This window comes from Lepidochelys kempii, chromosome 2 (genome assembly GCF_965140265.1).
Source record: "Lepidochelys kempii isolate rLepKem1 chromosome 2, rLepKem1.hap2, whole genome shotgun sequence".
Lineage (NCBI taxonomy): Eukaryota > Metazoa > Chordata > Testudines > Cheloniidae > Lepidochelys > Lepidochelys kempii.
The window spans coordinates 269300349-269365000 of NC_133257.1; the positions used below are offsets into that span (position 1 = coordinate 269300349).

Consider the following 64652-nt stretch of genomic DNA (forward strand, 5'->3'; position numbering starts at 1 on the left):
TGAAGGGCTAGAGTGTTGACAGTAGTGAGACGGTGGGAGTGCTACATACCCTGGGGTAGGGTTTCTTTGACTCAGTCTGTGCACTGCAGTGTGGATGCCAGAGCCCTAGGTTCAAGCACAGATGAGAAAATCCTTAAGCTAGGGCTCAAATGCAGTGTAGAGGCTCAAGCCCAAGATGAAGTGTTTCATCTTACTCAAGTACCACTAACCCTATGCTTACATTGCTCTGTAGATATACCCTCTTGGGCCAGTTTGCTTGGACTTGTGTAAAGGAGGACACGGACATAGCATTGGTTGGTGGCTGAAATGCAAAATAAAGTTACTTAATGTCTCACTAAAGAGTGTAGAATCAAAACGCTAACCTTCAGTTATTGATATTATAGACCAGAAGGGGAAATAGTATCTTTGAAATGAAATCTCGGTGCTTCTTCTTATCTTATCCTGATAAGCTGGGAATAAAGGAGAGTCCAGTCCAGACAGCTGGCTTGGGTGTGTGTCAGTCACACTTCTGGATGCTGCAGCTGATTTGTGGGTTCAGTCAACTCTCCTTAGTCCTGTGACCCTGACACGAAGTGGCGGGATTTCCTACCACCTCTGGAGGGTGAGGAATCCCTGTGGGCCAGCCCATATTCCACCCTGGTCCCGAGGCCTGCCAGGGCATCAGCTGGTGGCTCCTTCATGGAGCCGTGAGCACAGGCATGTACTTGGCACGCTTCACCCCCGTCCCGGACACCTGCCTCTTCTGTGGCATGAAGGAGACCCTGGAGCACGTTTACCTGGAGCGTGCTAGGTTGCAGCCCCTATTCCAGCTCCTTTTGAACATCATGTTACATTTTTGGTTGCACTTTTCCCCTCACCTTCTCATCTTCGCACTCCCTATCCATGGCCCCACAATGTCACGGGACCTCCTTGTCAACCTCCTCCTAGCCCTGGCCAAAATGGCCATCTACAAAACCAGGGAGAGGAGGTTGGCCGACAGGGTCTCCTGTGACTGTGGGGCCTATTTCTGATCCTACATCCGCTCACGCATCCGGGCAGAGTTCCTCTGGGCAGCATCCGCTGGCTCTTTTGACACCTTCGAGGAGCAGTGGGCGCTGTCTGAGGTTCTCTACTCGGTGTCCCTGTTAGGTTCCCTTCATTTGGCCCTCTGACCTCAATCCTGTACCTGTTTTATCTTTAGTTGTCCCCCGTACTTGCTTGGTATCCCGGTCCTGTGGATACTCCCCTTTGGCTGGGGGGAGATCCCAAAGATCACTCTCCTGTAGCCATCTGGCCTTACCCTGTCACACTGGTCACATTCCTCTGTCCAAAGAAAATTGGGTATTTTAGTAGGACCCCTCTGATTTCTCCCTCTGGTCCGGGCTTCCCCTGTAGTTAGTCTGAATAATGGGGCTGCCAATTTGGAGTAGCCTTTGATGTATCTCCTGTAATAGCCAGTGAATCCAAGAAACTGTAACACTTCCTTCCAATCCCTCATCTGCTGTATCTTGTGTGGATCTGTTGCAATGCCTTGGACAGACACTATAAACCAGTCGGAGAACACTTCAATCTCTCTGGTCACGCGATTACAGACATGAAAGTTGCGATATTACAACAAAAAAACTTCAAAACCAGACTCCAGCGAGAGACTGTTGAATTGGAATTCATTTGCAAATTGGATACAATTAACTTAGGCTTGAATAGAGACTGGGAGTGGCTAAGTCATTATGCAGGGTAACCTATTTCCCCTTGTTTTCCTACCCCCCCCCCCAGACGATCTTGTTAAACCCTGGATTTGTGCTGGAAATGGCCCACCTTGATTATCATACACATTGTAAGGAGAGATCACTTTAGATAAGCTATTACCAACAGGAGAGTGGGTTTGTGGGGGGGTGGGGGGGAGAGAAAACCTTTTGTAGTGGTAAACACCCATTTTTTCATGCTTTGGGTGTATAAAAAGATCTTGTGTACTTTCCATAGTATGCATCCGATGAAGTGAGCTGTAGCTCATGAAAGCTTATGCTCAAATAAATTGGTTAGTCTCTAAGGTGCCACAAGTACTCCTTTTCTTTTTGTGAATACAGACTAACACGGCTGTTACTCTGAAATATGTGCCTTAGGTATCCTACCTCTTCTCATTGCAAGTGACACTTCCTGGGCTTCAGCTTGAGACTGCGTTGATGGAATCTATCAAAAAACATCTCCAGGTGCTGCAGATGCTCCTCAAAAGTACGGGAGAACACTATCATGTCATCAAGGTAAATCAGTACTGCTGAGAAATTTTAATCCCCCAAGACATGTGTCATCAGCCTCTGGAAGGTAGCCGGGGCATTCTGTAGACTGAAAGGCATCTGATTACATTCAAACAGCCCCAGATGGGTGATGAATGTGGTTTTGGGTCTATCTTTCTCTGCCATTTCGACCTGCCAATACCCTGAGGTAAGATCTAGCATGGAGTAATATCTGGCTCCTCCTAGGGCATGCAGGGCTTCTTCAATACAGGGTAGAGGAAATGCATCTCAAGTGGTTTTAGCTTTCAACTGTCTGTAGCCAATACACACTCGCATAGAACCATCTTTCTTCCTTGCCACCACCATTGGTGAAGCATAAGGGCTTTGGCTCGGTCTGATCGCTTCCACCTCTGCCATCCCCTACAAGTGTTTGCGGATCTCCTGGTATTGTGCTGGAGGTATTCTCTGATAGGGTTGTCTCACAGGAATAGTGTCAATCAGGGGTATCTCATGCTTGACTGCGGAAGTGCAACCCAAGTCAAGATCATTTTAAGAGAATACATCTGCATTCCGCCTCAGCAATTCTTCCAATATCTTCAGTTGATCTGGGTCCTGCACAGCTGTTTGACTCAGGTCCACTTCTGGCACAGCAGCATCAGACTGAGCCACTTCCCTCAGTTCTTATCCTGGAGAATATTTTAAGTTGCTGCTCATTCTATCCATGCTGTAGACTACTGAAGCTGTAACTAGATGTTGGTTTCTCTTTATTATAGCTGTTGTTTGGCCTACATTCTGCAGATAAATATAAGCCTTCCCATGTTCAACATCCGTTATGCCTTCCTCCACCCTCAGATCTTCTGGCAGGTGAGTCTTAACATCAGGTTCTACCAGAATCATGTAAGGTCCCCATTCTGTACCCCAGGAGGGCTTCACAGGTACACGTCTTCCTTTTCCAGCTCTTAACAAGATGGGCTGTTTGCCAGTGTATCTCAAGGATGGCCTCTCTGGGTCAGAGATCACTTGCTTATAGGCTGCACACCAGGCTGGTGACTTCCCTGTCAGGCAGGCTGGGAATTGGTTGCCCCACTGGTTAGCTCAATCCTGCCAGCTGGAACAGATGACATTTGTCCCTAACAACATGGGGAATTCCTGGCGGCACTTGGTCCCAGGCACCACAAGGGCAGGGACTCCCTTGTTGGTTTGGCTAAGGAAAGATAAATCTAATTTAATTGCTCCTTGATGGGAGACTCGTTGGCCACTGGCTCCCTCTATTAGGATATCTACAGGCATGGGATGCAGCTTGCTCAGGGTGGGGTGATTTCTCCAGAAATCCTCTGTGATGGTTGTGACCTGAGACTGTGAATCAATTAGAGCCTTGCACAGGTTACCATTCACTTCCACAATTTCCTCGTTCAAGGGCCCTCCCAGACTGGGATGCCAGGTGCCAGCTGGTAGAGTATGCTGGGAAGTTGTGCACACTGAAATTACTGGGGGGCTTCTCACCCGCTCTGTGCCCTTCACCTGCCCCTCGGTGTCAGGCTTCAGCAGTTTAAAGAAGAGGGAGCCTTGCCTTGCCCTGATCCCGTGAGGTGAGGCTGAGGGGGTCAAAGGCAGCCCCGGGATATGTAACCTTCTTGACCACAACGGTGGCATATGAAATGGCCTCTGGCACCATGGACACTAACATCGGGGGTTCTTTGACCACTTTCCCATCTAGAATTTTGGGGTGTCGTCCTCCCTAGTGTGTCCTTCTTCAGCACCTGTGCCTCTAGTTGTCCCATTCTCTCATGGCTGTGTCTCTGGAGGACAGTTAGCTCTCGGACTAGCCTGGTCAGGCCCTTGACTGCCTCCAGCATCACATGATCTGGGGTACTGCTGGATGGAGGCACTTCAGGAGCAGCCTGCACAGCGCCATCTGACAAGAGCAGCTTGTTGCATGCTGTTTATCCTCTAGGCTGGCCTATCCATTCTGCCCTCCACGTTCCTCTCCTGGGCCAGCTGACACAGTTCTCCTTGCAGCTGTCGGAATGTCATGTCACAAGGCCACATAGGTGCCAGCCTGTCCCTTGCTTCTCACTCCCAGATGCCCTGCATGAACTGCTGTGTCAATTTATAGTCCTGACCAGGGAAAGGTTGGCCCTCTTGGAGCTTCTCCTCTACTACCCGCAGTAGGGCCTCTAGCTTGATGGCATAGGATGAAGCTGTCTCTCTAGGGTGTTGGCGTCTCTCATAAAAGTCTGCCATGGAGTCCATCGATAAACAGCAGTCACAGTACTCTGCTCTAAGCTCTTCAGTAGCTCGGGATGGAAACTGCTCCTGAGGAGGAAGGTTAAGGACTAGTTTACACCCCACCCACCCCCCACTTAGGTATCTGATGAGGGTGGGGAACTTCAAAGGCTCAGGAATTCCAGTGGCTGCTAGCAGATACTGTATATCCTTTATGCAGTCCTCTGTGTCTAACATGCAATCTGCACCACCACTGAACACACAAGAACCCCATAGATTTGGTGCTGTGCAGGGAGGTATGGCATTACCATGCCCCCCTGCCCCAAGACTTTTCCCCCACTACCTTCAGCCTTAGCAGAAGGAGTCTCCTGTCTACAACACCCACTGGGGGGTTTCTACTTTCACTGACACCAAACCATAGAATCATAGAATATCAGGGTTGGCAGGGACCTCAGGAGGTCATCTAGTCCTACCCCTGCTCACAGCAGGATCAATCCCCAACTAAATCATCCCAACCAGGGTCAGACCAACCCCCCGTGGGCTCCAAACTATGAATCCATGCTGTCCTGTCTCTCCTGTGTGGCAGCTTCCTTACTGTGTGCAAAATATCAACCTTCCCCTATCCCAGTCACACCACAAACGCAAAAAATGTAGCGCCCCCACCCACCCCCACCCCCACCCCGCATTCACTGGCCCAGTATGAGGTTGTTCAAGACAGGAGAAACCTGCTTGTGACTTTTTACACAACTTTTGGGAACTTGGCCTGAGGCTCCTTTCTATGCTCTGTGTTGTGTGTCAGTGTGTTCACCTCAGACCAGACCCACTTAGATAAACCACTAAAAACAGGCTTTATTCTGTAAAGAACATGATACAGGATAACAGTTCAGCACCTCTCCTCTCTGCTTGCCTGGTAAGTGCTCCCAGCCTAGACAGTGCTGAGACCCCAGGTGAGGAGGGCAGGAACCAGGAAGTTCTCCCAGCAAGCTGAAGTTTGTAGTCCACAACTTGTAGTTCCCAGGGCTGCTGTTGACGGACACTGGACCGTGGGCTACACACATAACAAAATTCATTCCACTCAGGGGTGGGAAAAATTAGAGGGACCACTGCTCAAGACCATCTCTTCAACACTGAAAGCTCAGTAATTAGTTTGCCACTTCATCAAAGGATAGTGATTATACACCAGCCTTTGTAATCTGAGCAGGTTCCCAGAGAACTTTAGACAAACTCACTGGTAAGGATAAAACATTAAAATAAGTTTAACTACAGAAAGATAGATTTTAAGTGATTATAAGTTATAAGCAGAAAGGTCAGAGATAGTTACCAAAGAAAATAAAAAGTAAACACACATTCTAAATCCTAAACTTTCAGAAAAAAGAACAGGAGTACTTGTGGCACCTTAGAGACTAACAAATTTATTAGAGCATAAGCTTTCGTGAGCTACAGCTCACTTCATAGAATCATAGAATATCAGGGTTGGAAGGGACCTCAGGAGGTCATCTAGTCCAACCCCCTGCTCAAAGCAGGACCGATCCCCAACTAAATCATCCAAGCCAGGGCTTTGTCAAGCCTGACCTTAAAAACTTCTAAGGAAGGAGATTCCACCACCTCCCTAGGTAACGCATTCCAGTGTTTCACCACCCTCCTAGTGAAAAAGTTTTTCCTAATATCCAACATAAACCTCCCCCACTGCAACTTGAGACCATTACTCCTCGTTCTGTCATCAGCTGCCACTGAGAACAGTCTAGATCCATCCTCTTTGGAACCCCCTTTCAGGAAGTTGAAAGCAGCTATCAAATCCCCCCTCATTCTTCTCTTCTGCAGACTAAACAATCCCAGTTCCCTCAGCCTCTCCTCATAAGTCATGTGTTCCAGTCCCCTAATCATTTTTGTAGCCCTCCGCTGGACTCTTTCCAATTTTTCCACATCCTTCTTGTAGTGTGGGGCCCAAAACTGGACACAGTACTCCAGATGAGGCCTCACCAATGTCGAATAGAGGGAAACAATCACGTCCCTTGATCTGCTGGCAATGGCCTACATATACATCCCAAAATGTCATTGCCCTTCTTGGCAACAAGGGCACACTGTTGACTCATATCCAGCTTCTCATCCACTGTAACCTCTAGGTCCTTTTCTGCAGAACTGCTGCCTAGCCATTCGGTCCCTAGGCTGTAGCGGTGCATGGGATTCTTCCATCCTAAGGGCAGGACTCTGCACTTATCCTTGTTGAACCTCATCAGATTTCTTTTGGCTCAATCCTCCAATTTGTCTAGGGCCTCTGGATCCTATACCTACCCTCCAGTGTATCTACCTCTCCTCCCAGTTTAGTGTCATCTGCAAACTTGCTAAGGGTGCAATCCACACCATCCTCCAGATCATTTATGAAGATATTGAACAAAACCGGCCCCAGGACCAACCCTTGGGGCACTCCACTTGATACCGGCTGCCATCTAGACATGGAGCCATTGATCACTACCCGTTGAGCCCGACAATCTAGCCAACTTTCTATCCACCTTATAGTGCATTCATCCAGCCCATACTTCTTTAACTTGCTGGGAAGAATTCTGTGGGAGACCGTGTCAAAAGCTTTGCTAATGTCAAGGAACAACAAGTCCACTGCTTTCCCCTCATCCACAGAGCCAGTTATCTCGTCGTAGAAGGCAATTAGATTAGTCAGGCATGACTTGCCCTTGGTGAATCCATGCTGACTGTTCCTTATCACTTTCCTCTCCTCTACGTGCTTCAGAATTGATTCCTTGAGGGCCTGCTCCATGATTTTTCCAGGGACTGAGGTGAGGGTGACTGGCCTGTAGTTCCCAGGATCCTCCTTCTTCCCTTTTTTAAAGATGGGCATTACATTAGCCTTTTTCCAGTTGTCCGGGACCTCCCCAGATCGCCATGAGTTTTCAAAGATAATGGCCAATGGCTCCGCAATCACATCCGCCAACTCCTTTAGCACTCTCAGATGCAGTGCATCCGGCCCCATGGACTTGTGCTCGTCCAGCCTTTCTAAATAGTCACGAACCACTTCTTTCTCCACAGAGGGCTGGTTACCTCCTCCCCATGTTGTGCTACCCAGTGCAGCAGTCTGGGAGCTGACCTTGTTCGTGAAGACAGAGGCAAAAAAAGCATTCAGTACATTAGCTTTTTCCACATCCTCTTTCACTAGGTTGCCTCCCTCATTCAATAAGGGGCCCACACTTTCCTTGACTTTCTTCTTGTTGCTAACATACCTGAAGAAACCCTTCTTGTTACTCTTAACATCTCTTGCTAGCTGCAACTCCAAGTGTGATTGGCCTTCCTGATTTCACTCCCACATGCCCAACCAATATTTTTATACTCTTCCCTGGTCATTTGTCCAATTTTCCACTTCTTGTAAGCTTCTTTTTTGTGTTTAAGATCAGCAAGGATTTCACTGTTAAGCCAAGCTGGTCGCCTGCCATATTTACTATTCTTTCTACACATTGGGATGGTTTGTCCCTGTAACCTCAATAAGGATTCTTTAAAATACAGCCAGCTCTCCTGGACTCCTTTCCCCCTCATGTTATTCTCCCAGGGGATCCTGCTCATCAGTTCCCTGAGGGAGTCAAAGTCTGCTTTTCTGAAGTCCAGGGTCTGTATTCTGCTGCTCTCCTTTCTTCCCTGTGTCAGGATCCTGAACTCAACCATCTCATGGTCACTGCCTCCCAGGTTCCCATCCACTTTTGCTTCCCCTTCTAATTCTTCCCGGTTTGTGAGCAGCAGGTCAAGAAGAGCTCTGCCCCTAGTTGGTTCCTCCAGCACTTGCACCAGGAAATTGTCCCCTACACTTCCCAAAAACTTCCTGGATTGTCTGTGCACCACTGTATTGCTCTCCCAGCCGATATCAGGGTGATTGAAGTCTCCCATGAGAACCAGGGCCTGCGATCTAGTAACTTCCATGAGTTGCCGGATGAAAGCCTCGTCCACCTCATCCCCCTGGTCCGGTGGTCTATAGCAGACTCCCACCACAACATCACCCTTGTTGCTCACACTTCTGAACTTAATCCAGAGACTCTCAGGTTTTTCTGCAGTTTCATACCAGAGCTCTGAGCAGTCATACTGCTCCCTTACATACAGTGCAACTCCCCCACCTTTTCTGCCCTGCCTGTCCTTCGGGAACAGTTTATAACCATCCATGACAGTACTCCAGTCATGTGAGTTATCCCACCAAGTCTCTGTTATTCCAATCACATCATAATTCCTTGACTTTGCCAGGACTTCCAGTTCTCCCTGCTTGTTTCCCAGGCTTCTTGCATTTGTGTATAGGCACTTGAGATAACTCGCTTATCGTCCCTCTTTCTTAGTATGAGGCAAGAGCCCTCCCCTCTCAGGCTCTCCTGCTCGTGCTTCCTCCCGGTATCCCACTTCCCCACTTACCTCAGGGCTTTGTTCTCCTTCCCCCGGTGAACCTAGTTTAAAGCCCTCCTCACTAGGTTAGCCAGCCTGCTTGCAAAGATGCTCTTCCCTCTCTTCGTTAGGTGGAGCCCGTCTTTGCCTAGCACTCCTCCTTCTTGGAACACCATCCCATGGTCGAAGAATCCAAAGCCTTCTCTCCGACACCACCTGCATAGCCATTCATTGACTTCCACGATTCGACGGTCTCTACCCAGGCCTCTTCCTTCCATGGGGGGGATGGATGAGAAGACCACTTGCGCCTCAAACTCCTTTATCCTCCTTCCCAGAGCCACGTAGTCTGCAGTGATCTGCTCAAGGTCATTCTTGGCAGTGTCATTGGTGCCCACATGGAGAAGCAGGAAGGGGTAGCAATCCGAGGGCTTGATGAGTCTCGGCAGTCTCTCCGTCACGTCGTGAATCCTAGCTCCTGGCAAGCAGCAGACTTCTTGGTTTTCCCGGTCAGGGTGGCAGATAGATGACTCAGTCCCCCTGAGGAGAGAGTCCCCGACCACCACTACCCGCCTCCTTCTCTTGGGCATGGTGGTCGTGGAACCCCCATCCCTAGGACAGTGCATCTCATGCCTTCCAATCGGTGGAGTCTCCTTCTGTTCCCTTTCCTCAGATGTATCATCTAGTCCACTCTCCACATTAGTACCTGTGGAGAGAACATGAAAACGGTTACTTACCTGTATCTGCGTTGCTGGTACATGGACGCTCCCCTTTCTTCTTCTGGAGGTCACATGCTGCCAAATTTCTTCACCGTCCTCCTGTCCCCGCAGTGCGGCCTGCTCTGAATCTTCAGAATACTGTGCCCGTAGAAGCATATCCTGACGTCTGTCCAGGAAATCTTCAGTTTCTCTTATGCAACACAGGGTCGATACCTGTTGCTCCAGACCTTGAACCTTCTCTTCCAATAATGGAGACCAGCTTGCACTTTGTACAGACAAAGTCGCTTCAGTCCTGTGGAAGAAAGACAAACATGGCACATCCAGTGCAGGTCACAACAGCTGAACGCTCTTATATTACCTTCCTTCTACGAGCTTCCTCAGGAGTTGTAGTAACTACTCAGAGAAGCCGGCAAGATGTAAGCCTCAGCGGGCTCTCCCCAGGCAAACTCCCTCTGTTAGCCGCTCTGCTGTTCGCTGCTCAGGTGGTTCGCAGCTGACTGGCTTTTTATACAGTCAGGCCCACTCAAGGCTCACCTGAAACAAAGCATTCCCAATTCACACTTTTCAAACCACCAAACTGTCAAACTGTCCCCACAATAGACACTCAGATACTCACCAACACAGCCTCCTTAATGCGGCCCTTAGCGTACCTCCTCTCAGGCAGATCCCAGGCAAACTCCCTCTGTATGCATTCGATGAAGTGAGCTGTAGCTCACGAAAGCTTATGCTCTAATAAATTTATTAGTCTCTAAGGTGCCACAAGTACTCCTTTTCTTTTTGTGGATACAGACTAACACGGCTGCTACTCTGTAAACTTTCGGATTAAGCGAGAGTTGAATTAAATAGCCTTTTTCACCCCAGTGGATGTTACATGCAGTTTACAGTTTTTAATACACAGGCTGAATTCCCTTCTGAGCCTGGGACCAGTTTTCTCAGTTCAAAATCATTGTCTTCCCAGTGTGCTTGCTGCCGTCAGTGTAGGTGGGGAAGAAGAGAAGTGATCTCATGGTGCTAGTGTCCCTTATTTTATACCCTCAGTCCATGTGCCTGGAAAAATACTGGCCCAGATGTGTCCTGGTGGGCTTTGCTGAATTAGAGTTGAGCAATTCCCAAGTGTGGTGCTTGTACAATTGTCTCTTATTGATTTGTAAATCTCTTGTTTACAATTCCCCTGCTGGTCAATGATTGTTTAACGCCCGTTTGAGTGTGGGTCACCACCTTTGTTGCCACTGGAGTTCTAGCTGTGGTGTCTCCCAGACACACAACATGTTTCCATAACAATCATATGATAGAAAATCATAAATCCATATACAATGATGATACACATATTTTGACAGAACAATGAGTTTCAGAAGATCATGGCCTTTCATATGTGTGAAATATCACAACTATATGCCAGTGATGAATATGGGCATTACAGGGTCCTGCTCTGAGGTACAGTGCATCACACCTCCCTCTTAGTTTACTCAAAGAGGGTTAGTCACTGAATAACTTGAAGGCAATGTGTATTAGGGTCCGTTTTGAGTTTCAACAACATAACCCCCAAGTGTCGCTAAACATTGTACCAAACATGGATTGGTAACTGGTTAAAAGATAGGAATAGAGTAGGTATAAATGGTCAGTTTTCAGAATGGAGAGAGGTAGATAGTAGTGTCCCCCAGGGGTCTGTTCTGGGACCAGTCCTATTCAACATATTCATAAATGATCTGCAAAAAAGGGGTAAACAGGGAGATGGCAAAACTTGCAGATGATACAAAATTACTAAAGATAGTTAAGACCCAGGCAGACTGCGAAGAGCTAGAAAAGAATCTCTGAAAAATGGGTGACTGGACAACCAAATGGCAGATGAAATTTAATGTTGATAAATGCAAAGTAATGCACATTGGAAACATAAATCCCAACTATACATATAAAATAATGGGGTCTAAATTAGCTGTTACCCATCAAGAAAGTGATCTTGGAGTCATTGTTGATAATTCTCTGAAAACATCCGCTCAATGTGCAGTGGCAGTCAAAAAAGCTAACAGAATGCTGGGAATAATTAAGAAAGGGATAGATAATAGGATAGAAAATGTCATCTTCCCTCTATATAAATCCATGGTATGCCCATATCTTGAATACTGTGTGCAGATCTGGTCACCCCAATTTAAAAAATATATATATTGGAATTGGAAAAGGTTCAGAAAAGGGCAACAAAAATTATTAGGGGTATGGAACAGCTTCCGTAAGAGCAGAGAATGAGCGACAGGGGATGGATCACTTGATGATTACCTGTTCTGTTCATTCCCTCTGGGGCACCTGGCACTGGCCACTGTCGGTAGAGAGGATACTGGGCTAGATGGACCTTTGGTCTGACCCAGTATGGCCATTCTTATGTTTTTTATGGGCAGGGACTGTACCTTCTCATATCTTTGTGCAGCACTTAAGCACTTAGCGAATTGGGGCCCTAATCTTGACTGGGGCTTCTAGATACTACTGGGAAAATATATATCACACTATATACATATACACATTCATGGATTCTGAAGGCCAGAAGGGACTGATGTGATCATCCAATCTGACCCCCTGTGTAACACTGGCCAGAGAACTTCCCAAAATAATTCCTAGAGCAGAGCTTTTGGAAAACATCCAATATTAATTTAAAAATTGTCAGTGACGGAGAATCCACCACAACCCTTGCTTAATTGTTCCAATGGTCAATATCCTCATTGTTCAAAATGTATGCTTGATTTCCAGTCTAAACTGGTCAAGCTTCAACTTCCAGGCATTAGATTTTCTTACATTTTTTTCTACTAGATTGAAGAGCCCATTATCAAATATTTGTTCCCCACGTAGACATGTATAGACTGTAATCAAGTCACCCTTTAATCTTCTCTTTGTTAAGTGTAGGCCTGGCTAAAAAGATTGAGCTCCTTGGATATATCACCATAAGGTGATGTGATATATCTTGACTTTAGCAAAGCTTTTGATACAGTCTCCCACAGTTAAAAAAGTATGGATTAGATGAATGGACTACAAAGTGGATAGAAAGCTGGCTAGATTGTCAGTCTCAATGGGTAGAGATCAATGGCTCGATGTCTAGTTGGCAGCCAATATCAAGAGGAGTCGATCCTGGGGCCAGTTTTGTTCAACATATTTATTAATGCTCTGGATGATGGGATGAATTGCACCCACAGCAAGTTCGCAGGTGACACTAACCTGGGGGGAGAGGTAGCTATGCTAGAGGGTAAGGGTAGGGTCCAGAGTGACCTAGACAAATTGGAGGATTGGGCCAAAAGAAATCTGATGAGGTTTAACAAGGACAAGTGCAGAGTCCTGCACTTAGGAAGGAAGAATCTCATGCACCGCTACAGGATGGGGACCGACTGGCTAAGCAGCAGTTCTGCAGAAAAGGACCTGGGGATTACAGTGGACGAGAAGTTGTATATGAGTCAGGAGTGTGCCCTTGTTACCAAGAAGACCAATGGCATATTGGGCTGTATTAGTAGGAGCATTGCCAGCAGATTGAGGGATGTGATTATTCCCCTTTAATCGGCATTGGTGAGGCCATGCCTGGAGTATTGTGTCCAGTTTTGGTCCCCCCGACTACAGAAGGGATGTGGACAAATTGGAGAGAGTCCAACAGAGGACAACAAAAATGATTAAGGGGCTGGGGCACATGACTTACAAGGAGAGGCTGAGGGAACTCGGGTTATTTAGTCTGCAGAAGAGAAGAGTGAGGGGGGATTTGATAGCAGCCTTCAACTACCTGAAGGGGGGTTCCAAAGAGGATGGAGCTCGGCTGTTCTCTGTGGTGGCAGATGACAGAAGAAGAAGCAATGGTCTCAAGTTGCAGTGGGGGAGGTTTAGGTTGGATATTAGGAAACACTATTTCACTAGGAGGGTGATGAAACACGGGAATGCATTACCTAGGGAGGTGGTGGAATCTCCTTCCTTAGAAGTTTTTAAGTGGCTGCACCCACTAACCATATTTTATCCCTTTGGTTGGAAATACATATACCCTCTACCAGGATACAATTAAGAGAACTAAGAGAAATGAAGTAATTTATTAGAGTGGGGTGGGAGGAGGTATTGTTTCATGGTCTCTGTGTATATAATGTCTTCTGCAGTTTCCACAGTATGCATCTGATGAAGTGAGCTGTAGCTCACGAAAGCTCATGCTCAAATAAATTGGTTAGTCTCTAAGGTGCCACAAGTCCTCCTGTTCTTTTTGCGAATACAGACTAACACGGCTGCTTCTCTGAAACCAATATTAGATTAACAGTTGAGCTATATGAGGAAAAAATGGGAAACATGGAATGAACTGATTTAAAATAAATTGACAGAACTTTTTCAAAAATAATATAAATACCTGCTTGTGTTGCCTGATCCCTTTTAGTGCTTGATGATACTTGTACTTGTTGCCAATTGATCCTGATTAATGAGCTGAGGGTCACAAGGTTTTTGTTCCAGAACCAGGAAACACAGAACTAAAACCAATGAGTTAACTACCTTGGCAAGGTGCTTGGCAAGGACACTCACACAGAGGGCAAAGCCAAGCCTTGGTGGTTTTTATTAGAACCAATAATAAAGACAGAACAGATGCAAACCACAGAAATGGCTAGGCATAGAACGGTATTGGGAATAACTGTGGGATCATTCTTTGCATATGCTTTTAGACTTGCATGCTCACACCCTTCCTTGAGGACCTGGTGGTGAGAGACAAAGGACAAGCCCTGCCTCTGGCATGCTGAATGAGTCTGATGGTCCAGGTTCCTCAATGCCCACGACTGATGGAAGATAATAATAGTGCTGAAGGATCAAAAGATGGAAAGTTAACCCCCTCCCCGTGGTGGTTTGCCTTGTTATAGGGCCTGAGCCCTATCATGAATATTTATTCTAATGTCCAGCCTTCCATGTCCAAATCCACTTCTTCACCCTCAGAATATTGAGGGTGCATTTATCCTCTAGGTTAATGTATTAATGTCATTTAACTCATTATCAGCTATGTCACCTATTGGTCAAGCAAGCTGGTGCTTAGACATCTGCCAATGATTCTACCCTAAAATATCCCAGTCCACTATAACTTCCATGTTCCTGCAGTTGCCTGGTACCATTAGGTTCCAAAGCCTGTTACTGACCAAGCTAGTCCTAGTTCCCCAAAATCTAAGGGTATCTGTCAGGCCATTTATCTAAGCCAATGGTCACAGGAAAGCAGACTTTGACTCCCTCAGGGAACGGATGGCCAGGATCCCCTGGGGGACTAACTTGAAGGGGAAAGGAGTCCAGGAGAGCTGGCTGTATTTCAAGGAATCCCTGTTGAGGTTACAGGGACAAACCATCCCGATGAGTCAAAAGAATAGTAAATATGGCAGGCGACCAACTTGGCTTAATGGTGAAATCCTAGCGGATCTTAAACATAAAAAAGCAGCTTACAAGAAGTGGAAGGTTGGACATATGACCAGGGAAGAGTATAAAAATATTGCTCGGGCATGTAGGAATGAAATCAGGAGGGCCAAATCGCACCTGGAGCTGCAGCTAGCCAGAGATGTCAAGAGTAACAAGAAGGGTTTCTTCAGGTATGTTGGCAACAAGAAGAAAGCCAAGGAAAGTGTGCGCCCCTTACTGAATGAGGGAGGCAACCTAGTGACAGAGGATGTGGAAAAAGCTAATGTACTCAATGCTTTTTTTGCCTCTGTTTTCACTAACAAGGTCAGCTCCCAGACTGCTGCGCTGGGCATCACAAAATGCGGAAGAGATGGCCAGCCCTCTGTGGAGATAGAGGCGGTTAGGGACTATTTAGAAAAGCTGGACGTGCACAAGTCCATGGGGCCGGACGAGTTGCATCCGAGAGTGCTGAAGGAATTGGCGGCTGTGATTGCAGAGCCACTGGCCATTATCTTTGAAAACTCGTGGCGAACCAGGGAAGTCCCGGATGACTGGAAAAAGGCTAATGTAGTGCCAATCTTTAAAAAAGGGAAGAAGGAAGATCCTGGGAACTACAGGCCAGTCAGCCTCACCTCAGTCCCTGGAAAAATCATGGAGCAGGTCCTCAAAGAATCAATCCTGAAGCACTTGCATGAGAGGAAAGTGATCAGGAACAGCCAGCATGGATTCACCAAGGGAAGGTCATGCCTGACTAATCTAATCGCCTTTTATGATGAGATTACTGGTTCTGTGGATGAAGGGAAAGCAGTGGATGTATTGTTTCTTGACTTTAGCAAAGCTTTTGACACGGTCTCCCATAGTATTCTTGTCAGCAAGTTAAGGAAGTATGGGCTGGATGAATGCACTATAAGGTGGGTAGAAAGCTGGCTAAATTGTCGGGCTCAACGGGTAGTGATCAATGGCTCCATGTCTAGTTGGCAGCCGGTATCAAGTGGAGTGCCCCAAGGGTCGGTCCTGGGGCCGGTTTTATTCAATATCTTCATAAATGATCTGGAGGATGGTGTGGATTGCACTCTCAGCAAATTTGCGGATGATACTAAACTGGGAGGAGTGGTAGATACGCTGGAGGGGAGGGATAGGATACAGAAGGACCTAGACCAATTGGAAGATTGGGCCAAAAGGAATCTGATGAGGTTCAATAAGGATAAGTGCAGGGTCCTGCACTTAGGACGGAAGAACCCAATGCACAGCTACAGACTAGGGACCGAATGGCTAGGCAGCAGTTCTGCAGAAAAGGACCTAGGGGTGACAGTGGACGAGAAGCTGGATATGAGTCAGCAGTGTGCCCTTGTTGCCAAGAAGGCCAATGGCATTTTGGGATGTATAAGTAGGGGCATAGCGAGCAGATCGAGGGACGTGATCGTTCCCCTCTATTCGACATTGGTGAGGCCTCATCTGGAGTACTGTGTCCAGTTTTGGGCCCCACACTTCAAGAAGGATGTGGATAAATTGGAGAGAGTCCAGCGAAGGGCAACAAAAATGATTAGGGGACTGGAACACATGAGTTATGAGGAGAGGCTGAGGGAGCTGGGATTGTTTAGCCTGCAGAAGAGAAGAATGAGGGGGGATTTGATAGCTGCTTTCAACTACCTGAAAGGGGGTTCCAAAGAGGATGGCTCTAGACTGTTCTCAATGGTAGCAGATGACAGAACGAGGAGTAATGGTCTCAAGTTGCAGTGGGGGAGGTTTAGATTGGATATTAGGAAAAACTTTTTCACTAAGAGGGTGGTGAAACACTGGAATGCGTTACCTAGGGAGGTGGTAGAATCTCCTTCCTTCGAGGTTTTTAAGGTCAGGCTTGACAAAGCCCTGGCTGGGATGATTTAACTGGGAATTGGTCCTGCTTTGAGCAGGGGGTTGGACTAGATGACCTTCTGGGGTCCCTTCCAACCCTGATATTCTATGATTCTATGATTCTAAGAAGGATTTGGATAAATTGGAGAGAGTCCAGCGAAGGGCAACAAAAATGATTAGGGGTCTGGAACACATGAGTTATGAGGAGAGGCTGAGGGAGCTGGGATTGTTTAGCCTGCAGAAGAGAAGAATGAGGGGGGATTTGATAGCTGCTTTCAACTACCTGAAAGGGGGTTCCAAAGAGGATGGCTCTAGACTGTTCTCAATGGTAGCAGATGACAGAACGAGGAGTAATGGTCTCAAGTTGCAGTGGGGGAGGTTTAGATTGGATATTAGGAAAAACTTTTTCATTAAGAGGGTGGTGAAACACTGGAATGCGTTACCTAGGGAGGTGGTAGAATCTCCTTCCTTAGAGGTTTTTAAGGTCAGGCTTGACAAAGCCCTGGCTGGGATGATTTAACTGGGAATTGGTCCTGCTTTGAGCAGGGGGTTGGACTAGATGACCTTCTGGGGTCCCTTCCAACCCTGATATTCTATGATTCTATGATTCTATGAATATACTTGGCTATTCTTATGCTAAGTTGTTTATACTGATGTCTTACAGGATACAGACCTGTAGTTTCCTTGTGTTACTGCTGAATATTATAAAAAGCTAAGCGAGCTCTATGAGCTACACTGGAAGGCACAACTTACAATGTCCTAGTTATTCCTTATGCCTTACCTTTTGTATTTTTCTCTCTCTCTTTTAATACTTACAGAAGGTTATGAAAAATTCTGTGTATTTTTCAGTAAAAAGGTTAATATTCACCTTCTAAAAACTACTGTGTCTTTAAACGTATAGAATTTATACCACAGATTATTATAAAGTATCATAAATACTTTGATCTTTTGCCGTTTTCTCTCCAGTTCATCACTTGGAAAAACACGCTGGCGTGTGTGAGCTAACATGTACACCTATGAATGTTCCCTTTGCCTTAACAAAGCTCTTTGCAAGTATTTTAAAACATGTCTCTGTCTTTTTTACATTTTAGCTTTTCATTATTTTAGCTGCAGTTCTTTGTAATTTCTAGAGCTTATGCTACATATAAATCTTGGGTCTAGGGGCATGGGGTCACATATCAAATCCTATTGGCTTCCTTCTCTGGATCAGGAGGGTCTTGGGGAGTTGGAAGACTTGGTTATGTCCTCCTCCAATTAAATATATTGGGGTGATTTTATTAACACTTAGATTCAAACAGCCCTTTTTACATTAATTTTTCCTTAACAGATCTATTTGCACATATTGTAAAACATCTTCCCCTCTCTTTTTACATTTTCAGTTTTTTCATACATTTAGCTGTGTTTCTTTATTACTTCTAGAAGGGATGATTTTACCAGTCACTAATTTAGAGGTGCTGGCCTGTATCCCAAATCCTATTGACTTCCCTCTCTTGGTAAAAGGGTCTTTTGGGTAAGGGTCAAATGGAGTTAAGCAGGAAAGATGAGTTAGGCCAGAACCCCTGTCTCCAGTGCTTCCAGGCCACCACAGCAGAGCTATGACCAATGTACTGTAAACCCTAGCCCCCAGAAAGTGCCACCCATGGAAGTTCCAACTAGCAGCACCCTCATGGCCTCTGATGGGTCCATGCACACTATTTAAGCATGGAGGACATTCCAGGCTGCTGTCTGTACAACCAGGTAGAACCCTGATCTGCTGCTGAGCCAGACACTGCCTTCCCTAACTGCAAGTTCCATCTCTGGTTTGACCTTTGGATTGGGCATTTGTAGTCCATAATTTCCATAAACTTATACCAGTAACTGTCAGGTGTGTATTTGTCTTTATCCCTTTTCAAAAGTTCAAAGAACTATGGACGATATTTCTAGATCTCTCTTCAGTTTATTTTGCCATTACAGTTCTGACAGACTGAATGGTCAGTTTTGAACAGTTTTAACTTCCACAGATATTTATATTGTATGAAAAAACCCATATACTAATAAAGGAAATAAGGATAACCTGCGGAATTACAGACCAGTCAGCTTAACTTCAGTACCCGGAAAGATAATGGAGCAAATAATTAATCAATTAATTTGCAAACATCTAGATAAATAATAGTCAGCATGGATTAGTCAAGAACAAACCATGTCAAACCAAACTGATAGCTTTCTTTGACAGGGTAACAAGCCTTGTAGATGGGAGGAAAGCAGTAGATGTGGTATATCTTGACTTTAGTAAGACTTTTGATATGGTCTCCCATGACATTTTCATAAACAAGGTAGGCAACCTAGATGGAGCTATTACAAGGTGGGTGTGTAACTGCTTGGAAAACCATTCCCAGAGAGTAATTATCAGTGGTTCCCAGTCAGGCTGGAAGGGCACAATGAGTGGGGTCCTGAAGAGATCAGTTCCAGGTCTGGTTCTGTTCAATATCTTCATCAATGATTTAGATAATGGCATAGACAGTACTCTTATAACATTTGCAGATTATACAAAGCTGGGAGGGGTTGCAAGTGCTTTGGAGACTAGGATTAAAATTAAAAATTATCTGGACAAATTGAAGAAATGGTCGAAAGTAAACAGGATGAAATTCAATAAGGACAAACGCAAAGAACTTCACTTATGAAGGAACAATCAGTTGCACACATATAGAATGGGAAATGACTGCCTAGGAAGGAGTAGTGAGGAAAGGGATCTGGGGGTCATAGTGGATCACAAGCTAAATATGAGTCAACATTGTAACACTGTTGCAAAAATAAAAGCAACCATCATTCTGGGATATATTAGGAGTGTTGTTAGGAAGACACAAGAAGTAATTATTTCGGTCTACTCCATGCTGATTATGCCTCAACTTGAGAATTGTTCCAGTTCTGGGTGCCACATTTCAGGAAAGATGTGGACAAATTGGAGAACACCCAGCGAAGAGCAACAAAAATGCCTAAAGATCTAGAAAACATGACCTATGAGGGAAGATTGAAAAAAAATGGGTTTATTTAGCCTGGAGAGGAGAAGACTGAGAGGGGATATGATAACAGTTTTCAAATACCTAAAGGGTTAATACAAGGAGGAGGGTGAAAAATTGTTCTTGTTAACCTCTGAGGATAGGTCAAGAGCAATGGGCTTAAACAGCAGCAAGGGAGGTTTAAATTGGACATTAGAAAAAAACTTCCTAATTGTCAGGGTGGTTAAGTGCTGGACCAAATCGCCCAGGGAGGTTGTGGAACCTCCATCATTAGAGGTTCTTAAGAACAGGTTAGACAAACACCTGTCAGGGACGGTCTAGGTCAGGGGTCGGCAACTTTTGGCATCCGGCCCGTCAGGGTAAGCCACTGGTGGTCTGGGACAATTTGTTTACCTGGATTATCTGCAGGCATGGAGCTCCGCAGCACCCCCTGGCCACAGTTCGCCAATCCGGGCCAATGGCAGCTGCAGGAAGCAGCGGCCAGCTCAACCCTCGACCCGCACTGCTTCTCATATTTATGCTCTTTTTTGGTTTAAGAATGAATGCCGATATTCTGCAGCGAATACTAGGCTCCATAGTAAATTCCACAGCTGCAGAATTACAGATAAATGATACGGAAGAGAATTGTGTATCATTTGTATTACAGTGACCAGGATCAGGACCCCATTGTGCTGGAGAACATGCAGCACAGAAAAAGCAATCCCTGCTCCACAGTGTTTACAGTCTATATAGAAAGAACAATTATGTCCTGTTTATGTTGTACATTGCAAACACTGCAATCAGACATGTCCATGGCAGAGTTGTAACTGGCTCTCCTGACTCAAGTGCAGTTGCACTATGGCTGTATTTGTGGCTGAGCTGCTTGTCTTAGCCTCTAGGGGCTTTAGTTTCATTTTGATTTTTTTCACGTGTTCCTCTCACTGCTCTTTGTGACAAGCTGATCTCCACAAACTCAGTTCCTGTCAAACTCTCCAAGGTTGTTCTTCCCTTGGCCTTACTGACCCATTTGGACGCACGCACAGAAGGGGACTGAACTCATTCTTTGCTTTGCTCTCATCCCTTTGCCACTCCAGCACTTTGTGCGAGAGCATCTGAGACTGTTTTGTAAGCTGAAGAAAGCAGATGAGCTCCCAACCCTCTGGGTAAAGCAGCAGCAGCAGCAGCCTGGAAGGCTGTTGTAGAAGGCAGAAGGATTTGCAGCTGTAGGAGATACAATATGTCCTGTGAGCAGAGCCGGAAGGGGAGAGGTAAAGCATTGCAGGGGGTGAGGAAGGGGGGATGGTTCAAACTTGGCTACAATGTCAGAAAAAAACCCTTCTCTCGGTGAGGCTTGTCACTGAACATGTTCCTGCCTTACAAAGGACAATGATTTTTCTCTCTTTGGGATCTAGATATACCAAAAACTGTTTGATCCCCATTTCTATGGAGGGATGAGAACACGCATAGGTGATGATTAAAAGGTATAGCAGAGACTTATTTATAATATTGTTTGGGGGTAACTGAAACTTTCTTGAACTGATCTTGGAGGAAATGTGCATGATAGTCTCGGCTCCAGGCTACACATCCGCTGTAAGTGATAGTCACCACACAAATATATTTAATATCGAGTTACAATTGTGGTTTGATGATCAATGCACCCTTCCTAACTGGGAGAGTTAAAATGCCCCAACTGCAATGTTGGAAAACAAACAAATCTGGTATTAAGTTTTCCCACTCGCCATATCCCTTTTGTAAGTCCCAGAGCTAGGAGGTGTGAAGGGAAAAAAGACACTCCTGCTTTCTCTATAAGAGAAAGGGGAACAGCTGGCTCTGACAGTCTTAATCTCTATACATTCACCGTAATGCAGGTCCATACGGTTGTTTATTTGGAGTTGATTTGTCATGTTTTTAAACTGTCAAGTAACTTAGTTTACGAAAGGGGAATACACTAGAAATAATATACCCTAGAGAAAGTGGGGCACCCTGGGCTGAATAGTAATGGGTTCAAATTAGGCAGCTATTATTTGTTTTACCAGAGTGCCTAGAAAGTCCTAGTTATAGACCAGGACCCCACTGTGCTGTACAAAGATGGTGCCTGCGATGTTGCACTCCATGCGTTTTATGGAAATATGCTTATAAGTGTAAATATAATGGAACTGGAATATGCTTTCTGCAAAAGGTCTCCTGTAAGGTATCATAACAAAGGTTATAACCTACTGAATATATTCCCCCTATTTGTATGCATGTATCATTCTTGTATCTGAAGCTAGAAATATGAAGTATAACTCTGAGGTCCTATTGTAATGATGCAAAGTGTGGGCCATTAGTGGTGGTTTAGAATCTTGAAGGCTCCCATTGACTAGGACAATTGGTTGTAAATGGTTTATCTACCTGCAAGCTTTCCTGTGTACCTGTGGGCCAAAGCAGGAAGAATGGAGACAGTCTTCACTCTTAGGTTGTCAGCAACAAGTCAGAGACAGTTTTATTCGAGCAATTGCAAGGGAAAAACACAGCTGACACAGAGCATCTCTGCCTCAGTTTCTTTGAAATACAAACAATAACACACAAGCATTTATACTCTTTCGTGGCATGTATTATTTAAAAACATCTATATCTTATGTTTATGTTAGTTCCTGTCCATTCCAGTATTTTTCACTACTCTTCTCAAAACATCGTTATTTCAAGGCTAGTCACACTAACTCTGTTCTGCTGCTTTCCCACTTGCTTCTGACATGAGCCCTGCTTCTACAGGTCTCACGATATTAGGCTAAGACTTAGCTTAACAGTTGCTCTGTCTCTGACACTTAAATGGCTGTACTTAAACCCTCTTTTTCTTTTCCTACTCCCACATGGTCTTACAGTGACATGTGACCATGTCTGGGTGTCTGGGTGCTGGAGGCAGGTAACCTGCTGAGGTGTTTTCACTTAAAGTCTGCAGCTTTGGGGGTGTGGCCCAGACCCTGGGTCTGTGTTGCAGCAGGTTAGCATGTCTGGCTCAACAAGGCAGGGCTCTGGAGTCACAAGCTGGAAGGGAAAACAGGCTCAGAGGTAATTTCAGCACATCAGGTGACAGTCCCAAGGGCATCTCTGTGACTGTGATGGGTCTTGTTACCATCCCTAGCATGTACAAAAGTTTTTCCCAAAAAACAAGGTCTCGAATATTGACTATGGCTGGGCTAAAAAGGAGTAACATTGATGTCAGGAGTGAGAGCCAGTTTTCAAGGAGAGAAATTGTGAGCTGGTATTCCTGTTGAATCAAGATGGAAGAAATGAGAGACATACTGACAAAAGTTACAGATGTCCAAAAGAACCTAAAACAAGAGCTTTACAAAAGGAATTAAAATAAAACCTAAAGAAAGACCTAAAACTGGAGAGCGGGAGGCTTAATAAAATAAATTAAAACAAGACCAAAAACAAATGTGCCAGACTTCACAGAAGGAATTGTTACCTGCACAAATTTCTCTAACTCTTCCACACTGTAGGGACACACACACCTTTACCCAATTCCTAGGGCTTAAGGTGCAACCCTGTTAATTTATACACCCACCCTTATCCAATTCCTAGGGCTCAGGGTGCATCTTCCTGCAGGTTGGCAGGATCTTTAGCCACTGAAAGACCCTCAAACAGTAATATCCTTATCCTCTATTTATTGACAATTCCCAAACAGAATACACATACTAAGCACACAGTGTCATGCTCACCAATCCTGGTATAGGCAGGCAAGCTTCCCCTGTTGGCCAGGCAAGGTCAGTCTCTGGATCTTAGAGGCTGCACATCATGGTTGTGCAGGAGAGTCCTGGCAGCTGTTATCTTAGGCTGGGTCTTGGAGGTGAGTTCTCCTTGGGGTTCCTTGTCTCCTTTGGTCTTCTTCAGCCTTTTTCTTCCTTCCTTCTGCTTTTTTTACTTCCAATCTTCTTCCTCTCTTTATCTCCTTCTTGGACCGCAGTTTATATAATGAAACTTGAGTCTTGCCTAGCTATATCTTAACCAATTATTTTAGTATAATTTTACTAACCAGTCATAAAAAAATTACCTAACCAATCATACCCCACCACCTTAATTGATTTACACCTAACAAAAGTAATTGTACAGCAGACAGAAACAGTTACAAACCAGATAGAGATCACACAGTCAATCAATAGGAAAGTGAAATGACAATGATCATACAATGAGGATTCCACAACATTCTCTATGGATAAGCAGTTTCTTGCCAGACAGAATGGTGTTACTTAAGTTTTCTTTACCCATCTTGAGATCTGTTTCTTTATCTGGTGACGGTGGGGAGCTATCAGGGCAAAGCCCCCCCCCTCACAGCCTGGTGTGACACTTTTAACACATTTTAGATGGAATGTGCGTATGTGACTCCAGGCCGACAGCTAATGGCTGCTGCTACTTCAGTCCGGCTGCAGAAGGCGGCTTTGGTTCAGGCATTCCAACATGGCTACAGAAAAGCCATATTGTTACAGACTAGAGCAACATCTCAAAGCTTCCCAGGAAGGACGGAGAGAATCTTGGTTGGGAAAGCAGTTACAAAGCGTTCCGAGCAGAACTTGAATCCCCTTTATACAACTACCTCTGGGTTGCCAAGGCGAATTGATGAGGTGACCCACAACCTGACTGTCATGAATCAGAAAGTTTTCCACAAAAACTGGGAGACCAGGAAAGCTCTGTCCCACTTGGTACTTGGTAAGGGAGACGAGCTGCAGCAAGGACTTAAGGAGCTGAAAAATCATTCAAAGAAGAAAGTCAAAGAGTCACAGAACACTGAGGAAATCAGCCACCTGGGAGTGGAATTGGGACAGAGAACTTTGGCTCAGACTAGATAGTTGTAACATCATTTGTAACCCACAATAGCCCAGATGGGAGAGGTAGATTTGTACTGTCGAGATGGGACAAAGTACTATCTTTGCTGTGGGGGGACCCCCCCCAGAAGGCTCCTTTGGTTCAGTTCATCATCTCAGCCAAAATGAGTGGCTAGGAACATGAAGAGTCGGTGAGGGATGGCAGTTATAGCAGCCCTCTGGTGGTGCTGAAGAGTTTACCCCCAGAAAAGAGATTGAGTTATCCAGATCTGATCCAAGCACAGTGCATCAGAAACTAAAGCTGATGCTGATCAATGTATGATCTGCCACTAACGAACAATACATGACCTTATCAGTGATGAAGCACTCAGTGTATCCTGCCTCACTGAGACTGGGCTGGAACAAGACCTGTTCCAACCCACCTCAGCCTCCCCAGACACGCCATACATCACAGCCCCAGGCAGGACAGAAAGGCAGATGGCCCTGCATTCATTGTCTCTACATATATCAAATCCCAGAGAGGTGCCTCAGGTAAGACAACTTTATTCAAATTCATTCACATGGCAGTAGAAACCAGAGTCAAAGTTAACAGATTTTATGCTCATTTACAGACAACCACAGACTAAAGGATCTGACAAAGTGGGTTCCAGCCCATGAAAGCTAATGCCCAAATAAATGTGTTTGTCTTTAAGGTGCCACAGGACTCCTCATTGTTTTTGCTGAAACAGACTAACACGGCTACCCCTCTGAAACAGACTAAAGGGTTCATAAAGGAACTCATTGATATCTTGTCAGCAGTGGTGGTGAAATACCCCAGATTTTTCATCCTAGGAAACTTCAAAATGCATATTAACGAGGCCATGGTTGCCCCAGAACTCATCTCCTCCTTTTCCTCCCTAGTAGTTTTACAGGTCATTTCTGGTCCAGCCCACACAGCTGGTCGCACACTGGACTTCCTCTTACGCCTAGATATCAAGATAAAGGACATCAGAGCACAGCCAATGCCTTGGACAGACCATCACCATATTAGGGCAATGGCCAGAGACCTTCCTGGGCCTAGGCAACAAGAAAGACCAGTGGGTCCTGATTCAACCACAAGGAATCACAGATTCTAACAAGTTCCAAAGCTTGCTAGATAACAACAGCACACAACCCACAGGACAAGTTATCAAGGATTTGGTGAATCATCATCATTCTATGCTAGCCTAGACCATTGACCTGTTGGCCCCCAAATAGCCCCTCCCTCCCCATTGCCACACACCATGACATCCTTCTCCAGATGAAGAGGGGGTGGAAACTCAAGCACCACTGGCAGAAAATGAAGGCAGGTGCAGACAGGATGAAACATAACGAATTCCTACAAGCCTATGCTGAGGCTGTAATGGAGGATGTCTGCACTTTATGCTGGGGGTGTAGTTCCCAGCTCAAGGAGACAGACCTGTGCTATCTCAAATGTGAGCTGCCCTGAGATGTGTGCCTATGGCCTTGGATAGGTATGTACTCAGGGTGAATGTCCCCTCCTTCGGTTTGCGCTGCCATGGCTACACTCTATTTTTAGCACACTAGCTCAATCAGAGTGAGCGCTGGTCTGTCTCCTCAAGCCCAGGGAATCACACTCCCAGCTCAAAGTGTAGACAAACCAGACATTACAGACCATGAGAAACTTCCCATCAGCCTCCATTGAGGCTGCCAATCTTTCCCCTAGGAGCTATCCAGGGTGGTAAATTGTTTCATCACTCCTGGTTGCTTGCAACTTGCACCAGAACTGAACACTGCCAAGAACTATCATCCTATTGTTCTAAAACCAGAAATCCAACTGTGCTAAAATGATTACACACCTTCAGGAAGCCTTCTCAGACCTTCAGGAAGCCTGGATTCCCTCCACCTCCTCCCACCAACCAGCAGCCCACCTGCACTCCCAGAGTTCAACACATTCACTCATCAAGAAGTTCTGCACATCCTAAAGGAATCTCAACCCAGGCCCTTCCTGGCTTGTGAAAGTCAAGAACAACTGGTGCCACTCCTGACCAACCTAGCCAATGTCACGTTCAGTGGAGAGGACCTTCCCTTCCTGAGCAAACTCATAGAGAAGCTAGCCAAAGGCCAATGACAAGCTCATCTAATTATGCCAGGTCTGGAATGCTAGCTTCAAACTGGATTCAGTCCAGGACATAGGTCTGAAACTGTTCTTAGTGGCACTGGTGGGTGATCTCCTGCTGTCAATGGATAGAGGACAGACATCCATTCTCATCCTTCTGGACTTCTCTGCAGCATTCTGTACTGTTGACCATGAGATACTGTTCTTTTGCCATGATGAGGTGGCAGGGGACCAAGGTAATGTGCTAAAATGGTTTGAGAGTATTGACTAAAAGGTGTAGCCAATTGTTAGACTACAACTCACGGTTTGTTCTTAAAAATGCAAATAGCTGAACTCAGCCAAATGTATTGTCTGAAGACAAAACAGTACAGTACAAAAAGGAGACGTACATATCCTGCTTTTTTTTTTTTTTGCCTCTGTTTTCACTAACAAGGTCAGCTCCCAGACTGCTGCGCTGGGCATCACAAAATGCGGAAGAGATGGCCAGCCCTCTGTGGAGATAGAGGCGGTTAGGGACTATTTAGAAAAGCTGGACGTGCACAAGTCCATGGGGCCGGACGAGTTGCATCCGAGAGTGCTGAAGGAATTGGCGGCTGTGATTGCAGAGCCACTGGCCATTATCTTTGAAAACTCGTGGCGAACCGGGGAAGTCCCGGATGACTGGAAAAAGGCTAATGTAGTGCCAATCTTTAAAAAAGGGAAGAAGGAAGATCCTGGGAACTACAGGCCAGTCAGCCTCACCTCAGTCCCTGGAAAAATCATGGAGCAGGTCCTCAAAGAATCAATCCTGAAGCACTTGCATGAGAGGAAAGTGATCAGGAACAGCCAGCATGGATTCACCAAGGGAAGGTCATGCCTGACTAATCTAATCGCCTTTTATGATGAGATTACTGGTTCTGTGGATGAAGGGAAAGCAGTGGATGTATTGTTTCTTGACTTTAGCAAAGCTTTTGACACGGTCTCCCATAGTATTCTTGTCAGCAAGTTAAGGAAGTATGGGCTGGATGAATGCACTATAAGGTGGGTAGAAAGCTGGCTAAATTGTCGGGCTCAACGGGTAGTGATCAATGGCTCTGTGTCTAGTTGGCAGCCGGTATCAAGTGGAGTACCCCAAGGGTCGGTCCTGGGGCCGGTTTTATTCAATATCTTCATAAATGATCTGGAGGATGGTGTGGATTGCACTCTCAGCAAATTTGCGGATGATACTAAACTGGGAGGAGTGGTAGATACGCTGGAGGGGAGGGATAGGATACAGAAGGACCTAGACCAATTGGAAGATTGGGCCAAAAGGAATCTGATGAGGTTCAATAAGGATAAGTGCAGGGTCCTGCACTTAGGACGGAAGAACCCAATGCACAGCTACAGACTAGGGACCGAATGGCTAGGCAGCAGTTCTGCAGAAAAGGACCTAGGGGTGACAGTGGACGAGAAGCTGGATATGAGTCAGCAGTGTGCCCTTGTTGCCAAGAAGGCCAATGGCATTTTGGGATGTATAAGTAGGGGCATAGCGAGCAGATCGAGGGACGTGATCGTTCCCCTCTATTCGACATTGGTGAGGCCTCATCTGGAGTACTGTGTCCAGTTTTGGGCCCCACACTTCAAGAAGGATGTGGATAAATTGGAGAGAGTCCAGCGAAGGGCAACAAAAATGATTAGGGGACTGGAACACATGAGTTATGAGGAGAGGCTGAGGGAGCTGGGATTGTTTAGCCTGCAGAAGAGAAGAATGAGGGGGGATTTGATAGCTGCTTTCAACTACCTGAAAGGGGGTTCCAAAGAGGATGGCTCTAGACTGTTCTCAATGGTAGCAGATGACAGAACGAGGAGTAATGGTCTCAAGTTGCAGTGGGGGAGGTTTAGATTGGATATTAGGAAAAACTTTTTCACTAAGAGGGTGGTGAAACACTGGAATGCGTTACCTAGGGAGGTGGTAGAATCTCCTTCCTTCGAGGTTTTTAAGGTCAGGCTTGACAAAGCCCTGGCTGGGATGATTTAACTGGGAATTGGTCCTGCTTTGAGCAGGGGGTTGGACTAGATGACCTTCTGGGGTCCCTTCCAACCCTGATATTCTATGATTCTATGATTCTATGATATCCTCCGTCCAGGAATCAATTCTTATCTCGCAGCATTTTCATCTTACCCAGAGCTTGTAATTCAAGCATATGCACTTCAGCTCATAGTGTTTATAGTCTGATTTTTACAAGTTACAAAACTTTTTACATGTTACATAAAGGTTAAGTTTAACCAACTAGTTTGTGCCAGCTTTGTCCTTGGTACCTCCCTATATTCTCCCATCTCATATTTTGAGTACTCATACCAAGTGTGGGGGGATATTGATATGGGTGAACAGAATTGTAGGAAAAGCAGAACATATATATAGTTAACATAACTTCGCAACACATTACAGATATAGATATAGATATATATACATCCAATGAGTAGTAATGAGAAATGGCACCTCCACCCCTTGATTCCTCACTTGTGGAATCCCTGATGGGATCAGTTCTCTCTCTTGTCCTTTTGAACATCCACCTGAAGCCTTTAAGTGAACTGGTCAAATGAAATGGGCTAAAGTGCCACCAACATGCAAATGCCACACAGCTCTAGCTATCCTTTGCATGCTGAACTCAAGCAAGACAGAGATGACCTTGGTGAGCAGAGGACTGCATTTTGAAGAGTTTGAAGTCATGGCGAAGCCTCCTTTGGTTGAAGGTTCACACCACAATTGGTCGGTTCAATCTGTAGTTTAGGAGCTGTCAGGATTCCCTCCCCACTCTGAACTCTGGGGTACAGATGTGGGGACCCTCTTGGAAGACCCCCTAAACTTATGTTCTACCAGCTTAGGTTAAAAGTTCCCCAAGGTACAATTCCTTTCCTTGTCTTTGAATGGTATTACTGCCACCACCAAGTGATTTACAAAAATTCAGGAAAAGGGTGACTTAGAGGCCCTGTTCCCCCAAAATATTCCCCCAAACCCCTTCACCTCCTTTCCTGGGAAGGCTTGAGAATAATATACCAACCAATTGGTTACAATGTGAGCACAGACCACTCCATCAGGTTCTTTGAAGAATAATTTTATTTATAAAAAAGTAGAGAATCACACCTGCAAAATCAGGATGGAAGGTAACTTTACAGGGTAATAAAAAGATTTAAAACACAGAGGATTCCCCTCTAGGCTCAGCTTCAAAGTTACAAAAAAAAAAAGGAATAAAACTCCCTCTAAGCATAGGAAAAATTCACAAGCTAAAACAAAAGATAATCTAACACATTTCCTTGCCCTTGCTTACCATGTCTGTAAGCTTAGATTCTCTTTTCAGGTAAGTTTTCAGGAGATGTTTTTTCCTGCCTGGTCTCTCTCTCCGTTTAGAGAGGGAACAACAAAGAGAGCACAAACACCCCCCCCACCACCATTTGAAAGTATCTTCTTACCTTATTGGTCCTTTTGTTCAGGTGCCAACAAGGTTATTTGAGCTTCTTAACCCCTTACAGGTAAGAATTTAGTACAGCTGCTCAGGAGGGATTGTATGCGCCCCTTAGCTGTATGTTTATGACAGGAGCACTCATAGATTTCTTGTTAATGCTAAGCTCTCACATAGCAGCATCTGTAAGTAATGCTGTCATCTCCAATAAACTAGGAGCAGTGGCAGAGCCAGGTTTTGGAACAAGGAGGGAGATGAGTCACTGGTCGTAGGCTGGAGAGTGAGATCACCTGCACTCCCCCAGCAGCAGCGGCTCCAGCCCATGCAGGGGGGAGTCTGGCTTCCCACTTCTGGCATTGTGGCTTGGTGCACAGAGTCACGGTGCTATTCAGATTTCGCCTGGCCTCCCCCCTATCATGACAGAGGGACAGCCAGGCCAAATATGCGTGGTTGGCATTATGATATAGTGAATGGGTTCACAGCACCATGTGACCCTGTGCTCCATGTTGCAATGCCTGGAGGGAGAGAAAGGCCCAACCACAGGAGCTACCATTGCTGTGTGAGGGTGGGGTGGGCTTGCTTTCTGCCCCTGTGTGAAAATTCATGCCATATACCTTGAACAAGCATGACACATACACCTAAAGGCGGCCGGGGGAGTGGGAGGGTTGCTTTCCCACCCCATATTAGCTTTACCATTGTCTAGGAGACTTCGTCCCATCCTGGCAGACAATCACCTGACCTCAGTCGTTCAAGCTTTCATAGAGTCTAAGAATCATAGGACTGGAAGGGACCTTGAGAGGTCATCTAGTCCAGTCTCCTGCACTCAGGGCAGGACTACGTATTATCTAGACCATTCCTGACAGGGGTTTGTCTAACCGACTATTAAAAATCTCTTATGATGGAGTTTCCATAATCTCCGTAGGCATTTTATTCCACTGCTTAACCACCCTGACAGTTAGCAGGTTTTTTCCTAATATCCAACCTAAACCTGCCTTGCTGCTATTTAAGCCCATTGCTTCTCCTCCTACCCTCATAAGTTAAGAAGAACATTTTTTCTGCCTCCTCCTGGTAACAACCTTACTTGAAAACTGTTATCATGTCCCCTCTCAGACTTCTCTTCTCCAGACTAAACAAACCCATTTTTTTTCAATCTACCCTCATAGATCATGTTTTCTAGACCTTTCATCATTTTTATTGCTCTTCTCTGGACTTTCTCCAACTTGTCCACATCTTTCCTGAAATGTGGCACCCAGAACTGGACACAATACTCGAGTTGAGGCCTAATCAGTGCGGAGAAGAGCAGAAGAATCAATTCTTGTGTCTTGCTTACAACACTCCTGCTAATACATCCCAGAATGATGTTTACTTTTTGTGAACTGTGTTACACTGTTGACTCATATTTAGCTGGTGGTTCACTATGACCCCCAGATCCCTTTCCGCAGTACTCCTTCCTAGGCAGTCACTTCCCATTTTGTGTGTGTGCATCTGATTGTTCCTTCCAAAGTGGAGTACTTATTGAATTTAATTCTATTTCATTCAGACCTTTTCTCCAGTTTGTCCAGATCATTTTGAATTTTATCCTATCCTTCAAAGCACTGACAACCCTTTCATTTTGGTATCTTTTGCAAACTTTATGAGTGTACTCTCTATGACAATATCCAAATAACTGATGAAGATATATGAATAGAACCAGACCCAGAACTGATCCCTGCAGGACCCCACTCAAAGGCCCTTCCAGCTTGACTGTGAACCACTGATAAATACTCTCTGGGAACAGTTTTCCAACTAGTTATGCACTCACTTTATAGTAGCTCCATCTAGGTTGTATTTCCCTAGTTTATTTATCAGAAAGTTATGTGAGACAGTATCAAAAGCCTTACTAAAGTCAAGATATACCACATCTACCACCTCTGCCTGGGCCCTTACCCTTGACTGGGAGGATCGGAGACAACACCACTTGCACCCCCCAGGTCTATTATCCTTACTCCCATCACCTCTCAGCTGGATTACAGCAATGTGATATACCTGGGCATGAAACCTTCAGCACTTAGGAAATGCCAATCAGTACAGAATGCTGCAGTGCATCTCCTCAGCAACATGGGCTACTGTAAGCACATCACACCTGCCCTCTGCTCTCTCCACAGAATATTGAATCAAGTTCAAGATCTCAGTCCTTCTCTTCAAGGTGTTCCATAGCTTGGCCCCAGGGCATAGAACATGTAAAGGAGCCTCTAGCTCTGGGATGAAGACTATGGTCAAACAGCTTTGCTCCTCTGGCACAATGGAACTCTCTACAATAAGGAAAAACATGTGTGCAGTAGACAGAACTTTCTGGGAGGCTGGTCTCAGATGGTAAATGAACTCCCTCAGGAGGTAAGGACCATCGCAAACCTCACCAGTCGAAATCCATCCTCTTTGGAACCCCCTTTCAGGTAGCTGAACGCAGCTATCAAATCCCCCCTCAGCTATCAAATCCCCCCTCATTCTTCTCTTCTGCAGACTAAATAATCCCAGTTCCCTCAGCCTCTCCTCATAAGTCATGTGCTCCAGCCCCCTAATCATTTTTGTTGCCCTCCACTGGACTCTTTCCAATTTATCCACATACTTCTTGTGGTGTGGGGCCCAAAACTGGACACAGTACTCCAGATGAGGCCTCACCAATGCCAAATAGAGGGGAATGATCATGTCCCTCAACCTGCTGGAAATGCCCCTTCTTATACAACCCAAAATGCCACTGGCCTTCTTGGCAACAAGGGCACACTGTTGACTCATATCCAGCTTCTCATCCACTGTAACCCCTAGGTCCTTTTCTGCAGAACTGCTGCCTAGCCATTTGGTCCCTATCTGTAGCAGTGCATTGGGTTCTTCCGTCCTAAGTGCAGGACTGGAATGCGTTACCTAGGGAGGTGGTAGAATCTCCTTCCTTAGAAGTTTTTATGGTCAGGCTTGACAAAGCCCTGGCTGGGATGATTTAGTTGGGATTGGTCCTGCTCTGGGCAGGGGGTTGGACTAGATGACCTCCAGAGGTCCCTTCCAATTCTATGATTCTATGACTCTGCACTTGTTTTTGTTGAACCTCATCAGATTTCTTTTGGCCCAATCCTCTAAATTGTCTAGTCCCTCTGTATCCTATCCCTGCCCTCCAGCATATCTACCTCTCCTCCCAGTATATTGTCATCTGCAAACTTACTGAGGGTGCAATCCACGCCATCCTCCAGATCATTTATGAAGATATTGAACAAAACCGGCCCCAGGACCGACCCTTGGGGCACTCCGCTTGATACTGGCTGCCAACTAGACATGGAGCCATTGATCACTACCCATTCAGCCCGACGATCTAGCCAGCTTTCTATTCACCTTATAGTCCATTCATCCAGCCCATACTTCTTTAAGTTGCTCACAGGAATTTGGTAATTTTAAAATCAAGGTTGGATGTTTTTCTAAAAGATCTGTGGTAAGGAATTATTTTGGGAGGATTCTATGGCCTGTGTTACACAGTGGTCTGATGGGGTATATGGTTCCACACTGGAACTGAAGGAGTTAAGGAGAAGTTCTGGGCACAGGTGACTCTGCCCCCACCACCTGTACAATCTGCTCCTGCTGGAGGAGGAGCATAAAAAGGAGCCAGACAGCTCAGAAGTAGACAGACCTATCCTTATGTTACCCGGGGTTCTTTCAACCTAAAGCTCTTGGTAACTTTTACTCTGTGCGAGGTGGTGTCAGGAAATAAATCAGGGGAGACACGGCCGTCCGACCAGTCGATGGCTGGCACAAACAGGACAACACAAGAGTGCTTTCACTTAAAGCTAAACTTTACTTAGTCTCAAGCCCCATACACACGTCCGCAAGAGGTTAGTAAAACACCCACAACCCTTGATAATTACCAAAGCTGAGTGTGGCTCTCGAGTGGCACAGCAGCAGCCTGTCTGCCGCTGGGGAACACAAGATGCATCCAGAGGGAGAGTCCAGTCCTGAAGAGTCCCCCCGACCTCAAACTTTTTCCCCTTATTTATACATTAGTAATAGAATGATATGTCCCTTAAAGCAAACTTGTTAAGTAAGCAGTTTCAATAGTCAAGCAAGAGGTTCCTTCTGATTATCGATTAACCAGGTGTGGGGTTTTCCAGAGTTTGCAGCCTTGAGGCCCCAATAGACATTCCTGGGGCACATCCTGCTCTTCGAAAATGCATGTATCAGCCACTTCCACACAATTCGTATCAGGAAGGAGGCGGGGTCAAGCTGCCCTTTCTGTGGCACCCCCTCCTGCCTTGGTTAAGCCAAGCCTGCTGACTTGGCTAATTTACAGCCTGCTGACTTGGCTGCTTTTAGCAATAAGCCATAGTGGTTTCAGGCACTTTACTGGTTTGCCAAAGTCTCCCCGTACACTGAGAGCTCCATGGGGGAACTGCAGAAGCTTTCACTCTCAGGAAGAGGCTACCAGCTGAGCCCAGCTGGATTTCTCCTCTCTTATGTTGAACTTTGAGTCTTTTAGGGGAGGCGAATGGTAGGAAGTGGCCAAAGGAGGCACCCTTGAGGTGCTCCAGGGTCCTTGATACTGTTGCCTCTCATAGGGCCCTGGGTTGGAGCCCATTGAAGAGAGAGGGCCCAGGTCCTTATCACAGGGAAGGGAGGTTTATGCCCTCGGAAGCAGCCCTCTCAGAAGTAAGGAGAGAGTAGAGACATTCAAAGCCCCGAAGCAAGGGGGGGATGTAAGTCCACCTATAGGGGTCAGGAGGTGGACTTACATCCTCATCACAGGTAGGGCCTTGGGACTCTGTATATTTTTTTGAACTCTGTTACTCCAGAAAGGGGCATGAATTGGTGACCCAATTGGAGGGTATGTCAGCAAGAGTTGTTGTTGAAGATGAGGTTTGTGGGGAGTGGAGGCCCAGTGACCTAACCACTAGGTGACACCACTGGTAAACCCAGCCCTCTACCTGTCAGAAGGGGTCAGATTAGATGATCACAATGGTCCCTTCAGGCCTTGGAATCTATGAATCTCTAGCAGGAGACCTTTTCATTTGGGCTAATGTGTCTTTCTGTCTCCCTTTTTTGTACCTTTTTGCCATCATCATTTCCTGTTACATGTGCTTAGAATATTGTATATACTTTTATCCAATTTCTCATCATTAGGCTCACAAATGGGGTGGGTCTATCAGTCCGCAAGTCTTACAGCAGCCGCCCCTAACACAGGGAGGGCCCTTTGCAGCAGTATCTCGAGCACCAAGGGAGTGCATTGCTGTCGGTGAGCTGGGGCCTCTGCCTGACACAGATGCTGGCAATCAGTATTTGCTGGTAGTGACAGATACTTCACAAAATGGCCTGAGGCTTATCCAATGTGCAATCCAGAGGCTGTGACGGTAGCAGGGGTTCTAGTGAATGAATTCTTCACCAGATCTGGGGTCCCAAGTGAGTTGCACAGGAATCTAGGGGCAGATTAAGGTTCCGTGGGGCCCTGGGCCAGAGCAAGTGGGGGACCCCTCCCCACACCTGCTGCCCACTGTCCCACCCCTATTCTGCCCCTTCCACCTGCAGCCCTGCTCAGGGCCTCACACCGTTCTCTCCCTTCTCCGACGGCCCCACCCTTGTTCTACCCACGGTCCTGCCCCATTCTGCCCCCGCACACTGCAGCCCCCCGTTTGCTCCCTGGGGCTGCAGCAGGGAGTGACAGTTTCCCCAGCCCTGAGGCTGAGGCAAGGAGCTAGAGCTCCTCTAGTCTCATGGCTGCAGATGGGGTCCCGGTGCTGGGGCATCCCCTGCTGTCTGGAGCTTCTGCCAGGGAGCATAGCGGAGTCAGGGAGCAGGGGCTTCCCCTGCCCCACCCTGCCTGCCCAGCGCTCCTGCCAGGGAGCAGAGCGGGGTAGGGGCACATCGGCTTCCCCCACTCCATCCAGCACTGCTTCCAGGGAGTAGGGGCAGGGCGCGAAGACTTCCCCTGACCTGCCCTGGCGCTTGTCTCCTGGGGGTGGGGTGCCCATTTTTCCGGGCCCCCTAATTGGATGGGGCCCAGGGGCCCATTGGCTAATCCGCCACTGCATGGATCAAAGGAGAAACTGTGACTCCAAAGTGTTTCAGCAGGTTTGTGAGACTCTAAGGATCCCCAACTCACCCCACCCCAGCACACACACAGTCTTTTGGGGGTGGAGGGGGGGAAGGTTCAATAGGATGCTGTGGGCTCAGCTGGCTACTGTTGAACAACACACCAAATGGATGGACACCAGCATGTCCCATTCCTTGTGATGGCTGATAGAACAGCAGGCTATGAGAGTTCAAAGCGTACCCCAGAACTCCTCATGTTTGGGCAGGAGCTCAGCACCCCAGCAAACCTCTAGAATGGAGTCCCTGAAGAGGAACAGAGGGATTTGAACCATCTGGACTATGTAGAAACCCTACACCTACAACCCAGAATAGAAAGAGTTCATAACTTTGCTAGAGCAAATGTGAGGGCAGCCTCTGACAAACTGAAAAAAACTCTGTAATTGAAGGTCATGTGGGGAGATGTTTAAGGGGGGATCCAGTTCCACAATCTTAGCAGAGTGAATATTAGGAGCCCTCAGCTGCACAAACCTTGGGAGGCACCCTACACAGTACTAACACAAATAAATTAAGTGGCGTTCAGAATACAGTTGGAACCCAGGCCTAAGCTTAAAGTTATCCATGAGGAACATCTGCGAAGACATCACGGGGACAGAATGTCAGGATGGTTGCCCACCAGAACCTCAGAATGTAACTGTGGAAGCTGAGGCTGGAAGAGTTGTGATAGTAATGAGTTCCCCATTAGAATAGAATAGAATGGACAGGGCCTATCCCAGACAGCAGATTTCACAGGAACAACAGACAGAGCTCAAGGTTCACTGGAAGAGGCCCCTACTGGGTGGCTGAAAGGAAATCAGGTAGAGACATAAAAGGGGTTCTCCAAGAAGATTTGTGTTTCATGTGAAAACATCCCAACAAAAAACACCATGTAAATAGTTAAACTTGCATCATTTGTACATGATGTACATTTGTACTTTTCTTTTCGTTTGGGTTGACTCATACAGGGTGTCACCATTTTGAACTCCATTAGGAGCAAGAGAGTTGAGCTGAAGTATGTATTAACAGTTATCCTCACAGCTGCAGTCTCTCCATTGTTACCTTATTACCTGTGCAATGATGTTCTGAATCTCATTTTTTTCCCACAGATTCACATACTGATGGTCAAGACCCTGGAGGACGTGAACTGAGAATTGTCCTCGTTGGTAAAAGTGGAGCTGGGAAAAGTGCGACAGGAAACACCATCCTTGGCGAGAGAAAGTTTGAGTCCAAGCTCATGGTAAAAAAGTCAGTAACTGAGACTTGTGCTAAAGAGAGGGTAACATGGGATGGGAGGGAGGTTGTGGTTATCGATACTCCTGATATTTTTGATACAAAGGCCCCTGATGAAGCATCTGCCTGTGAGATCGCTCGCTGTATCATGCTCTCCTGCCCAGGCCCCCATGCTCTGGTGCTGGTTACACAGCTGGGCTGTTACACTGAAGATGATACGGCAGCAGTCAGTCGAATACGAGAGATTTTTGGGGCTGAAGCAATGAGGTACATGGTTGTCTTATTCACCCGGAAAGAAGACTTAGAAGGTGACTCACTGAATGATTATATAAGAGACTTGGATAACCAAGATCTTCGGAAGTTGATTAATGTTTGTGGGAACCGATGCTGCGCTTTGAACAATAAAGCAACTGGCACAGAAAGGGATGAGCAGATTAATGAACTGAGGAAAGTGATTGAGGAAATGGTGCAGGGGAATGGAGGCCGATCTTACAGCAATGAGATGTACAAATATGCCAAAGAGAAGACTGAACAACAGGAGAGGGAATTTGAGAAAATATACAGAGAACTAGAGGAAGAAAAGGTAAAAGATATAATACATCACTTCAAGGAGAAATATAAAAATATAAAGGAAGGCTTAAAGTCAAGGCCAGAGGAAATAAAGGAAATACATCTAAGACTAGGCGAGACTGTATATCAAGCTTTAGAAACGCTGTCAGAAGCTCAAAGAGCCAGAGAGGCAGAACAGGAAGAAAACCTGCTGAAAGAAATACAGAAGTACTACAAGGAAAAGGGAAAACAAGGGAAGAAGGAAGCAATGACGGTAATGAGATTACCTCTGTGTTTGCATATTTAAGTATACTTACTCCTGTGCAAGTGGGACCTAAACAAAGTTCTGCGGTATTTAGGGGAATCTGGACTAGTGAGGGGCTGAGTACTGAGGGGTCTGGCACCTTGCCAAAGGCACTCAGCCCTTCAGCAGATTGAAATCCCAGGACTGTAATTATGACACTGATCACCTTTAGAAAGTGATTTGAAACCGACTAATGAAAAAGGCTATATGAGAGCGAGGTATTTATTAATTATAAATTATAAATTAATTATAAATAATTGGATTATGTTTTAATTATTAGTATAACGGTAAGTTCCTGGCCTACCTTCTTCTCCTCCGGCAGCTGTACCACCCCAAGTCCTGCCCCCAGTAACGTGGGGTGGGGAGGGGAGGGGAAGAGCATGGGGACCCCAGGCTGGGGGTGGGGCAGAGTCACATGGAGGGTCACGTGGGGAGGTCATGTGCCCCCCTTAGCCCCTCCCCATACCGGGGACAAATAAAAGTTACTTGCACCGCTGGCGAGGAGACAGAGCTGTGGAGCTTGGGGCTTGCGATGACTGGGGTTTGTGGGACCTTCCTGCTTCCTGTTCCTGTTGGTTTCCTGGTTTCTGCTCCCTGAACTCAGTGTTGCTGTTCGTGCTGTGGAAAGGTGGTGTGGGTGCGTAGCGTTCGGTGTGCACAGCCAGGCAGGCCCTGGGGCTACAAACCTGCTCTTCAGACTGTTACGTTCTATTCAGACTCTTGCTGACCTCCCTGGTTCATGGCTGTTGCGTGTTTTGACTGATAACTACATGCATATCCTGCAATAGGTGCTTCTGGTCTGCAACCCATGCTGCCTGCACGTCCTTTGGCTGTTGACTGGCAATATTTTATTCAGAACTTTGGAACTATGTGCCGGTCATGCAACCCTCTTGGTTGCTTGGTTACCCTTGCTGCAGAACTGCTTAGGCTGTGATGGCACTGATTTTCTTGACAGACTCCCGGACTCCAAGTCCTCCATTCATGCCCCCGTGCAGAGCCTCGGTGAGGATTTAGCACTGGCTCTTCTGGTCTCTTAAAAAGGAAAACTTGTTTTTGAAGCTCACCAGCAGCCCAGCGAAACCATACATGAGTTTGCATGTTGTTTGCATTGGTTGGCCCAGGACTGTGAATTTGGGCGCATGATGATGATCATGCTCAGGGATATTTTTGTGACTGGTGTAGCCAATGAGTGCCTGGGTGAACGGTTACTGGCTGAAGGTGCTAGAATTGCTAACTTTTGATTCTGTGTTTGCTAAGAGTGGCTCATTTAAGAGGGCTTGGGCTGAAAGGGGTTCTGTGTCTCAAACGGCTGCTAATTTTGTGTCTATGCTTAAACCATCAGCTGCTCCTCCTAGTTGTGTTGACTAGGGTAATACGATACTGTCTACTCCCACTCCGTGGCCGCAGCAGCAAACGTTGCCAGCTCCTCACTGTTTCCGCTGTGTTAGTACTGGCCACTTGTCCAATTTCCCTGCCTGCCCAGCTAGAATTGCTGTGTGCTGGGCTTGGGGGTAGGGAGGGCACGTCACGTGAGTGTGCCACAGTGCACTGGTTCGCGATGTGCGGCAGCCTGAAGTCCATATGGAGCCACATGACACCACCTTTACCAGGACCCCTTTATAGGACCAATGGTTCCTATAGTATGATCTTCTCATGCGACAGGGTGCTGGAGATGGTATCCCATACGGTAGGAAGCAATGGTAAACTACTGACGTCCACAGTGGATACAGGTGCTGAAGTTAACGTTCTTCCATCGGAGTCAATTCACAATCTGGACATTTGCTCAGCTGCAGTGATTATAAAAGCTTGCGGTTGGTATGCCTTGCAGACAGAGCATACAACTGCACCCACTATGCTCGATAACGGCATAGCCTTGACAACAAAGTTTTACATTGTTAAAGGTGGTGCTGTGAATTCTGTTCCATTATTGTCCTACTATCTGTATTGTTCATTTTTATTTAACGGTGATGGTGCTCTGTCCATGGGATATGTGTATCCTCCGCAGCTGGATATGAAAGCCACCGCCTTTGCACCTGCTGCATGTCATTTACCTCCTGCACTTGTGGACAAGATGCAAGTAGAATTGCAGTGCATGAAAGATAACTGTATCATTCGGAAGGTGGAAAGGTGAACAGATTGGAGCTCACCCACAGTGATGGTAGACAAGAAGAATGGTGACATTTGACTCCATAGATTTTAGGGCACATAATAAATATATAAAATGTGACCAGTTTCATTTGCCAACCTTTGAAGAGGTGATGTACCAGGTAAGTAGATCCCAGATTTTCTCTTTGTTGGACTACCAATCCAGTTATTGGCAGATACCTGTGGCTGAAAGTTCACCGCTGTTGTTGACTTCCAGCATGCCATTTGGGGGTTTTACTGCTATCAACTACTCCCTTTTGGCTTAGTCTCAGTTCCTCAGATGTTTCAGAGAGTGCTCTCTCAGCTCCTTGATAATATCCAAGGTGCATGTTGCTATTTGTATGACATTCTCTTCTTTGATAAGATCCTTCTTCAGCATAATGCTATTCTGGACCAAGTGCTAACCCAACATCAGCATAAAATGGAATGCAACCAAAAGGAGATTAGCAAAAGATGCTGTAGAGTTTTTAGGGAATTCTCTGTCAGCCATTGGTATGAAACCAATGTCTGAATGGTTACAATCTGCTGCTTTGCTGTCATTACCCACTGGTTGTAGCAGTTTATGTTCGTTCCTTGGATCAATACATAGGTGGCCATGCTCTGCCCCATGCTAAGCCACTGTGGGATTTAACCCAGGGCCAGGGCCAGTCAGTTTGGACTAAAGAAGGAAACAGGATTCTGAACCCTGCATTAAGCCCTCTGTTGGATCCAATCCCATGTTCATTTTGATCCATGGAAGCCTGTAGTGATTCACACTGATGCATGCAATTGGGGTCTGGGCACAGTTCTGCTTCACAAGGGATGTCCAGTTATATTTGCATCCCATATTGTCACCCCAATGGAACCTAAGTATTCCCAGGCTGACCTAGAGTTCTTGGCAATGGTTTTTGCTACTTTATACTTCAAGGTCTACTTAGAGGGAAGACACTTCACCCTAGAAACTGACCATTGGCCTATTCCTCCGTCACCAGGCCAGTGACCTGTAGAGTGGGAGGCTGCAGCGGTGGATTATTCAGTTGCAGCAGTATAACTTTGATTTGGTACCTATCAAAGGGAGATGTAATTTACTTGCCCGTGCTTTTTTGAGAAATTCTGCTGCATTGGCTCACTTGTACTATGCTGTTTCTGCCTCCATCATATGCTTTTTACTGAGCCCTGGTCTACACTAGGACTTTAGGTCGAATTTAGCAGCATTAAATCGATGTAAACCTGCACCCGTCCACACGATGAAGCCCTTTATTTCGACTTAAAGGGCTCTTAAAATCGATTTCCTTACTCCACCCCTGACAAGTGGATTAGCGCTTAAATCGGCCTTGCCTGCTCAAATTTGGGGTACTGTGGACACAATTCGACGGTATTGGCCTCTGGGAGCTATCCCAGAGTGCTCCATTGTGACCGCTCTGGACAGCACTCTCAACTCAGATGCACTGGCCAGGTAGACAGGAAAAGAACCGCGAACTTTTGAATCTCATTTCCTGTTTGGCAAGCGTGGCAAGCTGCAGGTGACCATGCAGAGCTCATCAGCACAGGTGACCATGATGGAGTCCCAGAATCGCAAAAGAGCTCCAGCATGGACTGAACGGGAGGTACGGGATCTGATCGCTGTTTGGGGAGAGGAATCCATGCTACCAGAACTCCGTTCCAGTTTTCGAAATGCCAAAACCTTTGTCAAAATCTCCCAGGGCATGAAGGACAGAGGCCATAACAGGGACCCGAAGCAGTGCTGCGTGAAACTGAAAGAGCTGAGGCAAGCCTACCAGAAAACCAGAGAGGCGAACGGCCGCTCCGGGTCAGAGCCCCAAACATGCCGCTTCTATGATGAGCTGCATGCCATTTTAGGGGGTTCAGCCACCACTACCCCAGCCGTGTTGTTTGACTCCTTCAATGGAGATGGAGGCAATATGGAAGCAGGTTTTGGGGATGAAGAAGAAGATGATGATGATGATGTTGTAGATAGCTCACAGCAAGCAAGCGGAGAAACCGGTTTTCCCGACAGCCAGGAACTGTTTCTCACCCTGGACCTGGAGCCAGTACCCCCCGAACCCACCCAAGGCTGCCTCCTGGACCCAGCAGGCGGAGAAGGGACCTCTGGTGAGTGTACCTTTTAAAATACTATACATGGTTTAAAAGCAAGCATGTGAAAGGATTACTTTGCCCTGGCATTCGTGGTTCTCCTGGATGTACTCCCAAAGCCTTTGCAAAAGGTTTCTGGGGAGGGCAGCCTTATTGCATCCTTCATGGTAGGACACTTTACCACTCCAGGCCAGTAACACGTACTCGGGAATCATTGTAGAACAAAGCATTGCAGTGTATGTTTGCTGGCATTCAAACAACATCCGTTTTTTATCTCTCTGTTATCCTCAGGAGAGTGAGATATAATTCATGGTCACCTGGTTGAAATAGAGTGCTTTTCTTCAGGGGACACTCAGAGGAGCCCATTCCTGCTGGGCTGTTTGCCTGTGGCTAAACAGAAATGTTCCCCGCTGTTAGCCATGGGGAGGGAGGAGGGTTGAGGAGGTAGCCACGCGTTGGGGGGAGGCAAAATGCGACCTTGTAACGAAAGCACATGTGCTATGTATGTAATGTTAACAGCAAGGTTTACCCTGAAAGAGTGTAGCCACTGTTTTATAAAATGTGTCTTTTTAAATACCGCTGTCCCTTTTTTTTTCTCCACCAGCTGCATGTGTTTCAAGGATCACAGGATCTTCTCCTTCCCAGAGGCTAGTGAAGCTTAGAAAGAAAAAAAACCGCACTCGCGATGAAATGTTCTCCGAGCTCATGCTGTCCTCCCACACTGACAGAGCACAGACGAATGCGTGGAGGCAAATAATGTCAGAGTGCAGGAAAGCACAAAATGACCGGGAGGAGAGGTGGCGGGCTGAAGAGAGTAAGTGGCGGGCTGAAGAGAGTAAATGGCGGGCTGAAGAGAGGGCTGAAGCTCAAATGTGGCGGCAGCGTGATGAGAGGAGGCAGGATTCAATGCTGAGGCTGCTGGAGGACCAAACCAGTATGCTCCAGTGTATGGCTGAGCTGCAGCAAAGGCAGCTGGAGCACAGACTGCCACTTCAGCCCCTCTGTAACCAACCGCCCTCCTCCCCAAGTTCCATAGCCTCCACACCCAGACGCCCAAGAACGCAGTGGGGGGGCCTCCGACCAACCAGCCACTCCACCACAGAGGATTGCCCAAAAAAAAGAAGGCTGTCATTCAATAAATTTTAAAGTTGTAAACTTTTAAAGTGCTGTGCTTAAAGTGCTGTGTGGCATTTTCCTTCCCTCCTCCACCACCCCTCCTGGGCTACCTTGGTAGTCATCCCCCTATTTGTGTGATGAATGAATAAAGAATGCATGAATGTGAAGCAACAATGACTTTATTGCCTCTGCAAGCGGTGATTGAAGGGAGGAGAGGCGGGTGGTTAGCTTACAGGGAAGTAGAGTGAACCAAGGGGCGGGGGGGTTCATCAAGGAGAAACAAACAGAACTTTCACACCGTAGCCTGGCCAGTCATGAAACTGGTTTTCAAAGCTTCTCTGATGCGTACTGCGCCCTCCTGTGCTCTTCTAACCGCCCTGGTGTCTGGCTGCGCGTAACCAGCAGCCAGGCGATTTGCCTCAACCTCCCCCCCGCCATAAACATCTCCCCCTTACTCTCACAGATATTGTGGAGCACACAGCAAGCAGTAATAACAGTGGGAATATTGGTTTCGCTGAGGTCTAAGCGAGTCAGTAAACTGCGCCAGCGCGCCTTTAAACGTCCAAATGCACATTCTACCACCATTCTGCACTTGCTCAGCCTGTAGTTGAACAGCTCCTGACTACTGTCCAGGCTGCCTGTGTACGGCTTCATGAGCCATGGCATTAAGGGGTAGGCTGGGTCCCCAAGGATACATATAGGCATTTCAACATCCCCAACAGTTATTTTCTGGTCTGGGAATAAAGTCCCTTCCTGCAGCTTTTGAAACAGACCAGAGTTCCTGAAGATGCGAGCGTCATGTACCTTTCCCGGCCATCCCACGTTGATGTTGGTGAAACGTCCCTTGTGATCCACCAGAGCTTGCAGCACTATCGAAAAGTACCCCTTGCGGTTTATGTACTCGCCGGCTTGGTGCTCCGGTGCCAAGATAGGGATATGGGTTCCGTCTATGGCCCCACCACAGTTAGGGAATCCCATTGCAGCAAAGCCATCCACCATGACCTGCACATTTCCCAGGGTCACTACCCTTGATATCAGCAGATCTTTGATTGCGTGGGCTACTTGCATCGCAGCAGCCCCAACAGTAGATTTGCCCACTCCAAATTGATTCCCGACTGACCGGTAGCTGTCTGGCGTTGCAAGCTTCCACAGGGCTATCGCCACTCGCTTCTCAACTGTGAGGGCTGCTTTCATCTTGGTATTCATGCGCCTCAGGGCAAGGGAAAGCAAGTCACAAAGTTCCATGAAAGTGCCCTTACGCATGCGAAAGTGTCGCAGCCACTGGGAATCGTCCCAGACCTGCAACACTATGCGGTCCCACCAGTCTGTGCTTGTTTCCCAAGCCCAGAATCAGCGTTCCACAGCATGAACCTGCCCCAATAGCACCATGATGCATGCATTGGCAGGGCCCATGCTTTCAGAGAAATCTGTGTCCATGTCCTGATCACTCACGTGACCGCACTGACGTCGCCTCCTCGCCCAGTATCGCTTTGCCAGGTTCTGGTGCTGCATATACTGCTGGATAATGCGTGTGGTGTTTAATGTGCTCCTAATTGCCAAAGTGAGCTGAACGGCCTCCATGCTTGCCTTGGTATGACGTCCGCACAGAAAAAAGGCGCGGAACAATTGTCTTCCGTTTCTCTGACGGAGGGAGGGGCGACTGACGACACGGCTTACAGGGTTGGCTTCAGGGAGCTAAAATCAACAAAGGGGGTGTCTTTACATCAAGGAGTATTTCAGGCAGGACTTCACGGAGGGTTCCAATAAGAAATGGTGCACCTAAGTTATTGTTCTTATTGGAACAAGCAGGTTAGCCTGGCCTCTGATTGATACATGGCTAGATTTACCTCGCTGCACCTTCTCTGTGAGTGACTGCAGTGTGACCCAGAGGAATGAGTCCCCTAGACAGGGGAGGAGGCAAATGAGTACAAAACAAATCTGGTCTATTTCTTGTTTTGATCCACTCCATCTATCTTTTACATCTTTGGCTGGCAGCAGATGGTGCAGAAGGACTGCATGCCATCCACATCTCATGGCTGCTCGGCAGAAGATGGTACAGTACGACTGCTAGCCATCCTCATCTCTTGCCTGCCTGGCAGAAGATGGTACAATATGACTGCTAGCAATCCTCATCTCTTGCCAGCCCGGCAGAAGATGGTACAGTACGACTGCTAGCAATCTGTATCGCCTGCCTGCTCACCATAAGACAGTTCAATAAGACTGACTGCAGGACTAAAGAGAATGACCTGGTCAAGTCACTCCAAATTTAGTCCCTGCACCCATGTCTGCCCAGGCGCTCCCAGCCGACGTGGCCAGGAGCACCTCGGACACGACGAGGACGGCTACCAGTCGTACTGCACCATCTGCTGCCAGAAGGCAATGGGTTGCTGCTACTGTGTAGCAAAGCCGTACCGCGTCTGCCAGCACCCAGGAGACATAGGGTGACGGTTACCTGAGCGGGCTCCATGCTTGCCGTGGTATGGCATCTGCACAGGTAACTCAGGAAAAAAGGCGCGAAACGATTGTGTGCCCTTGCTTTCACGGAGGGAGGGAGGGAACGGGGGCCTGACGATATGTAACCCAGAACCACCCGCGACAATGTTTTAGCCCCATCAGGCATTGGGATCTCAACCCAGAATTCCAGTGGGCAGCGGAGACTGCGGGAACTGTGGGATAGCTATCCACAGTGCAATGCTCCGGAAGTCGACTCTAGCCTCGGTACTGTGGAAGCACTCCGCCGAGTTAATGCACTTAATGCACTTAGAGCATTTTCTGTGGGGACACACACACTCGAATATATAAAACCGATTTCTAAAAAAACGACTTCTATAAATTCGACCTTATTCCGTAGTGTAGACATACCCTGAGAGACATGCCAGTTGATTTAGGGCCAACTTCTGAAGCCACTCCAAGATGCTGAACTTAGGTGATATGTGCAAAACGAAAAGCTTAGATGGACCCAATCGTTAAAAAAATTCATTTCAAATTCACAGTGAAGACATGCTACTTGACATAGCTTATGCAGAGAAGACCAGGTTATCATCCCAGCAGCATTGTAACCAGCAATCATGGATGTGGTTTGTGAAGGACATTTGGGAGTTACGAAGATGAAGGAACTCCTGTGTAGTTATGCTTACTGGCCAGGGCTGCACTCAGACATTGAACATCATGTGAAGGTATGTTCAGCCTGCACAATGCATGGAATTACTGTTCGTCTGGCCTCTTTGAAATGAGTAGCCATAGATAGACCATGGCGAGAATTGCAGTGGATATTACTGGCCCCTCAATTGTATTACTGGCCCCTCAACTGTACTGCATGGCTACAGAATGTTGACTATACTCAAGTTACTCCTCTGGATTCCTAATTTCACAAGGCACTTCAAAGGAGCTCACTTTTTGCCTAACCACTTTATTTTCAATGTTTGGCCTACCAGAAAGCCTTGATTAAGATAACGGGGCACCTTTTGTATCGAGAGTTTGACTCCTTTCTGATGGGTATGGGTCCAATACTTCATAAATCTGCTGTGTACCTTCCCCAAGCAAATGGGATAAAGGAGAGACTGCATGGGACTCTGAAGAAGTGTGTCGCTTTCATACAGGAGGAATGTCAAGATACATCCTTCTTTATCGCAGTGAAGTCAAGCTTTATATGATATTTGGAATACACCTCATGAAGGTACTGGAAGAACCCTGTTCAACTGGCTCTTCAGCTGACCTATGAGTTTCATTCCTTTGGTAGTGCTGCTATAACACTAGCCTGCCTGCTGGAGAGCTCACTACTACGGCATGGGGCCTCCCTTCAGCTCAGTTACCCTGCTCCCCACACCCCATGATTCAGCCTTGGGAACACTTGCCCATTCATAGAATTATAGAATATCAGGGTGGGAAGGGACCTCAGGAGGTCATCTAGTCCAACCCCCTGCTCAAAGCAGGACCAATTCTCAATTAAATCATCCCAGCCAGGGCTTTGTCAAGCCTGACCTTAAAAACTTCTAAGGAAGGAGATTCTACCACCTCCCTAGGTAACGCATTCCAGTGTTTCACCACCCTCCTAGTGAAAAAGTTTTTCCTAATATCCAACCTAAATCTCCCCCACTGCAACTTGAGACCATTACTCCTTGTCCTGTCCTCTTCTACCACTGAGAATAGTCTAGAACCATCCTCTCTGGAACCACCTCTCAGGTAGTTGAAAGCAGGTTCATCCCCCTGCCATCACTGTCCCCAAAGCCGACTGATGTGAGTAGGAAATATGCGAGTCTCAACAAACAAATTCATGCAAGACTCCAAGTGTTCTATCCTGAACAAGCAACATGTGTTAGGGCCAGGGCCTGGAAGCATTTTTGATGATCATGGCATGATCTTGCGGCTGCAGGGTATGAAGCGTGGCAAGTGCTTATATCACAGGGAGATCACACTGCTAACCAGCACGATATACTGCCTGTTGAAAGGGGAACAGATAGGGAAGAGGATGCTCTTTCTGCGGATGCAGGAGAGTTGTAGATTCAAAGCGCTGATGACTGCTGGAGAGAGGCAGAGCTGTGGAGGGGTCTCTCACAGTCCCCCATAGTTCTGTGAAGATTCCCCCAGTCTTTCTTCTCATGACACAGGAGAACTTTGTCAGAGACAGGGGCTGCCTTGTTCCTTGACTCTGCATTTCCCATGTTCCATGGCAGTCATTGACATCCCCAGGTGCCCCAGTATCTGGCACCCCAGATTCCAGAGTTCCTGTGCCGAGCTAACAGGCTGCTCCCCCTGGCTAGGGGGCCTTATCCAGGTTGCAAGGGAAGCCCTTGACTCCTACAGACACTCACAAAACAAAGAAATTAACTAAAAGAATTTCTGTTTTTTCAGTTTGCTTTTTTAAATCCTAAGAAATTACACACACCCAACCCCTACTACATTCAAACATAAGAACATAAGAATGACCCTACTGGGTCAGACCAAGGGTCCATCTAGCCCAGTATCCTGTCTACTGACAGAGGCAAGTGCCAGGTGCCTCAGAGGGAATGAACAGAACAGGTAATCATCAAGTGATCCATCCCCCGTCATTTATTCCCAGCTTCTGGCAAACAGAGGCTAGGGACACCATTCTTGCCCATCCTGGCTAATAGCCATTGATGGACCTATCCTCCAAGAATTTATCTAGTTCCTTTTTTGAACGTTGTTATGGTCTTGGCCTTCACAACATCCTCTGGCAAGTAGTTCCATAGGTTAACTGTGCCTTGTATGAAGAAATACTTCCTTTTTCTTTTAAACCTGCTGCTTATTAATTTCATTTGCTGACCCCTAGCTCTTGTGTTATGAGAAGTAGTAAACAACACTTCCTCATATATTTTCTCTACACCAGTCATGATTTTATAGACCTCAGTCATATCTCCCTTTAGCCGTCGCTTTTCCAAGCTGAAAAGTCCCAGTCTTATTAACCTCTCCTGATACGGAAGCTGTTCCATACCCCTAATCATTTTTGTTGCCCTTTTCTGAATCTTTTCCAATTCCAATAAATCTTTTTTGAGATGGGGCAACCACATCTGCACACAATATTCAAGTTGTGAGCATACCATGGATTTATATAGAGGCAACATGATATTTTCTGCCCTATTATCTATCCCTTTCATAATTATTCCCAGCATTCTGTTTGCTTTTTTGACTGCCACTGCACATTGAGTGGATGTTTTCAGAGAATTATCCACAATGACTCCAAGATCTCTTTCTTGGGTGGTAACAGCTATCATTTCATATCTATAGTTGGGATTATGCTGTCCAATGTGCATTACTTTGCATTTATCAACATTAAATTTCATCTGCCATTTTGTTGCCCAGTCACCAGTTTTGAGAAATCCTTTTGTAGCTCTTCGCAGTCTGCCTGGGTCTTAACTATCTTGAGTACTTTTGTATCATCTGCAAATTTTGCCACCTCACTGTTTACCCCTTTTTCCAGATTATTTATGAATATGTTGAATAGGACTGGTCCCAGAAAAGACCCCTGGGGGACACCACTATTTACCTCTCTCCATTCTGAAAACTGACCATTTATACTTACCCTTTGTTTCCTATCTTTTAACCAGTTACCAATCCATGAGAGCACTTTCCCTCTTATCCCGTGGCAGCTTACTTTGTGTAAGACCCTTTGGTGAGGGACCTTGTCAAAGGTTTTCTGAAAGTCTAAGTACACTGGATCCACTGGATCCCCCTTGTCCACATGCTTGTTGACCCCCCTCAAAGAATTCTAGTAGATTGGTGAGGCATGATTTCCCTTTGCAAAAACCATGTTGACCCCTCCTCAACAAATTATGTTTATCTATATGTCTGACATAAATGGGTTCAATAAAGAACTAGATAAATTCATGGAGAATAGGACCATCAATGGCTATTAGCCAGGATGGGCAGGAATGGTGTTCCTAGCCTCTGTTTGCCAGAAGCTGGGAATGGGTGACGGGGGATGGATCACTTGATGATTACCTGTTCTGTTCATTCCCTCTGAGGCACCTGGCATTGGCCACTGTCGGAAGACAGGATACTGGGCTAAAAAGATCCTTGGTCTGACCCAGTAGGACCATTCTTATGTTCTTATGACAATATTGTTCTTTATTATAGGTTCAACCACTTTACCTGGTACTGAAGTCAGGCTTACAGGCCTGTAATTGCGAGGATCACCTCTGGAGCCCTTTTTAAAAATTGTCATCACGTTAGCTATCTACCAATCATCTGGTACAGAAGCTGATTAAATGATAGGTTACAGACTACAGTTAGTAGTTCTGCAATTTCACATTTGAGTTCCTTCAGACCTCTTGGGTGAATACCATCTGGTCCTGGTGACTGACTGCTGTTTAATTTATCAATTTGTTCCAAAACATCCTTTAAGGATACCTCAATCTGGGATAGCCCCTTAGATTTGTCACCTAAAAAGAATGGCTCAGTTTTGGGAATCTCCCTCACATCATCAGCCTTGAAGATAGATGCAAAGAATTCATTTAGTTTCTCTGCAATGGCCTTATCGTCCTTGAGTGCTCCCTTAGCACCTAGATCGTCCAGTGGCCACACTCATTGTTTAGCAGGCTTCCTGCTTCTAATGTACTTAAAAAAAAAAACCTGCTATTACTTAGTCTTTGGCTAACTGTTCCTCAAATTTTTTTTTGGCTTTCCTAATTGTATTTTTACACTTCATTTGCCAGTGTTTATGCTCCTTTCTATTTTCCTCACTAGAATTTAACTTCCACTTTTTAAAGGATGCCTTTTTGCCTCTCACTGCTTCTTTTACTTTGTTGTTCAGCCTCAGTGGCTCTTTTTTGGTTCTCTTACTATGTTTTTTTAATTTGGGGTATACATTTAAGTTGAGCTTCTATTACATTGTCTTTAAAAAGTTTCCACGCAGCTTGCAGAGATTTCACTCTAGTCACTGTACCCTTTAATTTCTGTTTAATTAACCTCCTAATTTTTGTGTAGTTCCCCTTTCTGAAATTAAATGCTGTAGTGTTGGGCTGCTGTGGTGTTTTTCCTGCCACAGGGATGTTAAATGTAATTATTTTATGGCCACTATTACCAAGTGGTCCAGCTATATTCACCTCTTGGACCAGATCCTGTGTTCCACTTAGGACTAAATCAAGAATTGTCTCTCCTCTGGTGGGTTCCTAGAAACAGTCATTTAAGGTGTCAGGAAACTTTATCTCTGCATCCCATCCCAAGGTGACATGTACCCAGTCAATATGGAGATAATTGAAATCCCTCATTATTATTATTGAGTTTTTTATTTTAATAGCCTCTCTAGTTGCCCTGAGCATTTCACAGTCACTATCACCATCCTTGTCAGGTGGTCGGTAATATATTCCTACTGCTATATTCTTATTATTAGAGCATGGAATTTCTATCCATAGAGATTCTATGGTACCTTTTGATTCATTTATGATTTTTACTTCATTTGATTCTACGCTTTCTTTCACTATAATGCCACTCCCCCACCAGCACGACCTGTTCTGTCCTGCCGATATATTTTGTACCCTGGTATTACTGTATCCCATAGATTATCCTCATTCCACCAAGTTTCTGTGATGCCTATTAGATCAATATCCTCATTTAATATGAGGCACTCTAGTTCACCCATTTTATTATTTAGACTTCTAGCATTCATATATAAACACTTTAAAAACATCTCTCCTTTTAGCTGTCTGCCATTACATGATGTAATTGAATGGGACTCTTTTTTTTTTTTTGTGGTCTCTTTCTGATCAGACCCTGCCTGTATTTTATCATTTTCCATCCTCTCGTCCTCACTAGGACATAGAGATTCTCTATTAATAGATCCTCCCCTAAGGGATGTCTCTGTCCGAACCACATACTCCTCTGCACCTGTTGGCTTTCCACCACCCCTTAGTTTAAAAACTGCTCTTCGACCTTTTTAATGTTAAGTGCCAGCAATCTGGTTCCATTTTGGTTTAGGTGGAGCCCATCCCTCCTGTATAGGCTCCCCCATCCCAAAAGTTTCCCCAGTTCCTAAAAAATGTAAACCCCTCCTCCTATACCATCGTCTCATCCACGCATTGAGACCCTGCAGTTCATCCTTTCTAATGAGCTCTGCGTGTGGAACTGGGAGCATCTCCAAGAATACTACCATGGAGGTCCTGGACTTCAATCACTTACCTAGCCGTCTAAATTTGGCCTCTCGGACCTCTCTCCTATAGTAACCACATGTACCACGACCACCGGCTCCTCCCCAGCACTACACATAAACCTATCTAGATGTCTTGAGAGATCCGCAACCTTCACACCAGGCAGGCAAGTCACCATGCGGTTCTCCCGATCATCACAAACCCAGCTATCTATGTTTCTAATGATCAAATTGCCAATTACTAACACCTGTCTCTTCCTAATAGCTGGAGTTCCCTCCCCTGGACAGGTATCCTCAATGCGAGAGGATACCACATCATCATCTGGAAGGAGGGTCCCAAGTATGGGATTGTTTCCCTCTGCTCCAGTTAGATGCTCTCCTTCCCTGGGACTTTCATCTTCCTCAACAGCTGTCAGAGTGGGGGTGTGACCGTTCTACTGTGTCCCGGAAAGTCTCATCTATGTACCCCTCTGTCTCCCTTAGCTCCTCTAGTTCAGGCACTCTGGCCTCCAAAGCCCATACATGGTCTTTAGGGCCAGGAGCTCCTTGCACTGAATGCACACATATGCCACCTGCCCATACGGCAGGTAATCAGACATAGAATCATAGAATATCAGGGTTGGAAGGGACCTCAGGAGGTCATCTAGTCCAACCCCCTGCTCAAAGCAGAACCAATCCCTAACTAAAATCCCAGCCAGGGCTTTGTCAAGCCTGACCTTAAAAACTTCAAAGGAAGGAGATTCCACCACCTCCCTAGGTAACACATTCCAGTGCTTCACCACCCTCCTAGTGAAAAAGTTTTTCCTAATATCCAACCTAAACCTCCCCCACTGCAACTTGAGACCATTACTCCTCGTTTTGTCATCTGCCACCACCGAGAACAGCCAAGCTCCATCCTCTTTGGAACCCCCCCTTCAGGAAGTTGAAAGCAGCTATCAAATCCCCCCTCATTCTTCTCTTCTACAGACTAAACAATCCCAGTTCCCTCAGTCTCTCCTCATAAGTCATGTGTTCCAGACCCCTAATCATTTTTGTTGCCCTCCGCTGGATGTTTTCCAGTTTTTTCACGTCCTTCTTGTAGTGTGGGGCCCAAAACTGGACACAGTACTCCAGATAATGCCTCACCAATGTTGAACAGAGGGGAACAATCACGTCCCTCGATCTCCTGGCAATGCCCCTACTTATACATCCCAAAATGCCACTGGCCTTCTTGGCAACAATGGCACACTGTTGACTCATATCCAGCTTCTCCTCCACTGTAACCCCTAGGTCCTTTTCCGCAGAACTGCTGCCTAGCCATTCGGTCCCTAGTCTGTAGCGGTGCATGGGATTCTTCCTTCCTAAGTGCAGGACTCTGCATTTGTCCTTGTTGAACCTCATCAGACTTCTTTTGGCCCAATCCTCCAATTTGTCTAGGTCCCTCTGTATTCTCTCTCTACCCTCCAGCATATCTACCTCTCCTCCCAGTTTAGTGTCATCTGCAAACTTGCTGGGGGTGCAATCCATGCCATCTTCCAGATCATTAATGAAGATATTGAACAAAACCAGCCCGAGGACCAACCCTTGGGGCACTCCACTGGATACCGGCTGCCAACTAGACATGGAGCCATTGATCGCTACCCGTTGGGCCCGACAATCTAGCCAGCTTTCTATCCACCTTATAGTCCATTCATCCAGCCCACACTTCTTTAACTTGCTGTCAAGAATACTGAGGGAGACCATCTCAAAAGCTTTTCTAAAGTCAAGGTGCATTGAGTGCAATAAACTCGATAGCCCCTACTCTATTGCTGCACTTCTGCCTGCATTGTCTTTTTACTCCTGCAGCTGGTTCCTTTATTGTTGTTTTGTTTATATCAGGGGGGTGTTTTTGGCTTTTAAGTTTAAAGAATGTTGAATTCTAGCCCCTGCTCACAGTCCCCCTGGAGGACTCCCTCGCAAAACTCCCCTCTTAGCACTCCCGTTTGCTAGCTCCTCTGGTCGCTTAGGAGGGGGCTTTTTAAAGCCCTGGTCTCCCTGAGTAGCCCTGCCCCCTTGGTGAAGGGTTGATGGGTGCTAAAAGGCTTAGGGTTCACAACCTTGTTAGGAAGCTCTCAGCTCTGAGCCTTCCTTAGTAGGCGGCTAGGCTCAGCACACACATGGTCAGCACACGGTCCCCCAAACAAACAAACAGAGCACACGGTATATTTCAGTCAAGCAGACCACAAACACACACACTACAGACAACAAATTTACCCCAAGGGTCACGTAATCGCTCCTCCTTCACCTGGAGAAGTCCCTCGCAAATCTCCCATTAGCCGCTCCTGTTCGCTAGTTCAAAGGTTAACATTGCATTCCAGAATTAAAGTTTCCTGCGCAACCTTGACTTGGCACTCTTCTGCATATGCATTATGACTTCATGATCTAACTTCATGAACACAGACTGTTTTCCCACAGGACCCCTGCCTCAGGAGTGCACAGGAAGGCAAGTGCTCTGGTAATCCCCCTCCTAAATAGAATGCATTAAAAGCTGGCTGTCTCTCACCCTTCTGAAGCAGAGTTTTTTCTACTTAAATCAATTCCCCCAAACATACAACCTCTTTTGCTTTCACTGTTAACCAGCTCATACTCTATGGTGCCAAAGGCTTTTTTTTTTTTTTTTTTTTTTTTTGCAGTTTCTGCTGATCCTGATCCAGTCTCAAGTTTTGGGATCTGTTAGATATGTCAGAAGACCTTTTCATGGGTAGCCATTTCTAAGGAATAGTAAGACCATGATTCAAGAAAAGATGCATCGAATTATTGCAGAAAATTACAATTTGAGTGAGAGGCTGATCACTGCTGAACAAATACATTAAAAAGAATCTTAGAGAAATTTTTGCAGGAGAATTTTTGCAGCCTTATTCATGATTTTGTTTGCTCTGATAACATGTTTGCAAATAACTGCTTATTTTTACAAATCTTTCAGCCAGAAAGGAAAGAGAGAGAAAATGAAGAAACTGCTGAAGGTAAGTGACACTCAGAAATCTGTTCTGCACTCGCTACTGACTTAGGCACCGATGCTTCAATGAGTTACATACAGGTATAGTTTTAGATGTGGGAATAGGACCTCATAGACCCAGATTTTAAGCCCAGAAGGACCCATTAGATCATCTAGTCTGTGCTCCTGTATAGCACAGACAAAAGAATTCCATCCAGTTATTCCAGTAATGAGATCAATAACTTGTGTTTGACTAAAGCATCTCTTCCAGAAAGACATCGAATCTTGATTCCATTTTTCAACTTGTTTTTTTTGAAAAAGGTGACACCAGAACTGGACGCACTATTTCCGTATCAGTCTGAGAAATGCCGTAAACCCAGATAAAATCACCTCCTTATGCCTGTTTATACATCCAAGGATCACATTAGCCCTTTTTGCCACAGCGTCAGACTGGGAGTTCGTGTTCAGTTAGTTGCCCACTGTGACCCCATAATCTTTTTCAGAGTCACTGCTTCCCTAGATTGTTCCAAGAGTGCTTGTTGCTAGAGTCCTTGTTGCACTTGGCTGTATTATAATGCATTTTGTTTGAATAGGCCCAGCTTTCTTAATGCAACAGATCGCTCTGCAGTACTCATCATTCTTTATGACTGCACCAATCTTTGTGTCATCCACACATTTTATCTCAGTGCTTTTATATTTACTGCAAGATATTGAATACAAGTATCAAATAATGTTGGGCTGTCATAAATATAAAGGGAAGGGTAAACCCCTTTAAAATCCCTCCTGGCCAGAGGAAAAATCCTCTCACCTGTAAAGGGTTAAGAAGCTAAAGGTAACCTCGCTGGCACCTGACCAAAATGACCAATGAGGAGACAAGATACTTTCAAAAGCTGGGAGGAGGGAGAGAAACAAAGGGTCTGTGTCTGTCTGCATGCTGCTTTTGCCAGGGATAGAACAGGAATGGAGTCTTATTGTAGCTCACGAAAGCTTATGCTCAAATAAATTGGTTAGTCTCTAAGGTGCCACAAGTACTCCTTTTCTTTTTGCGAATACAGACTAACACGGCTGTTACTCTGAAACCTTTAGAACTTTTAGTAAGTAATCTAGCTAGGTATGTGTTAGATTATGATTTCTTTAAATGGCTGAGAAAATAGCTGTGCTGAATAGAATGACTATTCCTGTCTGTGTGTCTTTTTTGTAACTTAAGGTTTTGCCTAGAGGGATTCTCTATGTTTTGAATCTAATTACCCTGTAAGGTGTCTACCATCCTGATTTTACAGAGGTGATTCCTTTACTTCTATTAAAAGTCTTCTTGTAAGAAAACTGAATGCTTTTTCATTGTTCTCAGATCCAAGGGTTTGGGTCTGTGGTCACCTATGCAAATTGGTGAGGATTTTTACCAAACCTTCCCCAGGAAGTGGGGTGCAAGGGTTGGGAGGATTTGGGGGGGAAAGACGTGTCCAAAGTACATTTCCCAGTAAACCCAGTTAAAGTTTGGTGGTGGCAGTGGATCCAGGGGCAAAGGATAAAATTAATTTGTACCTTGGGGAAGTTTTAACCTAAGCTGGTGAAAGTAAGTTTAGGAGGTTTTCATGCAGGTCCCCACATCTGTACCCTAGAGTTCAGAGTGGGGAAGGAACTTTGACATGGGCCTACATCCAGTCCTCACAAAACCCTTCAGAAACACTCCCATCTGATGACGATTCACCATTGAAAACTCCTTTTTGAGATCTGTCAGTTAACCAGATTGTAATCCATTTAACCTGTCCTGTGATGTTGTATAATTTGAGTATTTTCATGAGAATGTCATGCAATACCAAGTCCAATGCCTTAGAGAAGCCTAAGGATAAACATCATACAGTTTCTTTTATCAACTCAACTTGTAATCTTTCATATTAGAAAAGGGATGTGAGGGTGCAGCAAAAGAGCTACAAAAGGGATTTGAGGGCTGGAGAAAATGCCTTATAGTGAGAGATTTAAAGACTCAATCTGTTTAGTTTATCAAAATTAGTATCAAGAAGTGACTTGCTTACAGTGTATAAATACATTCATTTGGAGAAATTACTGTGTACCAAAGGGCACTTTAATCTAGCAGAACACGAACCAATTGTTGAAAATTAAAGCCAGATAAATTCAGTTCAGAAATTAGGCACAACTTTGACAGTGAGTGTAATTAACCATTGGAACAAGCTCCCAATGGAAGTGGGGAATTCCTCCTTTCTTGATATCTTCAGATTGAGACTGGTTGCCTTTCTGGAACATGCTTTAGGTAAACACAAGTTACTGGGCTCAATACAAAGGTAACTGGCTGAAATTCTCTGCCTTGCATTATGCAGGAGTTCACACTAGATTACCATAGATTATCTCTTCTGGCCATGTACACCTGTGACCCCACACAACTATTAATGGAAATAATGATACACTAAATCCCCTTTGATTCCTTTTAGAAAAGGAGTACTTGTGGCACCTTAGAAACTAACAAATTTATTAAGGTGCCACAAGTCCTCCTTTTCTTTTTGCGAATACAGACTAACACGGCTGCTACTCTGAAACCTTTGATTCCTTTTGTAAGTCCTCAGAAATCTCAGTCCATGCAGCTCAATGCTAACACACCACATCCTCCATTGTTTCTGCTCTCGTATTCCGAAGAGGCTGTCATATTTTTTGTGTTACAGTTCTGTGATGATGTCAAATGCCAACTGGCTGCTCAGCTCTGACACCATAGTGGTAAGAGCAGCACCTTTCACATGTGACTTAAAATCCATTTGTATCAAAGCACTGAGATGCTCCAGTGACCTGGACCTGAATTCTGATCTGAATCCAAACACAGGGAGGTTTCAAATCCAGACCCAAATCTTGAAACTCAGGCAGCCTGTAGTTTTAATGAGTTTATATAGATATATTTTTTTTAATTAAGAGAAATCTTAAACCCACCATCTTTACTTTATTATACATGCAATAACATAGTAAATCTGTCAAAATTCTTCCCAACAGGTGCACAAGAAAGCAGCCACATCAAATTAAAATTCATCCTTGTTGGTAAGGAAGGAGCTGGGAAAAGTGCAACGGGAAACACCATCCTTGGCAACAAAGTGTTTGTGTCCAAACTGGGGACAAAGCCAGTAACCGAGGCTTGCAGTACAGGGAGCATGAGCTGGAACGGGAAGGAGGTTGTGGTTATCGATATGCCTGATGTATTTTCTCCAGAGGCCAGTGACACAGAAACCTATCGAGAGATCAGTCATTGTATCCTGCTCTCTGCCCCAGGCCCCCATGCTCTGGTGCTGGTGACTCAGCTGGGCCGTTACACTGAAGAAGACAAGGAAGCAGTGAAGCGAGTATGGGAGATTTTTGGAGTCGAAGCTAAGAGGAACATGATCGTCCTGTTCACCCGGAAAGAAGATTTAGGCGGTGACTCACTGAGGGACTATGTGACAAACTCAGATAACAAAAATCTTAAGGAGCTGATTCAAGAGTGTAAGAACCGATACTGCGCTTTCAACAACAAGGCAACTGGAGCAGAGAGGGACGAGCAGGTTAATGAGCTGATGGAAATAACTGAGAAAATGGTGGAGGAGAATGGAGGCAGATGCTACACCAATGAGCTGTATTCTGAGGTGGAGCGTATGGTGGATGGAGGAACTGAAGAAAAGCACAGGAAGGTTGAAGAAAAACTGAGAGAGCAGATGGCAAAACAAAAGACACCCAAGAAAGAGGCTATGACTACTAGATTACACAACATGTTGAGGAGACCCTGGCTGTAAGAGTAATGACCGAGGCCCAGCAGCTCCCACCTTCCACTGATCTATGGAGGAAGGGGCCTGTACCATTGGGGCAGCCTCCAGGACAAGGTGTAAAAGGCTTATCCCCCTGGAAGCAACTGTAGCCATCATCAGCCAATAGCAGGGAGCCAGGGACCAGAACCTTCCCAACCTGCCATGTGATAACGAACCTTTTGGATTTCCCATTTTGGACTCTGAAACCTACTTCAATCACTATGCATAAACAACCCACCCCACTGCCAATAATGCCACCTGCCCTGCAATATCGCTGCACCCCACCATTGCCTCTATCCTTCTTCCCTACCACTTTCCCTTGTTTTCATCCCTAATTTGTTCCCATATGCCCATCCTCCCCCTTTTGCCTCTGCTACACACTCACATGCCCTCTACCCCCGAAAACAGTTATTTGTTGTATGTAGCTATAGTTTGGAAACATCAAAATACAATCATATTAATGCTAATGCACTGGTTTATGTATATTTATTTGTATTTCATTAGCATGTAAGGGCTCCAATCAAGTATTAGGGCAGGGGTGGGCAAACTTTTTGGCCCGAGGGCCACATCAAGGTTACAAAACTATATGGAGGGCCGGATAGGGAAGACTGCCTCCCCAAACAGCCTGATCCCCACCCCATCCACCCCGACTGCTCCCCTCAGAACCCCCAACCCATCCAACTCCCCCTGCTTCCTGTCCCTTGACCACCCCCTCCCGGAACCCCCGTCTCTAACCACCCCCGCCTGGACCTCACCCCCTATCCAACCTCCCCTGCTCCCCATCCCCTAACCGCCCCCCCCAGAACCCCACTCCCATCCAACCCCCCTCTATCGCCCCTTTCGGAATGCAGCCCCCGAACATGGGCGGCGGACTCAGGAGGAGCAGGGGCTGCTGGAGAGAAGCGGTGGTTTCCCCTTCAAAGCGCCGCTTCTCTCTCGCCGGCCCTTATTGGAAAGCCGGGAGGCTGCGCGGCCTCCCGGTGTCCTCCTGAGTCCTCTGCCGCGTTCGCTGCACTCCTGCCACCCGCACCGCCCGCCTGCTCCCCTGAGGCTGCAGGTGAGCCTCCCTTCCTGCTCTCCCCTGCCCCCGCAGTGCAGCCCCCAGGGCGGGTGCGCCGGTGCTGAGCTGCCCCAGTGCCCAGCCCTGTGTTCACTTTTAAATCTGCCCCTGAGCCGCGCCACCCGGCCGGAGCCAGCCATGCCACTACGCTGCCAAGAGCTCTGGCGGCGTGGCAAGGTGAGGCTGCGGGGGACAGCAGGGGTGGGGCCGGGGGCTAGCCTCCCCAGCCGGGAGCTCAGGGGCCAGGCAGGACAGTCCCGCGGGCCGTAGTTTGCCCACCCCTGCATTAGGGCCTTATTGTGCTGGATGCTCTGCAAACATGCAGTAAGAAGGCAGTCCCTGCCCCTAGAGCCACACATGTCTCATTTTAGTATGTAATATAATCAAGCTCATGGGGGTTAGCCACAGTGAGCTGGGAGAAGATTGTGGTCTGTCTGTTCAGTGAAGGGTAAGTGACGGTACAGTGTGAGATGACATTGTGCGCATAAGGGTGAAAGGGTTTTAAAATTTAGCAGCTGTGATGTTCTTTCTGTGGAGTACGCCAAGTGTGTGAGTGCCAGGCAGGTGTATGTAGCTCCTGTTCAGTACAGGGCAAAAGCAGCGTGCAAATATGTGTTACGAGTATATTGGGGCGTCACTCATAGAGGGGAGAGTTAAGGTTGCACGAGCAGGTATCCTGCATGGGCATGTAACTCTGTGTTTCCTGGATTTCATAAGCTTGAGTTATGCTAAACTCGGTGTTCTAGAAGGGCACATCAAACCACCGGTCAATTTTCACTGTACGAATGAAGGTTTTTGTCAGTGAATGTCCTGGGGTGTTTTTTTTTAACAGAAAGAGAAGTATTGTTGGTAGGGGGCAGTGGTTATTGAGGCAGCTGTAATTATCATGTGGGTGTGCAGCTGAGATGCTGTGGTGGCCAGGTAATAATGATAATAGCTAACTCTTCATCCGATCACAAAGAGGGAAGCATCATTAATCCCCTTTTACAGAGGGGAAACCTGAACACAGGAACAGCCACACTGGGTCAGACCAATAATCCATCTAGCCCAGTGTCCTGTCTTCTGACAGTGGCCAATGCCAGGTGCCCCAGAGGGAATGAACAGAACGGAAAATCATCAACTGATCCATCCCCTGTCACCCATTTCCAGCTCCAGCAAACAGAGGTTAGGGACACCATCTCTGCCCAACCTGGCTAATAGCCATTGATGGACTGATCCTCCATGAATGTATGTAGTTCCTTTTTGAACACTGTTAAGAGTCTTGGCCTTCACAACATCCTCTGGCAAAGATTTCCACAGGTTGACTGTGTGCTGTGTGAAGAAATACTTCCTTTTGTTTGTTTTAAACTTGCTGCCTATTAATTTCATTTGGTGACCCCTAGTTCATGTGTTATGTGAAGGAGACACATACAGCCACAAAAAAAATTGGGTTTGCTTTATTGAAGTCTCGAAACAGAGTCTCAGACCCTTAGTATCTACCAGCCGCCAGAGGCTTAAGCTAGCCAGTGCTTTGGGTATCAAGCCTCTTCTGTTCCTCTAGACCACTTGGTCAATTGCTGACAGTAATCCACCACCACAGAGGACTGCACTGTCAACTTGACAAGCTAAATGGCTTCACACTGCATTAACAGCTCCATTGGGTTCCCCTTCCCCACTGCATCAAATTTAAATTTCTTGTCCTCACCTTCAGCACTGCTCTCTCCCGCCCTTGTGCCCTAAAGCATCACCCTGCCCCTCCTCCTCCCAATGCCCCCTCAGTGCTTTGTCTGCTTCTCCCACAACCATCTCTGGGCCTGTGTCCGTGCCGCCCCATGCCCATAGGATACCCTGGGCTGGTCCACCAGACAACTATGCCTGCCTCATTTAAACCCTCCTGAAGAAACAAACACCAACAAGGAGTGAGTTAACAAGTACATTTATGTATTACTTTATACAGGATTAAAACACCCGGCTCCGCCATGCTGCCTACCTGCCTTCCCTGAATCACTGTGTAACCATCTTCTTTCACTGGTTTCCTTCACCTCCCACCCCCACCCCTCATCCCCACCCTTTGCTGAAATAACTAAAAAGAGTAAACTACAGATGTGTGATGCACCAGCCTACGGACCACTGCAGGTGCCCCCTCATGGCTCCCCAGTTTCTGCAGACTCAGGCAGGGTCACATTTGGGAGGTTTCCTACACAGTAACAAGGGGTTGGAATATTTTACTAAACATAAATTCTGCAGAAACTGAGGGCCCACGAGAGGGCTGCAAGAAACACTTCCAATAAACATTGCATTCTCTGCACTTCAGACTTCTGGTCTTTTCCTCTCTCTCTGCATGACAAGAACCAGGGGAGAAGGTGAAGGGAAAGCCCTCTAAAAAGTACCTCTAAGAAATTTTCCTAGCGATCTGTCTGGAGGACTCCCATGAGTTCTCAGTGTGCATCAACACCTTGTTCCACCATACTGATTAGAGGCACAGAGAAATGTCCAGCACACAGAAACACAGCAAGCCTTGAACATTTCTATAACCTGAACCCACCACCACACTACACAGAGCAAAGCCACTTACCAGGGGTCTCCTCTCCTGCTTCTTGCTTGCCAGAGAGATACTGCTGAGACTGGCTGGACACCTCTGGAGTGGTGAATAGTTCCTGGCTGCCTCCCTTATTTGGTGACCCTGCTGTGGGCTCTAAATCATCGTCTAACTCCACTTCTTCATCAAAGACTTCGTCCACTTTCTGCCTCCTCCAGTCCCGCTGAAGTATCCATGGGCTCTTGGCAGTGGAGGTGGGGTCGCTGACAAGGATAGTGTCCAACTCCTTATAGAACCAGCAAGTCCTCGGTGCAGCACCAGAGAGATAGTTTGCCTCCCTTGCCTTCTGGTATGCCTGCCTCAGCTCCTTTATCTTTGTTCTGCACGGCACCGTGTCGCGGTCAGAGCCCTGTTCACATACGCCTTGAGCGATCTGCCTGTAGGTATCAACATTCCTAGGGCTGAAGCGCTGCTGGGACTGCACAGCCGACTCTCCCCATATACTGAGTAAAGCCAATGGCTCTGCTGGGCTCCAAGCAGGAGAGCATTTGGAGCATGGGGCTGCCATGGTCACCTGGGAAGATGTGATGAGACCTCTCCACGCCGAGCAAACAGGAAGTGGAACTGCAAAAATCCGTGGTCCTTTAAAGGGGAGGGGCGGATGGTGGTTTACCTGGCTGCAGGGCAGCAGAGTTCAAACTGCTCACCAAAGTGGTCAGGATGGGCATTGTGAGACACCTCCTGGGGGCCAATTAAAGTGATAAAATCAAGCATGGGGCCTACCCTAGCACTTTGTCAGCAAAACGTTTGCAGAAAAAGCCTTATGTCTCTCGTCTGGGTGGTTTTATTTTGTCACCAAAACAGGGCACTTTTGCCGGCAAAGGTCTCACTGTAGTGTGTACGCATCCACTTTTGTCAACAAAACTGTGTTATGTAGACAAGACCTGAGTGTCAAATGTCCCCTTCCTGAGCAAGCTCAGAGAGAAGCCAAAGGCAAACTATGAGCTCATCTAATTGAAACCAATATTCTAGACCCAGCACAATCTGGATTCAGGCCCGAACATGGAACTGAAACCACTTTAGTGGCACTGGTGGGTGCTCTCCTGCTGTCCGTGGATAGAGGAGAGACATCCATTCTCATCCTCCAGGACCGCTCTGCAGCATTCAGCACTGTAGACCATGAGATCCTGTCCTTGAAGGCCCCCTCCACAGCGGTCTGCAGAGACTCTGCACGCTCCCCCAGCAGCAGATGATCCTCTTCTTCCTTCTCCTCGGGGCTCCAGCAGCTCCCAGGCAGCAAACACAGCAGCAGCGGCGGCTCCAGCAGGCAGTCCCGTGGCCAGGCAGGAGGGACCCTTCTCAGGTGGTCGTGGTGCCCACAGCTGCAGCAACAGCTGAAGCAAGGGTCCCTCACTCCCCTTCTCTGGGGAGCAGGCCAGCAGCCCCCCCCCCCCCAAGGAGCTTCAGCAGGAGCAGCAGCAACCAGGGGGTCCACCAGGTAGCAGAGAAGGGGGGAGGGGGTCTGGTCCAGACAAGGGAGTAGCTGGAGCAGCAGCAGCGAAAGCCCAGGGCCTAGCAGCGGTAGCAGCCCTCCACCTCCCTCCCTCCAGGCCAGAGGGCTACAGGAGGGTGCTGTGGAAGGCAGGAGTCTGTTCAAAGGAAACCACGCTGGCCGCTGGATGAATAGTTTTCTGTTCCCTGAGTTATGAGAGCAGGGGTTGCCCTAGAGCAATCAGGAACCTGCTAGAACCAATTCAGGCAGGCAGGCTGATTGAGATACCTGGAGCCAATTAGGAACTTACCAGAATCAATTAAGGCAGGCAGGCTAATCAGGACACCTGGCTTAATGTAAGTGGGGGGGGGCGGGTGTGAATGGTCCCGCTCTTGTGCGGAACTTTCCTGGCTTCTGTACTACCCCGGTGAAATGGGCTAGCGGAAGGATCTGAGTCCTCGCTCCCACTTCCTTTACCCAGTGGCCTCCCTGCCCTCGAGGACTCCCCTTCCACTCTCCTGTGTGGCAGAGTCCTCGGAACCCCAGCAAGGCTGGGCCCAGGATTCCTGGGGGGCTCGACCCCAACCTTGCTGTGGTCACCTAGGACAGGGGCTGGGGTGTCCCCACGCTGGGGTGCTCTCTCTGCACTGGACACTTCCCTGACCCACTGATCATAGCATACAATTTAAAGCAAATACAGTTTATTTAATCGGAAATTAGTTTAAAA

General features: G+C 46.6%; 1 protein-coding gene across 2 annotated transcripts; it reads left to right on the forward strand.

Moving 5' to 3' along the window:
* The first annotated feature begins 20749 nt into the window (after window positions 1-20749).
* On the forward strand, window positions 20750-59248 carry LOC140905793 (GTPase IMAP family member 1-like). 2 transcript variants are annotated; one of them, XM_073329279.1, is made up of 2 exons: window positions 20750-20981; window positions 37214-38268. In XM_073329279.1, the coding sequence occupies exons 1-2, from the start codon at window positions 20951-20953 to the stop codon at window positions 38191-38193; spliced, it is 1011 nt and encodes a 336-aa protein (XP_073185380.1). In that variant the 5' UTR covers window positions 20750-20950; the 3' UTR covers window positions 38194-38268. The 2 variants fall into 2 exon arrangements, with proteins under 2 accessions (XP_073185380.1, XP_073185381.1); XM_073329280.1 differs by lacking the exons at window positions 20750-20981; window positions 37214-38268 and adding exons at window positions 54944-55107; window positions 58074-59248.
* Window positions 59249-64652: the final 5404 nt, after the last annotated feature.

Coding starts and splice junctions, on each gene's coding strand:
- LOC140905793 (XM_073329279.1), top strand. CDS start 20,951: ATGTCCTGTGAGCAGAGCCGGAAGGGGAGAG. Junction 20,982..37,213: donor GCAGAGCCGGAAGGGGAGAG/GTAAAGCATTGC, acceptor TTTTTCCCACAG/ATTCACATACTGATGGTCAA.